General features: G+C 42.5%; 3 protein-coding genes and 1 non-coding gene across 4 annotated transcripts in view; 1 reads left to right on the top strand and 3 right to left on the bottom strand.

The window, feature by feature from the left end:
- The first annotated feature begins 14,567 nt into the window (after positions 1-14,567).
- On the top strand, positions 14,568-47,398 carry LOC139455452 (carbonic anhydrase 2-like). Its single transcript, XM_071237003.1, has 8 exons — positions 14,568-14,792; positions 30,316-30,345; positions 32,623-32,796; positions 37,875-38,023; positions 41,062-41,154; positions 42,799-42,862; positions 43,690-43,847; positions 46,087-47,398. Exons 1-8 carry the CDS (start codon positions 14,723-14,725, stop codon positions 46,291-46,293), a joined length of 945 nt encoding a protein of 314 aa, XP_071093104.1. The 5' UTR covers positions 14,568-14,722; the 3' UTR covers positions 46,294-47,398.
- Trnaf-gaa (transfer RNA phenylalanine (anticodon GAA)) lies at positions 38,122-38,194 on the bottom strand. The gene has a single exon. It is a non-coding gene; the product is annotated as a tRNA-Phe (tRNA).
- A 5,853-nt stretch (positions 47,399-53,251) lies between the features above and the next one.
- Positions 53,252-59,216, bottom strand: LOC139455453 (uncharacterized). The gene is made up of 5 exons (XM_071237004.1): positions 58,461-59,216; positions 56,966-57,194; positions 56,641-56,697; positions 54,988-55,047; positions 53,252-53,904 (listed from the first exon to the last, which is right to left on the bottom strand). Exons 1-5 carry the CDS (start codon positions 59,214-59,216, stop codon positions 53,252-53,254), a joined length of 1,755 nt encoding a protein of 584 aa, XP_071093105.1.
- Positions 59,217-71,163: 11,947 nt separating this feature from the next.
- The window catches only part of LOC139455454 (uncharacterized), a 10,319-nt gene continuing 9,393 nt past the window's right edge, over positions 71,164-72,089 (bottom strand). The window contains exon 6 of the mRNA XM_071237005.1: positions 71,164-71,812. Coding sequence (XP_071093106.1) covers positions 71,166-71,812 — 647 coding nt within the window. The 3' untranslated portion in view covers positions 71,164-71,165. The remainder of the gene's footprint in view (positions 71,813-72,089) is intronic.

A 72,089-nucleotide genomic window follows, 5' to 3' on the forward strand; every position in this document is an offset into this window, starting at 1 on the left:
GGAGATAGCAAATGTCTGTGTAAAGTTTAACGCCGCACAAAACAATATTCCTGCTATATAACGTCGGTCCGGTAATAAGCTTGTCTTCCGATGTTGTTAATTCTTATTGTTGCTCAGTCAGTTTGATATGTTGTCTGCCTATTTGATTTATATAAATAAATATACGTGTATCATACATATGTATGAATTATAAGACAGATCCCTTTATGCGGTGTATTTTTTTTCAAATAGAAACATCATTTGATTATATTTTATTTTTTTTAACGCCGCACTCAGCAATATTCCTGCTATATGTAAATAATCGAATCTGGACCAGACAATCCAGTGATTGGCATTATGAGCATCGATCTACTTAACTGTGATACGATGACATGCATCAACCAAGTCATCGAGCCTGACCACACGATCCACTTACGACAAGCACGGGTGGCTGAAGAACAAATCTATCCCGGATGTTGAAATGCTGTCTAAAGTGGGCTTAGTGTCCGACACTAACCTGGATCTCATGGGGAAGGAGAGACAACGAGTTTGATAAAAGTGGTAAAATGTAAGGCCGGTGCCCAAACCACCTTGGGTTTTTCTCTCAGATTAACCTGACGCGTCTTCGTGTGTGTAGAAAACCGTTCAAAAGCGCGATAAACTCATTCACTGGATGACACAGGCATAACGGTTACCTAGCTTGTTCTAATTATTTCCTGAAGCGGTTGGGGCGTGTTCTAATTATTTCCTGAAGCGGTTGGGGCGTGTTCTAATTACTTCCTGAAGCGATTGGGAAGTGTACTTGTTTTTTAGCGTTCGCGCGTCCCACCGAGATCCGCGTTCGATTCCCTATATTGTACAAGACGTAAGGGTAAATATAACTCACTCACTCACTCACTCACTCACCCAAACACCCACTCACTCACTCACTCACTCACTCACTCACGCTATACGAACCAGTAACCTGATTGTTTACTGACAAACTGATTGTACCTAGTACAGGGTAAATATAAGCACTCACTCACTCACTCACCCACCCAAACACCCACCCACCCACTCACCAACCCACTCACTCACTCACTCACCCAAACACCCACCCATCCACTCACTCACTCACTCACCCAAACACCCACTCACTCACTCACTCACGCTATACGAACCAGTAACCTGATTGTTTACTGACAAACTGATTGTACCTAGTACAGGGTAAATATAAGCACTCACTCACTCACTCACCCACCCACCCACCCACTCACCCACTCACTCACTCACTCACTCACTCACTCTATACGAACCAGTAACCTGATTGTTTACTGACAAACTGATTGTACCTAGTACAGGGTAAATATAAGCACGCACTCACTCACTCACTCAATCACTCACTCACTCACCCACCCACCCACCCAAACACCCACCCACCCACCCACTCACTCACTCACTCACTCACTCACTTACTCACTCACTCACGCTATACGAACCAGTAACCTGATTGTTTACTGACAAACTGATTGTACCTAGTACTGACACATTGTGAAACACTTTATTGTACCGACCCTTGAAGATTCCGGGGTAGAACAGGTCTTCAGCAACCCATGCTTGCCGTAAAAAGCGACTATGCTTGTCGTAAGAGGCGACTAACGGGATCGGGTGGTCAGGCTCGCTGAATTGGTTGCTGCATGTCATCGATCCCAATTTCGTGGATCGATGCTCATGATATTAATCACTGGATTGTCTGGTCCAGACTCGATTACTTACAGACCGCCGTCATATAGCTGGAATATTGCTGAGTGCGGCGTTAAACAACAAAACAACTAACTTTATTGTACCACGTGTGTTGGCAGTGCCGTAGCCAGCCGGGGGGCAGGGAGGGCAGTTGCCCCTCCCCCCCCGTCAAAAAAGTTAACTACGGCCTTGGGTGTAGCTTACCTTAGGTTGCTATTTTGAAGTTAAGGTCTAACATGCTTCGCGCGTCCGGGCAAACAGTCCTTGATGGTAGCACTCAAAGATCAAACACCTTTATTTAATACATACTCGTACATGACGGTGCAAATCAAGATAGTCATCTGCACTTTCAGTGCTGTCGTCCCCGGTCTAATACTCGTCTACAACACTCTGCCTCAGTCGCTGACTGGGCATTGGTTTTGAGTTTGTTAAGAACGCTACCGTTCAACATCAAACGAATTCTATCCAGGTATGTGATACAAAATACAGGCGAAATAAACACGATATAGACATGAATTATTACACTGTGATAATACCATTTATATACCACCTGTAGTGTGATTACCTACTTGACAACTGATTTATACATGTAAGTAATGAGATTGGCGAGTAGAGGTAAATAACACGTAGTGCAAGGTATTGATTTGACTGAAGGGGAAATTTATCTGAATTGACAGACACTTGAGGATTCGAACCAACGATCTCGGGCTTCTGGCACGACTAACAGAAGCAGCTCTGAGTAGCGAACTGCGGTCCCTACCACTGGGCACTAGTGTCGCTGTTAACATGATGTTGTGGTATAAACATAGAACGTTAGCTCACTTTAACATACTCCTGAAACAGAACACCGCTCCTGAATATATCTGAATTGACAGACACTTGAGGATTCGAACCAACGATCTCGGGTTTCTGGGACGACTAACAGAAGCAGCCCTGAGTAGCGAACTGCGGTCCCTGCCACTGGACACTAGTGCCCCTGTTAACATGATGTTGTGGTATAAACATAGAACGTTAGCTCACCTTAACATACTCTGAATTGACAGACACTTGAGGAAACAAAAGACGACGTGAACCTGGATTTAGAATCAACACATATTTCAAGATAGAAGTAGTCCAGTTAGGGGATACCTTAAACTATTTAAGGCTGTGATATACGTCCCCTTTTGTGTAACACGAGCTTACCATAGCCATATAGCTGCCAGATGTACGCATGTTGGTTGAGCGATGGGCATGAGGTTCAAGGCTAAACCAAAGACGTATATATATGTATATGTATGTATATACGTCTTTGGCTAAACAGACCCGTGAAGATCCGGTGGAGAATAGGTCTTCAGCAACCCATGCTTGCCGTAAAAGTCAATTATGCTCGTCGTAAGAGGCGACTAGCGGGAACGGATGGTCAGGCTCGCTGACGTAGATGATGCATGTCATCGAATCCCAATTGCGTGGATCGATGCTCATAGTGTCAATCACTCGATTGTCTGGTCCAGACTTGATAATTTACAGACCGCCGACATATAGCTGGAATAATGCTGAATGCAGCGTTAAACAACAAACAAGCAAACAAACAAACAAACAAACAAACAAACAAAGTTTGGCTTAACTAACATACAGTTATGAATAAGGCAAAACAAACTAATTCTTCAAGGGATCCCGCGGGTATAAAAGGAACCACAAGTCTCTAAATCTAGGTGAGTGAGTATGGTTTTACGCCGCTTTTAGAAATATTACAGCAATATCACGACCGGAAACACCAGACATGGACATCACACGTTGAACCCATGCGGGAAATCGAACCCAGGTCTTCGATGTGAAGATCGAACGCTTTAACCACTTGGCTACCATACCGTCCCTCTTAAAATAAGAGCTGATAGTATGGTGTTGTCAGTTCTTGACTACGGGGCGGGGTAATTATGACGTTTTGGCAATAAATGCTGTACACCATACAGCCATTAGATTTTATTTGGGACTCGGCAAATACGCCCCTAACGTCGCTATAAATGTGGACATGGGACGGATACCGCCTGTTGTCAGATAGTGGAAAAGTGTAGCAAGGCAATGACATATGCCTACTAGGTTATACAAACATGTGTTTTACTGGGCTGATAGATACGCCGTAAATGGTTGTAAAAATTGGAATGGTAGGGTAAGAAAGAAGTTTAATGGATTGTTTCACAGCGTACTATACGACGATATCAGGGCAACTCTTTTTAATGAGTGTATTGCTCAATCTGATATTTGTTTAGATATACCTGGTATCGACTTTAGATAAAACTTTATTTAATTTAATAAACTATTGTCTGTCTGTCTGAAAAGCGGAAGAGTATAGGCTGCTACGAGGATAAGAATGAAATTGTGGTGATTGTTTTATTAAATAAACTCCCCAAAAGAATTTAAGGACAATCCATTTCTGTCATATCGCTATAGTTCATCTGCCATGGCACGGATGCGGTTACTATAGTAACATGAAAGAATCGGGTGGTCCTTATTTTCTGAGTGAGTGAGTTGGGTTTAACGCCGCTTTAAACAGTATTCCAGTTATATCACGGCGTGTCAGCTTAATGTGGGAGGAAAGCCCGAAGTGATGCAGGTCTCAGACGTTTACCACTTCGGTGAAACCCACGAGCACGGGTATGGTGCTGACAAACCTAGAAAGATAATCTTGGCGAACCGGGATTCGAACCCACAATCATAGGTTTCTGGCGTGCCCAAGGGACGCAACTCTGCACAGCGAATCGCGACGCCTTAGACGACTGGGCCACCCGCGCCCCCTCTTTTGAGTAGCATATATGTCTTGTGGCAAGACAAGTTCAGGAAGGACTAACACACGTGACCGCCAGCGTCACCCGATACACATGGCAAGTTGTCGGTTAGTTGTCTAGCATAGAATTTTCGCTTTCTTCTAGTGTTAACTCCTTTATTCAACCCCGTGAAGACCCGGGTTAGAGAAGGTCCCTGGTTGCGGGTGAACGTGTTTGGTTTAACGCCGCTTTGGACGTAATTCAGACACAGACACCATCAGGCGTGTCAGATTGATTTGGTAGAAAAGCCTGAAGTAATAAGAATCTTAGACATTCCCATTTGGAGAAACCTACAAGCACGGGTGTGGTGCTGACAAACCTAGTAACATGATCGGGGGGAGTTAGGGATTCGAACCAACGATCACGGGTTTCTGGCACGACTAACAGAAGCAACTCTGAGTAGCGAACTGCGGGGACCTGCCATTTGGCACTAGTGCCCCTGTTAACATAATGTTGTGGTTTAAATATAGAATGTTAGCTTACCTTAACTTACTCCTGAAACAGAACACCGCTCCTAAACTTTCAGGAATGTACAGCGTACTGCTCGGACAGCCCGCGTCAGGGATAGAGTGAACTATTTTTTTAAACAATTATTTTAAAACCAGTTGTATTGATGAAAGATTGTTTACTCACGATTTAAACTAAGTGCATTGCACTGTACTCTGTATATTTAGCTCTCTCTGTGCATTAGCCTTGCGTATTGCATTAGGCGTGCAATCACCTCGCGAAAATATCTGGCGGCATTGATTTATCATAGAGATAGGGAACGACACGGTGCAAGAAGGTGATGATGTCATTCGTCTCTTAATCATCATTCGGGTTAACTCGGCTTATTCCGTTACCTCCATAATACCTCGGGCAACAATGGAGTAGTGAAATTGCATGATTCACCGTGAACCTCGATCCGACTGATTTCTCGACTGATATATTTCTTACAACACGACTGAGGATTTAGGGAAAAAACATATCATTGTTAGTTGAAATTAAGTCGCATAAGTTAATGCCGAGCAGCATTAATGTAAGGGTCACGATAGTCACGTGAACTAGCGAAACTAGTGAATGCCAGTGCCGAGATGAGCTGAGTGATTAATCACGAATTGCACTACTTTGATTTTCTCCCTTTGTCTACAAATTTAGACCGTTGATAGTGTGGTTTATTCTCCATAGAGCTCGCGATAAGATAGTTAACGAAAGTCCAAACGAAGAACACGTTCTCGCTCGGCAATTGCAAAAATCAGTATGAGATACACGCATGCTTGTAATGCTCTTGACTTATTTATGGGTTTGTTAAATATAATTCCCACTTAAAAATATCCCATGCATGTATTTATTTATTTGATTTGACTTTTTTAAAATTGATGTGTTGGACACTTTTTGAAAAAAAGTATTATTATTCCCAGGGACTTCTCCCAGGGAACGCTGCCTTGTCGAATCCACGCAGAACTTTTAGGAGAATGTGAACATCCCTAACCGTGACTACAGCCTTCTGCTTTACCCAGAGTGTCAAAAGGGTTGTATTCATGGTAGCAAACCCGGGTACTCTCCCAATGTCACTCAACAGATTTGGTACCTCCCAATCTGTTGAGTGACATTGGGAGGTACCAAACCTAAGGCACCGAGAACAATAGGGAGTCGGACAACTTGGTACTTGGGATGCAAGCGTGATACTTCGAAAGCGAGGTCTGCACGTTTGCCATGTTTTTTTCTAAATCTTGTCCATCTCATAAGTGTCAAAAGGGACAGAAAATTCAATAATATAATTGACTTCATTGGATTTATTAAAAAGGGAAAGATCAGGTTTGTTGGCATGCATACGTCTGTGGCTGTAAATGGGCCTATTCCAAAGGATTTTGTATTTATCATTTTCCATGACGCCCTCTGCATATTCCGGATCGTACCATGGGTGGACCACTGTGTCAAAACCACAAGCATGTCGAAGACGGTAATAAAATGATCGAGCCACTCTAGCATATCGCTTAAGATACTGTGTTTGTGCCAAAGCCGGGCATCCACTGACAAGGTGTTGGACAGTCTCATTAAATTCATTACATAATCTACATTTTATATTTACATTTTGATGCAAAATCACACATTGACGGTTTCGAGTGGGAAGTCACTGGTCATGAACAGCTAACAGAAAGCCTTCTGTTTGACTTTTCTGTCCAGCCGATTTCATTCCAAGCGAAGGGCACTGCTGGGTTGCTGATCTTCTCAACAGTGTTCACATGCAGTGGTCGTTCAGATATCCCCTCCTTGAAAAACTGGGAGTCTGGGACAATTTGATATGGCCCTACTCTTGGTTGACATTCATTTCTGTACCGTTGAGCAGTACAGAACCATCAACAAAATCAACACTGACATTGAGATTATGTCCAACATCCTTGGTTCGTTTAAGGAAACTGTGGAATGCCTTGTTTTCATCGTGAGTCTTGACATGCTTCACAAGAGGATCATCAGGCAAATAAATGTGTGCAAAAGTACACAATACAATTCTATCATGAAGAGCCTCCACGTTAATCAAACCTCTCCCTCCCATTATAATTGGTAAATATAAGCGATTTAGGGAAGGGCGAGGGTAGTGGGATCTATTGTCTGACATGATTCTTCGTGTGAGGGTATCAATACCCTGAATTTCTGAACAACATCAAAATACGAAAATACGGGTACAGCATAAGTATTTGTAGCTTTGACTTTATTTAAGTCTACATTTGCATCATCATCGCCATCATCATCATCATCATTATTGTAATTGGTAAATGTAGTACATGCAGACGAGGAAGACCAAAATTCCCCCCACGGATCCAAGAAAGTCTACGTCGTGTTCATTTTCACATATTGGCGAGACTCACACTCACTCACTTACTCATTCCTTAACGTCTTTCGGTAAGACACGGTCGGGGATCGAACCACAAACCTTCCTCTCTCCAGGTGGACGCTGTATCCACTGGTCAAAGGAGGCGATCTGCTTAATATAATATACAGCACGTGACAATCATAAATTGTGCATTGACTACTGGTTTTGCTGGTTCCTGCCCGAATACAAGGCTGTAATATTACGGTAGCGTTAAAACTCGTCTCACGAAAATGGCTGATCCTATAGTATCAAACCAGTGTATGCAGACAACTAGAAGCTTGCTAGCTGACAGTTTTATGCACCTGACCAGATAAACAGGTGGCAGAATGGTTTAAGGAGCCGTAATTCACTATCCAGAGTAGTGTCCCTTGGTCGTGTTAGGATCGAATATAGCCTTGTGAGGATTACGTTTTATCCCCTTTATTCGTTATAAATAAAACAAGGTACAAAAGTTGCGTACTTTTGTTCGCCATTACAACCTCATTGAGACTCCGTTTTGTTTTCTAAACGATCATCATACAAATATTCAATATTTGTAAAACTATTCTACCTGAATATTTGTAGCCCTGACCGAATACACACAGAAGGGTAATGTTATGCGCTGCTTTTTCATTATCGGTTTCGAGACCGCCTCCGTGGTCTAATGGTAGAGCGTCCGCGCGATAGCAAAAAACGTTAAAAGATGGTGCTTGTTTTTACCCTGTCTGGCGCTAGGCATTAAGGGGCTAAAACAAGGACTGGTCGGCTCGGAGTCTGTATACTGTGTCTGAGTCTATCTCAGTCCGGACTAGTACAAACAGCCACACACACAGATACACGTGCTATATAAGTGCAATAAACTTGAACGCGACGTTAAACCCCATTTCACCTCACATATGGGCCAGTGGGAGGGACATAAGGGCGAGTACATAAGGTACAGTATGTAAAGGGATTCGATATAATATATATAAACATCATTGGTGCTACCTAACCATTTTTGGTTTTATAGAAAGGGGGGGTGGGATATACCACATTTGACTGTGGTCTTAAACGACGGCACATTCAGCTGCTAGGACTCGTCGACAGGTCACAGACAATGAAATATCGCACCAGTCATGTGATTAAATCACCAATAAAACACTTGCTACTTATGACGAATCGACCCGGGGGGCCTCAGTGATAAATAGTCAGTAAGATCGGAGAAGCTCAGAAGCAAGATGAAGACGGTGTTGATGCTGCTGTTCGCCTGCATTGTTCCTATAGCAGGTAGGTAAATGCTAATGATAAATACAATGAACAAGAAGCTCATTCTCTTTAACCCTCTGACTGCTGAATTAATTTGTTCATTAACATTACAAGGACGCATTCTTGTCAACTTCTCTATTTCTGGGTTTGAAAAAAATTTAATTCCCACTTTAAAATATCGCATTTGTGTAATTATTCTATTTGCTGTTTTTTTTAAAATATGAATTTGCTTACTGTTTAAGGCGTATTTTAGACTGCGCCAAAAGTAGCGTTGAATAATGATACGTCTGCATAGCATATGCACAAGACGTTTGAACAACCCTAACTATCACCATCATCATTCTTGACCCTCGTAAGCAAAATTTATATTGGGACCATGACCGTCGTCAGATTTTGTGATAGTCACGTGAACTAGTGAAACTAGTATATCCAGTTCCAATACGGAATCCGGCTAGCTGAGATGAGATTGGGATTGAAGAGCCGAGTGAATAAGCACGAATTGCACAGCTTTAACCTTCTCCCTTTGTCGACAATTTAGACCATTATCTGTGTCATTTATTCTCCATAGCGCCCAGGATAAGAGAGTTAACGAAAGCACACCAAGAACACGCTCTCGCTCGGCAATTGCAAAATTCTACATCTCATTTCGAAAAATCCGTACGGCGCCGGGTTTTCTATAATGGATTCATGAACATTCCAACGGTAAACTTAACTTTTACATTTAGCCATAATGAGTTATTTATCAGGAAACTTACACTGATTTCGTCGCTGTACTATTTCGAAAAATCGGTACGACGCAGGGTGTTCTATAATGGATGCCTTAACATTGCAACGGTAAACTTAAGTTTAAAATTTACATTTAGGCATGAAGAATTATTTATCAGGGAACTTGCACTGATTTTGTGGCTGTATCATTGGGGTGTGTTTATTTTGAGGATATATACACGTGAGTGGGTGAGTTATGTTTTACGCCGCACCCCGTACGTAGGGATTAACTTTAACAAGGGATTAGTCGTGGATTGTCTCGCGGAAAGTAATCACTACTCACCCTTTTAGGTAGGGTCTTACCAGTAATGTTTCATATCATATTCCAAGACTGTTATTTACGAGGTGAGGTGAAATGGGGTTTAACGTCGCGTCCAAGATTATTGTACTTATATAGCGACGTGCATGTACGTGTGTGTTTGTGTGGCTGCTTGTACTAGTCCGGACTGATGCCGATTTATAGTGCCGAGCCGACCAGTCCTTGTTTTAGCCCCTTAATGCCGAGCGCCAGACAGGGTAACAACAAGTACCATCTTTTAACGTATTTTGGTATGACGCGGCTGGGGATTGAACCCCGGAGATTCCGCTCTCCGGGCGGACGCTCTACCATTAGACCACGGAGGCGGTCATGAAACCGATAATGAAAAAGCACGCATAACATTACCTTTCGGTGTGTATTCGGTCAGGGGTACAAAGATTCAGGCAGAATAGTTTTACAAATATTGAATATTCAAATATTGAATATTTGTATGATGATCGTTTAGAAAACAAAACAGGATCTCACTGAGGTTGTAATGGCAAACCAAATTACGCAACCTCGTCGCTTGTTTTATTTATAACGAAAAAAGGGGATAAAACGTAAGCCTCACAAGGCTATATTCGATCCTAACACGACCAAGGTACACTACTCTGGATAGTGAATTACGGCTCCTTAAACCATTCTGCCACCTGTGTACCTGATCAGGTGTATAAATTTAAAACTGTCAGCTAGCAAGCTTATAGTTGTCTGCATACAATGGTTTGATACTTTAGGATCAGCCATTTTCGTGTGACGAGTTTTAACGCTACCGCAATATTACAGCCTTGTATTCGGGCAGGAACCAGCAAAACCAAAGGTCAATGCACAATTTATGATTGTCACGTGCTGTATATTATATTAAGCAGATCGCCTCCTTTGACCAGTGGATAGACCGTCCACCTGGAGAGAGGAAGGTCTGTGGTTCAATCCCCGACCGTGTCTTACCGAAAGACATTAAGGAATGAGTAAGTGAGTGAGTGTGGTTTTACGCCACTTTTAGCAATATTCCAGCAATATCACGGCGGGTTTCACACATTGTACCCATGTCGGGAATCGACCCCGGGTCTTCGGCGTGACGAGCTAACGCTTTAACCACTAGGCTACCCGACCGCCCCGACTGTAAGGATGGTTGTTGTTGCCTCGCCTCGCACTCGACATTTAGGGGGAAAACAGGGACTGGTCGGCTCGGAGTCAGTATACCATATCTGAGTTGGGTATTCAGTGGGTCAGCACTATAAAATCGGCATTAGTCCGGACTAATACAGACCGCCTCCGTGGTCTAGTGGTAGAGCGTCCGCCCGGAGAGTGGAAGGTCCGGGGTTCGATCCCCAGCCGCGTCATACCAAAATACGTTAAAAGATGGTACTTGTTGTTACCCTGTCTGGCGCTCGGCATTAAGGGGCTAAAACAAGGACTGGTCGGCTCGGAGTCAGTATACTGTGTCTGAGTGGGGTATTCATGTTAAACTGCGGCATGGTATCTCAGTGTGCTAGAACTATAAATCGGCATCAGCCCGGACTAGTACAAGCAGCCACAAACACACGTGCATGCACGTCGCTATATAAGTGCAATAATCTTGGACGCAACGTTAAACCCAATTTCACCTCATCTCACCCGGACTAATACAAGCAGACACGCACGCACGTGCATGGATGTCGCTATATAAGTGCAATAACCCTGAACGCGACGTTAAACCGCATTTCACCTGACCACACCTGACCTCACCTGACCTCACCTCAAAACATATCTTGTGTAATGAGAACAGGATATATTTCAGTTTAAGCTTAATCGCTGTTTTGTGTTTACTTTATTTAATATGAAGTCGATAAATAGTTAATAAACATATGCGTTTTTAGAATGTAGTGTTTGTTGTTTGAGTCGAGTGTACAAGGAAGGTGATTATTCAAGTCTATTCTGCTCCCGGCTGTTTCAGTCTCTGTTTCCAGAAATCATTATCTTACTATCTAACTATCTCAGGTTGAATTTTTAATGTTTTGAAAACATCCACACAAAAAATATATTTCAAAGGTGGGATATCGCTGGAAGCACAACTTTGTAGATATACATTGTGATATACAGACTGCCAGGCAAAAGAAAAGATCCACCTGAAAATTCGATTTGAATAAAATTACAAACTGTATCAATACCTTACTGAAAACGTTTGCCGTAATACAGTAAATAAGTCCAGCTGTGAAAGCCGATTTAAATACATCACCATCGAAAACTATTTCTTGTTCAAGGAAGAGAATTAATGGATGTCAACTTTATTATGAGGAACAAATTGTTTTAGAGCATGTACTTACTCCTTCAACGGGTGAAAAACTATAGGGCGGAAAACATTACTTGTTTGTTTCTTTTTTAGCCGCTATCCAACATGGGTGTATTCTTTTGCCCGCAGTTTAGTTGAATGTGTTACTGAATGATTGACACCCAGTGGAAAGTGTGTTTGTCTATCTCATATGACCGGTTCGATGCTCTACGCGAATACAGTGTGGTTGGTCGGATTTTATTTGTCGGAGCTGCGATAGAACATACAGTATGAAAATAACTGTAAACATGTAAACATGAGTTTGGTTGGTGGAACGCCGTTTTGAATATTTCTTCTGTTATATCATAGCGTGTCAGCTTTGAGTGCGAGGAAAACCTAGCGTGATGCAGGTCTCAGAAATGGGCTTCACACAATGTACTAAGTGGCATCTGTAGACAGGATGGGGCAGTGGTGGCCCAGTCGTCTTCGCTGTACAGAGTTGCGTCCCTTGGGCTCACCAGGAACCTATGATTGTTGGTTCGAATCTCTGTTCGCCGAAAATATGTTTCTAGGTTTGTCAGCACTATACCCGTGCTCGTGGTTTCATCAAAGTGGTACGACTCCCATCACATCAGGCTTTCACTACTTCAGATCACAGGTTTATTGGGGGCGGTGAGGTAGCCTTGTGGTTAAAGCGTTCGCTCGTCAAGCCGAAGACCCGGGTTCGATTCCCGACATGGGTACAATGTATGAAACCAATTTATTGTGTCCCCCTCCGTGATATTGCTGGAATATTGCTAAAAGTGAGGTAAAACCATACTCAGTCACTCACCACAGGATTATGGCTCGCCAAGGGGACACAACTCTGCAGTGCGTATTGCTGCGCCTTAGTCGACTGGGCCACCAGTGTCTTCTGTGAATGACTAGAGGGATACTGTATTAGCTTTACTTTACTTACTCCGAAACTGTCCGACCGCCTCCGTGGTCTAGTGGTAGAGCGTCCGCCTGGAGAGCGGAAGGTCCGGGGTTCGATCCACGCCCGCGTCATACTAAAAGACGTTAAAAGATGGTACTTGTTGTAACCCTGTCTGGCGCTCGGCATTAAGGGGCTAAAACAAGGACTGGTCGGCTCGGAGTCAGTATACTGTGTCTGAGTGGGGTTTTCATTTTAAACTGCGGCATGGTATATCAGTGAGCTAGCACTATAAATCGGCATCAGTCCGGACTAGTACAAGCAGCCACACAAACACACACATGTGCATGCATGTCGCTATATAAGTGCAATAATCTTGGACGCGACGTTAAACCCAATTTCGCCTCACCTCACCTCACCTCACCTCACCTCCCCCGAAACTTTCACCGAGACGCCCCTGTAGCCGTTACCGTGAGTGACAGCGAAATTTCACACCGAGGCACATCAGGGAAGTGATTAAGTGAAATATTTTTAAATAATTATTTTTAAGCGATTTAATTGGTGAAAGAAACGTTTGATCTGTGAAGATTGTTTAATCACAATTTAAACTGGGTGCATCACGATAGACCTCTGTATGTTTAACTTTCATAGTTTATTAACTATAGCTTTGGCATTAATATCCATAGTTAATTAATTATAGTTTTGCGAATTAGTATTATGTTAGTCGAGCATGGACATGGAAAGTTCGATATTCGTCTTCCCGCCATGATATAGGTTTTAGAATGAGTGAGTGGTATTTTACGCCGCAGCTCAGTAAGAATTAGTGAAAACAACAGGACTAGCCGTAGGCTATCGCTCGGAAAGGAAAGCGATAATCGTGTACGTCTGGTGCTCTTACATACGTACGTACGGACGCACACACTCAAATCCTTCCTCAAAACAAGATTCTGGTTAGTGTATGTATTTGCAGTGCGTCACCTTTAATAATCACAGAGACGGATTCTTTTCGAAATGACATGTGATGAAACTACGGTTATCTGATAGCGTCATATTTTGGAATTTTTGTAAATGTTGCAAAATTATTTTATAACATGAAAATTACAGTTTTCACCCATAATTCCATTGTTTACCATCTATGTTGCGATGCCTCTAGCTGTCTATTTGTTCAGTGCAAAATGATTTACGCCTGAGAAAAACATAGCTTGTAGACATCCATTCTTTCTCGTGCATTATCGTGATAATTATATCGTTAAGAGTTAAGAGACTTGAAATTTGAAAGCTTCAAGCATTTGAATAATGCCAAGATTATTGATATTTTTATTAATTTTTCATTTAAGATTATCGTTAAATTCCTAAAAAAACAGCCACCGGAATGTGAAATCCCCGTCTCAAATAACGGGGAAGTTAATAATTTGTCAGCACACACGTCTGTCCATTATTAAGCACGTATGCAGCTTTCATTCAGGAAGATTTAACAGGTTGGAACACTACACAATACCCAGATGTAACCAGCAACGTTACACACTTAAATGGTATACGGCAACGTACGAACTGCCACAGTATGAAAGAGTGATAATTAGTAATGAAATATAATATTCATACAAATCCGAATGTTTTTATCAAAGAGATATCTACACGCTATTGATATGGACGCCACAATGACATGAAATGTACACCGTCTGCAGTGCACGAGTTGTCAATTTCAGCAATGAGTAGCGTTGCCACGCCCCCACTGTTGGTTCACCAATGGCCGCTGTGTGTAAGGTTGTCTAACAGAGGGTCTGGTGACTTGTATCAATAGATTGATTGCAAGCGACGACAGCAATGTCAACGGGACTTCTGGAGATGGTAAGAGATTCCTGTGTCACTCTCTGTGGAATATTTTGAAAGATCGGCGCGAGGAAGCGACAGTCTGAAGATGTCCCCTTGGATTCTGGCATCAGGTCTTGTGTTGTGTAATCTCGTTGTTCCCGGTCTCGCTGGAGGCGGTAAGTTCATCCTCCGTATAGTACCAATCTACCCGCGATCCAAATAGTATTTCGTTTATTCACCTTGATAGGAAGTAATTCAGTTACTAGCAATGTATTGTGATAAAATGTCTTTAAAAGAGAGAATATGAGAGTGAGAGAATGAGTCGGAGAGAGTGTGAGAGAATGGAAGGGAAGATGTGAGAAGAAATGAGAGAGACTGGAGAGAGAATGAGAGAGAGGAGACTGAATGACGGAGTGAGAGAGTGGGTGAGAGTGTAAGAAAAAGAATGTGAGAGAAAATAAGAGAGAGACTGAGAGAGATGAGACTGAATGACGGAGTGAGAGAGTGGGTGAGAGTGTAAGAAAACGAATGTGAGAGAAAATAAGAGAGACTGAGAGAGTGAAAAGGAAGATGTGAGAAGAAATGAGAGAGACTGGAGAGAGAATGAGAGAGATGAGACTGAATGACGGAGTGAGCGAGTGGGTGAGAGTGTAAGAAAAAGAATGTGAGAGAAAATAAGAGAGAGACTGAGAGAGATGAGACTGAATGACGGAGTGAGAGAGTGGGTGAGAGTGTAAGAAAAAGAATGTGAGAGAAAATAAGAGAGAGAATGAGAGAGATGAGACTGAATGACGGAGTGAGAGAGTGGGTGAGAGTGTAAGAAAAAGAATGTGAGAGAAAATAAGAGAGAGACTGAGAGAGTGAAGAATGAAAAGGAAAATGTGAGAAGAAATGTGAGTGATGGGAGCGAGAGAATGAGAGAGGGGAGAATGAATGAGAGAGTGGGGGAGAAAGAATGCGAGAGATGAGAAGGTGAGAGAGAATGAGAGAGTGTGAATGATAGAGGTGAGACTGAAAAGGAAGATGTGAGAAAAATGAGAGGCGATTATGAATGAGAGAGGGTGTGAGTGAGCATGTGAGAGAAAGAGAGAGAGGGGGTAGAGTCAAAAGAGAGGAGAGATAGAGAGCTTGCGTGACACACAGATATGTGTACATGACTACCATCATCACCATAAACAACGGACGATGTGAAAGCGAGAGCAGGTTGCCACTCTCATATACTGCAATTAGGAAGTTCACCCGGTACCTCTGCACTATCTGGCAATCAGTTACTTCCGTGTGTTACGGCAGGTTTGTACAGAGAGTTCAACTTATTATTTATACAATGACTCATCAGTGACTTTCCATAATGAATATAAACAGGAAATAGTTATATATATTTGTCACAAGGTTTTGCACCACGGAAACCAATACTTAATGGCTACAGAGTGAGTACCACAATGCCCATTGGCGTAGATATGAAACATTAAGAAAAAAATGGTAACACCGCAAACCTGCATCTGTTTTTAGGAGTGAGTGAGTATGGTTTTACGCCGCTTTTAGCAATATTCTAGCAATAAGACGGGGGAGTACACCAGTAATGATCGTCACATATTGCACCCATTGGAATCAAACTCGGGACCTCGGCGTGACGAGCGAGCACTTTAACCATTAGGCTACCCAAGCGTCCCCCATATTTTAATGGGTGAGTATGGATTTACGCGGCTTTTAGCAACATTCCAGCAATGAGACGGCGGGGGACACCAGAACTGGCCTTCACAAATCGTACCCATATGGGAAATCGAACCCGGATCTTCGGCATGGCGAGCGAACGCTTTAACCACAAGGCTACCATACCCCCAGTCCCACCCCCACACACCCCGACCCACCCACCCTTGGTTCTCCCAAAAAACTCGTTATGAAGTTTGAGGATTTTTCTTCTTATATGATTTCATAGTTTAATGGCCCTATTTAACCCACATATTCAAGGCCGGGGCTTGTATTACTTGAACCATAACAGGTCATTATATCTGATTGTCCGATACTGTATGATAACAGATTGGGACTTATCTGAGTGACTTAATATACTGAAAAATGTTATCGATGGAGAGATGGACATATTCTTTGAAGCCGTGACTCACTGACTAGGGAGTTCTGGAGCGAGGCAAGCAGGACGTGTGACTATTGACTTGATACATGGCACGGAAACTATTTGTTGAGGATTATACAGCGATACCTCGTGACGCTCCGTTGGCTGATGGCCACTATATGCGAAGGCCCGAAACGATTGAACGTATCTCGAAACGTTTTGAAATGTACGTGTTCGAATGATTGGAGTGTTGTGACTATTGACTTACGCTGGTTATGTCTGTAGTATTATATACGTGTTGTAAGAGGATTGGGTGGTCAGGTGTAGTGATCTGACCTTTGCGTGTCACCATGTCTCCAGACCCGTGAAGATCCGGGGTAGATAGGTCTGCAGCAACCCATGCTTGTCGTAAGAGGCGACTATGCTTGTAAGAGGCGACTAACGGGATCGGGTGGTCAGGCTCGCTGACTTGGTTGATGCTTGTCATTGTATCCCAATTAAGCGGATCGATGCTCATGATGTCAATCACTGGATTGTATGGTCCAGGCGCGATTATTTACAGACCGCCGTCATATAGCTGGAATATGGCTGAATGCGGCGTTAAACAACAAACAAACAAACAAAAACAAACAAACAAGCATCATGCCTGGATGGCGTGGAATGTAGCTCATGATGTCAATCTTTGGTTTGTCTGGTACAGACTGGATTATTTACATGACGCTGTGATATAGCTTGACTATTGACTCATGCGCTGTTAACGTTGTATGATTCTGAATGAGTAACCGTGTATGCCGCAATCTGATTGGTTGAAAATCGTGATTAAATGTAATGACGTCGTGGGTTCCACGTGTACTTGTCGGAAAGCAAAACTCAATAGCGCCTGCAAATCTGAAAAAAACGTAATGTTTTACTGTTAATTCCCTCAGTCACGATTGTTTTCGAGAATATGCAGTTTGCCTACCTGCAGACGTGATTCATGTTTAACCAACCTCACGATCTGCATACTTGTAATGAACTCTTGAATTAATTCACTGAATTGAGTAAACATTAAACTGAAGAACCGATTTAGCGCTGGTTGCAATCGTTTCCCTTGACAATTTCTGTCACCGTTAAGAGTGAGTGGGTGGGTTTTGAGTGCGTGAGTGCGTGCGTATGGTTTTACGCAGCTTCTTGCAATTTTCCGTCAATAGACGAGCGAACACCTCATAGGCCGTCCCAACGACCCCACTGTTAAGACAGCAGGACAGTCCTCTGATGACATCAGAAATGAGGTCTTATTTTTGTTACATCTTGCCATTAATCCTGCGACTATTTCTAACAGTGACCACCTGGCCTTAAGGATATGTAGACGGTTAATTATCCCAGTAAGTAAAACGTTTGCTTCGACGCAGAAGATCCAGGTTCGAATCCAAACATGGGTACATCACGTGAAACCCCGTGCCGAACACTGTCCGGGAATTTATAGAATAGTACCAAAACAGATGTGAGACCATCCTCACTAACTGACAAAGAAATAGACAGTGACAGGTGTGTCTTATTCCTATAAATGTTTCAAACTTCTTAAAACGACTTCAAAGGCGTTTTCTGCATTACTTGAAGCCAGGACCATAACTTATGGCTGTAGTGCTATATATATACATATATATATATATATATATATATATATATATATATATATATATATATATATATTTATCATATAATGGGTAGGTTTCTCGGCAGGATAAAGCCAACGGATAAAAACGATATCCGTTGGGGTCATATGCGGATAGAGATGCAAATATCAAAGGTCAAGTAGGGACTACTTTCAGTGTTTATAAACAAACATGGCGTCGCACTTGTCATTCGGCGATCGAGTCAGAATTAACCATCGTGAATCTGGATAATTGATACAATTATTAGTGCGACGTAACTAAGGCATTTTATAAGTTTGGGCAACTTTGGAGATATAAATTTCGAAACAATTTTGCGAGGGCACTAGGCCTAGCCAAGCGGGATCAGAAGCCATATCTGTGCTTGTAGACCTCTGCGGCTTGAAACCTTTTCCACAAATAAAAATAGTTGGGTTTAGGCGAAATATGTATGAATTGTTACCTTGTTTCGTTTTGGCGCTGTGTATTCATCTGACTACACTTCTTAACGTTATGACAGAACAGGCCGACTGTGAACAATCACTGGCCGTGATGTCTCATAGACTAGGGTTAGAGTAGCTTCCCTTTGACAAAGGGCAGTTACTCTAGCGGACAGACCGAAGAATTGTCGCGAAAGGCAAGTAAAAACAATTGTTGTTTTGCGTATATGTTGCTTCGCCACTGTATAAGAAACAGATTTCAGTTTGAACTATATTGGCTACTGTCACTGTCCGACTGACACATCACCTACCCTGTGACGTAATAAATATTAATGCGCGCATTCCAGGAAAACTCGCAATGTTTCGGTAATGTTTGTGAGTGAGGGGAAGCGATTTTCAAGCACAGAATTGAAGAATGACATTATATGATAAAGAGGTTATCACGCTTGTGTGTTTAGGGATGGTAAATATCCTGTAATAGGAATAAACACTGTGTATTTAGCTCGCCAAGGCTCGCTAAATACAATGTTTATTCCTAATGCAGGATATTTACCATCCCCAAACACACTCGCGTGATAACCTCTATATATATATATAGCACCCGTATTTATCTTTCACTGGAGAACGTCCCGAGTTGACATCCATATGTGTCATGGTAGGCAGACATTTTTTAATTAAAGTCTCCCCTTATGTACAACAGTAAGTAATGATAAGATATATGGATGATCAATTTTATTACAATTAGAACCGACGTTTCGGTGTATGTTCAAACACCGTTATCAAGCAAGTGATGTGTGTCTTAGAACCTACACCGAAACGTCGGTTCTAATTGTAATAAAGACGTTGTTCATCCATGCATCTTGTACTTACTTAATACTCCAACTTCTAAATGCCTCTCAAAGAAGTTTTGTACAACAATTCATACACTTTAAAACGCGGAAAAAAGTATATTAGCCTGTCCCCGTGGAACTACGAGAGGCTATGTATACATGTACTACAATAAACTACGGTTATAACGAACTCAAAGGGACCAATTTTAGTTTGTTATAACCGTAGCTCGTTATAAGCATATATACAGCAAATGTACAGCAAATGGAGGGGATCAAAAGACATTTCCTTAGATCAGTCAGTTCGTTATAAGCGTCTTCGTTATAAGCCTAGTATACAGTATTCAAAAGACGTTAATCTATAGTTAAGGTGATCATGAGGCGAAATTGGGTTTAACGTCGCGTCCAAGATTATTGCACTATATAGCGACGTGCATGTACATATTTGTGTTTGTGTGGCTGCTTGTACTAGTCCGGACTGATGCCGATTTATAGTGCTTGCTCACTGAGATACCATGCCGCATTTTAACATGAATACCCAACTCAGGCACAGTATACTGACTCCGAGCCGACCAGTCCTTGTTTTAGACCCTTAAGCCGAGCGCCAGACAGGGTAACAACAAGTACCATCTTTTAACGTCTTTTGGTATGACGCGGGCGGGGATCGAACCCTGGACCTTCCGCTCTCCAGGCGGACGCTCTACCACTAGACCACGGAGGCGGTTTAATCTATAGTTAATCTGTCGTGGTAAGACAGGGAATCTGTAGCAATATGAAAGAGTCGAGTGGTCCTTAACTTCCTTTGAGTAATACATTTACATGGATAGGCATTAAGAATATAGGGGCGGTCGGGTAGCCTAATGGTATCACGCCGAGGACCCGGGTTCGTTTTCCGTCATGGGTACATTGGGTGAAGCCCATTTCTGGTGTCCCCAGCCGTGATATTGCTGGAACATTGCTAAAAGTGGCGTAAAACCATACTCACTCGCTCGCATAATGGTATCATGCTGACAATCCTGAAAATCAAAACCGAGTCGATTCCGAGATTCGGGCCAACGATATGAATATGACGATGATGGACGTGGAGCTAACATGTTTACTGTTAAGTCCATATTGGACATAAAAACAGAAGTTATCATTAAAATGAATTAAAACGTAGGTCTGACTACATATTTAAAACGTGAAGCTCATCTTCAACATAGTTATTGCATGCGCAGCACATCGGAAAACTCTTTCTTAGACTGATTTGCTCTGATATTGGTATTGCCAGTACAGAGTGAATGTCGAGACTCCGGCCATGCCGCTGTCATGCTAATGAGGTAATACTTATACCTTAATTTCACAAATCAGCTCCCCGCGTTCGTGAGCGTACATACATGTGTACACTATATTCAGACAGACGCTTTTGTGTGTCCGTTGATCAAGGTGTCTGTCTGTTGTCTGCCAGAATGTAGCGCCATTTGGTCAGATTATTCTTGTTTGTTTGTAATCGAGTTGTGAGAGGTTAACGTCGTGTTGGTATAATTACAGTAGTCTGTGTCCCAGACCCTAGAGAATAAATCGAAAAAGGAGTCAAGGTCAAGTCTAGAATAATTGGCAAGTCTAGATTGCCTCAGCTCTAGGCCTGAAATTAAAGAATTTTCTGGGCTCCATTTGGATTTTTTAGGCATATATTTTTAAATATGATAACTTTATTTCTGGGTCTTAACGTCAGTCTAAAATTACAGTAGTATCGTGACAACGGACACAAGAATTACTATTTGTGTGTGAAAGTCGGAATTAAATATTTGAGATAAGATTAGGGGTCCGGTGTTGAATAGAAGTGGAGTGGCTGAACTGATGAGATTCGTACCCCATGACGCTAACATTCTCTCCCTAGTTCTACACAGACAATAGGCATTGATTGGTGTACTCTTGTGCCTTATTCCCGGTGGCTGACCATTGTTTTCATTGTGGTCAGTAGACTGTGGACTGTGGTCTGAGGTCTGTGTTTCTTTAAAGGCAGAAATATGTTTTTTGAAAAACCGGATTCAATGTGTGAGCGCTTCAGATAATGTGCTAAATGAAAAACTAAAACATTCCTGTTGCATTAAGAATGCTGAAAAGTCAATATTCGCGTCGTGTCGAGATAACAATACCACAGAGAGTTAATGTGTGTTTATCCACGCGTGTGTGAGTGGGTGAGTGGGTGGCGGTTGGGTGAACACCTGCGTGGGTGAGTGACTAATTGAGTGAGTGAGTGGGTGAGTGGGTCGCGGTTTGGTGAACACCTGCGTGAGTGGGTGAGTGTGTGAGTGAGTGGGTAAGTGGGTGGCGGTTGGGTGAACACCTGCGTGAGTGGGTGAGTGAGTGAGTGGGTGGCGGTTGGGTGAACACCTGCGTGAGCCGGTGAGTGAGTGAGTGAGTGGGTGGCGGTTGGGTGAACACCTGCGTGAGTGGGTGAGTGAGTGAGTGGGTGGCGGTTGGGTGAACGCCTGCGTGAGTGGGTGGCGGTTGGGTGAACACCTGCGTGAGTGGGTGAGTGAGTGAGTGAGTGAGTGGGTGACGTTTGGGTGAACACCTGCGTGAGTGGGTGGGTGAGTGGGTGAGGGGGTGGCGGTTTGATGAACACCTCCGTGCGTGGGTGAGTGAGTGAGTGAGTGGGTGAGTGTGTGGCGGTTGGGTGAACACCTGCGTTATTGGGTGAGTGAGTGAGTGAGTGAGTGGGTGGCGGTTGGGTGAACACCTGCGTGAGTGAGTGAGTGAGTGAGTGAGTGAGTGAGTGATCCATTGGTCGTTGGCTCGAATCTCGGAATCGACTCGGTATTGATTTTCAGGATTGTCAGCATCATACCATTGTGTAGTTCACCGGAATGGTATACGCCCACGACTTGCACCACTCTAGGTATTTTCTCAACTTTAAGTTGACACACCGTGATATAGCTGTCTATTTGTGAAACAGCGTTCAGCCTACTTAACAAATAGGAAAAGTAAGTGAATTTCGTCTGGTAGTTTTTGATATGTGTATGTGTGGGGTGTATACTGAAGCACCCTAAATATACATAGTTTACATATACAGGAATATCTGAAATAATACATTTGTATAATTATAGATCCGTTATTGCTTCATGAAGGAATTACTTAACACCTGGGCTATATTTACCGTTAGGGAGAGAAAGAGGTGACCTTAAACGCCACACGGTGATGACCTTTTCAGACATGTCGGTCTTGTTACACGAAAACACCCGTGTCTTGCACAGAAGCACTTAACGATGTATTTAGTGCGATCGACGTATGAGAATGGGAAATTCGAAACTGTTATATGTGCCGTGGTCACGTGACACTTACGTTACGTGATATCATAAGCATCCTCGGGTCAGCTTACTGAACTTTGCTCCCGTATGCCCTGTCTCAAATTACGTGGATTCACCTAACTTTGTTATTGGTTCACCTGAAGTTCTCAAAATTTGAGACCGGATTTCGTTTTACATGTGTCACTCAGATCGTTACCTACTAGGCCAAACTGTCAACAGAAGCGTGTCAGACTGCTTGTTATAACGATGTGTGTTTATGTGAGTGCGTGCGTGCGTGCGTGCGTGCGTGCGTGCGTGCGTGCGTAGTTTTTGTTGTTTTAAACTGCACTCAGCAAAATGCCAACTGTATGACATATGCTCGTCGTAAGAGGCAGCTAAGGGGATCGGGTGGTCATGCTCGCTGAATTTATACATGTCGTCGAATCCAAATTGCGTAGATCGAAACTCATGATGTCAATCATTGGACTGTCTGGTCCAGGCTCGATTATTTACAGACTGCTGTCATATAGCTGGAGTGCGGCGCTAAACAACAAACAAACAAACCTAGTTAATCCACCATGCCTTGGATCGGGACTTCTTAAGCTTCTTTTGAGTAGTATAGTAGTAGATTTGTAGCATACGTTTTAGAAGCGACAAGAAGCGACATGATAAAAAACGCCAACGCCAGAATGAGTGAGTATGGTTTTACGCCGCTTTATTCTAGCAACGTCACGGCGGGGGACACCAGAAATGGGCTTCACACATTGTACAAATGTCGGGAATCGAATCCGGATCTTCGGAGTGAAGAGCTAACGCTTTGCCCACTAGACTACCCGACCGCCCCGCAATGCCAGAGAATAACCAGTCTCGAGTGTCTGCCATTGGTCATAAAATGCACAATAGCGCTGAACATTATATAATTGGATCACTGAAAATCGGTAATGACACCAGGTGTTCAAAATAACAAATCTCTGCTAAAGTGTCTAAACTACTCTAAAGTGTCTAACTTCTTACAAAGTCAGTCCGACCAGTGTGTGTTGACCCCGTCATAAAAGGATATTGTGTGGAAGAAAGCACCTGCTGCAGTTTACGTTAAGAGCGTAAACAAACGCACTTTATTGCAACATGATCTCTAAATAGGCGTACTTATGAACAGTAGGTCTCGACAATGGGGTTGGAGTTGTTAGTATCTGGTTACTGTTAACCATTATTGGGAATACTCCAACTTTCATCTGATTTATTGATTAAATCGTATCAGAAATATAGATCCTGATATAACTGCATCAACATGAGATTGACATGTGTTGATCGTTGGTAAAACACGTAAAATGATTTATATGCATTATTAACGCTGCAGAACAGGTTTAGATAGATATTAGATGAAATAGGATATCATAATGGGACAGTTATTGTTCATAACTCATATCAAATATTAGTAATAAATGCACTATATCTCGAGTGATAGTGATACATGATTCATCAGGTAAATCTAGCCCCCAAACACAGGACATATGATATAGTGAGCTAATTATTTACGAAAAACCCCGACAAAGCCATTTCCTTAACCGGAGCAGAGTCCATTGTGCAATTCCGACTTTTTCAGAAGCATGTGTTGATGATTCATTATCAAATAATGATAATAAAGAATTTAATATTAATATTTATTAATATTTATTAATATTTATTGATATTTATTAGTATTTATTAATATTTATGAACAATATGATTAATATACTTCGGAACCCATTTCTATTAGAAGAGGAATATTACAGGGCGATTCTTTCAGTCCTTTGCTTTCCTGTTTGTCACTGAATCCTTTAAGCTTTTTCGGGGCGGGGCGGGTAGCCTAGAGGTTAAAGCGTTCGCTTGTCACACCGAAGACCCGGGTTCGATTCCCGACATGGGTACAATGTGTGAAGCCCATTTCTGGTGTCCCCCGCCGTGATATTGCTGGAATATTGCTAAAAGCGGCGTAAAACCATACTCACTCACTCACTCATTTAAGCTTTTTCTTAGCAAAGAGGAAGGGTATCATACGGGACCTCCTCAGCACAGATCCCCAACACCCCTTACTCAACTCCTTTACATCGCTGACCTTGGCCTTATTGCCAATGGAGGATTCACACTAAAAATGCAGATTCTCGTTGTCGAGGCCTTTAATAAATGTTCTTATGATATCGGCATGTAGAAGACAGAGGATCAGTCGGTTTACTTGGGGGAGGAGTTATTGACCATCTCGTGGAAGATCAGGCCGGCCTATACGTACTTAGGAATGCAGATTAGGGACAAACTCCAGAATGCCCATATCAAGGGCAAACTTCGGGAGGAGTACAAATGTGGACCTAAGAAAATCTGGAGTTCAGTGCTGAATGCTCGCAATAAAGTTAAAGCCACAAATACGTATGCTGTACCCGTCCTTTCATATTCTTTTGGTGTTGTTGATTGGACGAAACGAGAATTCCAGGGTATTGACACCCTCACACGAAGAATCATGTCAGACAATAGATCCCACCACCCTCGCTCTTCCCAATCGCTGTACGGTACAGAAATGAGTGTCAACCAAGCGAAGTGCCATATTAAGTCGGCCCAGACTCTAGGAGAGTCTATATGAACGACAACTGCATCGAGTTTATGTGCAGTTTGTTGAGAGGATCAGCAACCCTGCGGCGTCCTTCGCTTGGATGAAGAATAGCTGGCCTGAAAAGTGAAACAGAAGGCTTTCTGTTTGCTGCTCAGGACCAGTCACTTCCCACTCGAAACCGTCAGTGTGTGATTTTGCATCAAAATGTAAATATAAAAAGGAGATTATGTAATGAATTTAATGAGACTGTCCAACACATTTTCAGTGGATGCCCAGTTTTGGCACAAACATAATATCTTAAGCGACACGATGGTGTAAAACGATATTGACCATTATGATATCAGATGTAATACCCTATTTTTACTTGTACCATGTGTTCCTGCGTTTGTTCAGGGGAACAACTGACTTGCCTTTGCATGTGTTTATGACGGGTACCACAGGTGGGGCAGGGTATTCACCTGACTCCCGAGCCTTAACCGGATTGTAACCACGAGATCAATATTCAGTGATGATGTTTTTCGCTGGCAAAATGGATATTTCTTGAAAAGCACACTTTTGCATTTTTTGTCATAACTGTAATGTTCCTTATCGACATATAGCTGGAGCACGGGTGGCTCAGTCGTCTAAGGCGCCGCGATTCGCTGTGCAGAGTTGCGTCCCTTGGGCACGCCAGAAACCTATGATTGTGGGTTCGAATCCCGGTTCGCCCCGATTATGTTTCTAGGTTTGTCAGCACCATACCCGTGCTCGTGGGTTTCACCGAAGTGGTAAAAGTCTGAGACCTGCATCACTTTGATTTTCCTCACACATTAAGCTGACACGCGGGGATATAACTGGAATACTGTTAAAAGCGGCGTTAAACGTAACTCACTCGCTCAAATTAAACCGTGTTTGTTTTCTATGGACATATTTGCTGAATTATTCTAGTAGATAGAAACAGCTTTACTGTCACGTAGATTATTTGAGGGTGGGGTTGGCATGAAACATACCGATGGGTATTGGACATGCGCCATAGAAATAGCAGGCCATAACAGTTCGAGGCGTAAAAACATTACATACATACCAATTGTTTTTTAATGTATCATAATAAGTCGCCTCCGTGGTCTAGTGGTAGAGCTTCCGCCCAGAGAGAGGAAGGTCCTGGGTTCGATCCCCGGATGCGTAATACCAAAAGAGGTTAAAAGATGGTACTTGTTGTTACCCTGCCTGGCGCTCGGCATTGAGGGTCTAAAACAAGGAGTGGTCGGCTCGGAGTCCGTATACTGTGTCTGAGGGGGGTATTCATGTTAAACTGCGGTATGGTATCTCATTGGGCTTCAACTCTAAAATCGGCATTACTCCGGACTAGTACAAGTAACCACACACACACACACACACACACACACACACACACACACGTGCATGCACGTCGCTATATAAGGGTACTAATCTTGAACACGACGTTAAACCCCATTTCAACTCACCATGTATCATAATAAAATGTAGAAATACTTAGGGAATAACCATGTGCTTCGAGCTACAAGGAATTACAGATTAATCCATTATAAATAAACCTTCAGTTTGTCATCTACTAAAACATGTGCAAAGACTAAAAAGTAAATAGTACGTCTTTCATTTTGCCGTTATGGGTATCGTTGTTAAAGAAATGGTGTCTATCCCATTTGAACATAACGACCGTATCACTGACTACGTTAGCAAGGTGTGTGAGTGAATATGGTACGTTTGGTGAAGTTGAGGCAATATCTAGAATGATCTTTGTGTTGGGAGTCGAATCCGGATCTTCTGGTTGACGATCGCACACTTTAACCACTAAGCGCTCCAAACGCCCCTTATATTACCCTTGGCCTACAATAGTAGATGGACGCTACGATGGCTTTGTGCCACCAACTCCAATAATGTCAGGTGGTTTATTGAAAGTGTTTCTGTGGGTCAGTAGGCCTCACCTGGTGTGATGCATTAATTCCGAAAGAGGACACCACAGGAGGTCGAGGAAATTATTGGTAGTTTCAATGTGTATATCTACACCATACCACAAGCGGACAGAGATTGGGAATATTCAGTGAATAAAACTGGCGAGGGCGGCAATTGCCACGAGCCTTATCCCCTTTCCACAAACAATCTTTAGTTTGATCTGATACAACCCCAAACAATTCAAATCAATCAAAAACAAATAGTCAAATATTTTCTCAACAATCCAAACCAAAACAATCGAATACAATCCCAAACAATCAAATAGGACCAAAACAATCAAATACAATACAAACAAATACAATCCAACAGAGCCACGTACAATTCAAAAAGCATTAAATACAATCCCAAACCATAGAACAGAATCAATACAATCCAACACATTCGAATACAATCCAAAACAATCAAATACAATCCAAAACAACCAAATACAATCCAAAACAACCGAATGAGGCTCTATACAAGAAGAATTTTACAGTCAAAGAGAAAGAGATGAATAATAAATATTATTTAAAGACGAGTTCAGTTTTAAATATGCAATATGTGATAACTTTAGAAGAATTTGTAATCTCTGCATTACATGTTTGAGTAGCTATATCAGCTAATCTTAAAGAAATGATAGATTTAAGGACATTAGGAAGAACTGCTTTTTGGCTCATCGAATAGAACTATAGCCCGTTTAAAAAAAATAATAATTTCCAAAATTTTATCCATTTATGACAGCTATTGTTTGTACAGAATTCATTATATAATATTTGATATAGGATTCTTGATAACTTTTGTTCTTTGCCAGATAAGAGCTTTACCCCAAAACACACATTCGACATTAAAGTTAATTAAAGGTACTCTTCCAAGTTCTCCATACAACCTGTTTAAAAGTTCACTATTTTTAATTGGAAGTAATTTAAGTAAACAATTAACCTGAATTTTAATTTGTTTACAGTTACCAAAACCCCAGATTTCACAACCATATAATAGAATTGGTTTTACCATAGCTTCGAAGGGATATAAATGGCATGTTATTGATAGATGAAATGTTCTACTTTACCATAATACAAAGTACGGACCTTTTCCCCCATTTGATTTACCTTAATGATGGAACTATTCTACGATAAACAATAAATAACCATGACAACATGGAACACATCATATTTATTAACATCCAGACGAATGTTTAATCCGTTTATTAACGGATGAATTCTGTAATGTATTCAATATGTTATTCTGTACATTAAACAGAAGTGGGAATTGGTAACTTTTTGTTAAAAGTACTGATTTTTCACCAAGTCTATGATGTGTATTAGGCCCATCAACATGGGCAAACAACATTTATGCGATAATTTGAATTGTATATTTGCACCGGGACATGCATTTCATAAGTCATTCTATGCATTTTGTGAGTCGCTAAAGGGGGAGATGCAGTGCATAAAGGCACACTGAATATATATCACGTGCATCACTCAGGGGTGACTCATACAGATTTCACTTAGGCGTGACTCACAAAGTTTTCACTCAGGGGCGACTCACACAGTTTTCACTCAGGGGCGACTCACACAGTTGTCACACAGGGGCGCCTCACACAGTTTTCACTCAGGGACAACTCACACAGTTTTCACTCAGGGACAACTCACACAGTTTTCACTCAGGGGCGACTCACACAGTTTTCACTCAAGGGCGCCTCACACAGTTTTCACTCAGGGGCGACTCACACAGTTTTCTCCCAGGGGCGACTCACACAGTTTTCACTCAGGAGCGACTCACACAGTTTTCACTCAGGGGCGACTCACACAGTGTTCTCACAGTTATGCATAGCGTTCTTGAATATCTTTATAAACACGTTTCTATTTTGGGTGCTAATGTTCTTTGAATGTTGACCATGATTTAAATAGGTCTGAGCACACAACTCTAATCGTTGAAATCGTCCTCGGCGCTACGCAGAGTCTAAGGCGCCCTCAGGAATGTCAGAATCCTACGATCGTGGGCTCAAATCCATATCATGATCTTTGTTGTTTTTCAACCCCAAGCAGTTAAAGTGCATGACCTGCTTCACATCACAAGTCTACACGCCGCGATGTAACTGACACATTATTAAAAGGGTTTCAAAACCTACTCACTCACCCACTCAACCCGGGGATCACTTCACCACCGTCCGTGACGCAGTGCAACGCACGTCACAGAGTTCAAACACAGTTCACACACACACACGCACGCACGCAAGCACGCACGCACACAGAGTACCTCAATCCACCTGACTGTTAATCCCATACGAGGTGAGGTGAAATGGGGTTTAACGTCGCGTCAAAGATTGTCGACGTGCGTGTGTGTGTGCATGCGTGCTTATGTGTGTGTGTGGCTGCTTGTTCTAGTTCGGACTGATGCCGATTTATAGTGCTAGCCCACTGAGATACCATGCCGCAGTTTAACATGAATACCCCACTCAGACACAGTATACTGACTCCGAGCCGACCAGTCCTTCTTTTAGCCCCTTAATGCCGAGCGCCAGACAGGGTAACAAAAAGAACCATCTTTTGGTATAACGCGGTCGGGGACCTTCCGCTCTACGGGCAGTCGCTCTACCACTAGACCCCACAGGCGGTCTGATCCCGTACGAGCATACAAATGTTCTCGAGGCAAATCCGAGCTGAATGTTTCAAGTGTCATTCCAGGAAGTCTGATTGTGCAACATTGATAAAGTCACAGGTAAACACAGGGTTTGGGAATGTTTGCGAAAGGATTTAATAAGATCAGAAACCAGGCAACGTTTGCCGTGATTTCCTCAGACAGCGGGCAGAGGTGTGCTGTGCCTTGTGTGAAATGTAGTTAGTGTGAGGTCTGGACTCCCTTATATAGTTTAATTGGTAACTGTTACATTCACTCACTCACACACTGATCCAAGTTTGTTTCCTTGCCAGGTAACACGTGGAGCTATGAGGGACAGCTGGGTGAGTACGAAATTGTACAAAAATGTTTTATTTATTATTCATCTAATGCATGCCTAACCTGTGGGTGGCAGTGTGGTTAAAGTGTTCGCTCGTCACGCCGAAGACCCGGGTTCGATTCCCGACATGGGGACAATATGTGAAGCCCATTTCTGGTGTCCCCCGCCTTGATATTGCTGGAATATTGCTACATGCGGCGTTAAACCATACTCTAAACCGTAGACAAGGTTCTCTTCTTGTAGGTGAGGTGAGGTGAAATGGGGTTTAGCGTCGCGTCCAAGATGATTGCACTTATATAGTGACGTGCATGTACGTGTGTGGTGTTTGTGTGGCTGCTTGTACTAGTCCGGACTGATGCCGATTTATAGTGCTAGCCCACTGGGATACCATGCCGCAGTTTAACATGAATACCCCACGCAGACACAGTATACTGACTCCGAGCCGACCAGTCCTTGTTGTAGCCCCTTAATGCCGAGCGCCAGACAGGGTAACAACAAGTACCATATTTTAACCTCTGGTATGACGCGGTCGGGGATCGAACCCCGGACCTTCCGCTCTCCGGGCGGACGCTCTACCACTAGACCACGGAGGCGGTCTCTCTTCTTGTTAATGTGTTCGCTAGGGTACGGTTGTTGAGGGTTCGAATCCCGGTTCGCCCCGATTATGATTCTTGTACTGTCAGAACCGTACCCCTGCTCGTGAGTTTCACCAATGTGGTAAATATGGTGGCATGGGAGGCCCAGTCGTCTAAAGCATAGGCATTCTCTGGGCAGCCTTGTACCCCTAAAGCGTGCTTGATTCGCGACGCGACCCCATTTCACCTCACCTCACCTTGAATCAAAATAGTGGGTTCGAATCCTAGATTTCATCTGATGATGATTCTAATTTTATGCCCCACCAAACCCATGCTTATGGGTTTCACCAAAGTAGCAGCATCTAATCACTTTGAACATGAAGCTGACTCCCAGATGAAGCTGACACAGCTTGATTTAACGACAATACCGTTAAACCCAAGTCACTCACTCACACATTAATCTGTGACTAAATCTTGGCGACATTCACGTCTCCAGGCTGTGGGGCAAGGCGATTTTACAGCGTGGCGCTCAGTTATTCTCTACTCTGACTAATCCAGATTTTCTTCCAAACCGGACCACATATAATGTCCCGAATTTAATGCGGAAATTATTTTTTTTAAATTCAACCCTGTAATATTTACCTGTTTCTTGATCTCCTGTTGTAATCTCGCTAATCCGGACCTCTGTCTAAACCGGACTGAACATTCGACCCAACAGTTCATATTCCTTGGAAACAAAAGAATTAAGATTTCACGAAAATTTGTGAGTGAATAACGTTTAAAAATACAAACAACGGCATTTTTTTCCCATTAAGGATACCGCTGTCCTGATAGCATCTTCCCGAGTGAGTGAGTGAGTGAGTGAGTGAGTGAGTGAGTGAGTGAGTGAGTTGGGTTTAACGCCGCCTTTAACAGTATTCCAGTTATATCGCGTCGTGTCAGCTTAATGTGGGAGGAAAGCCCGAAGTGATGCAGGTCTCAGACGTTTACCACTTCGGTGAAACCCACGAGCAATGGTATGGTGCTAACAAACCTAGAAACATAATTAACTGCGAACCAGGATTAGAACCCACAATCATAGGTTTCTGGCGTGCCAAAGGGACGGAACTCTGCAGAGCGAATCGCGGCGCCATAGACGATTGGGCCGAAGCAAAGGAGCTAACTGACTATTAAAGTCCAGTTTCCACCCTTGCCGAACGCGACCGGAATTCCGGAGTTACATTCTGGTTGGACTAACGAGATGCGTAACAAACTAATGCGTAACAAACTAGACATCCAGTTCGCAAACAACATGGATTTCAAAGTGCAGATTTCGGACGACTGCAGGATTTGTAAAGCACGTGTACCGTCAACTGGGCGTCGACAGATATTTTGCAAATCTTTTCAAGTTTTTAATCAAGGTTCTCACGTGATTTGATACATTTCGCGAGATAAGGCCCGTTTTATTACAACATAGATCTTGATTATCGATAAGATCGTCATAGCTGGGCGCCGCCATTTTGTTTGAAGCAGATGGAATCTGATTGGTCAGTAGGAGGAACATAGAAGGGACTTAACTCGTAATAGCCACTGGTGGCGCTACGGTCGAGCCTGGAAATTCCAGGCTAGTTCGGCAAGGGTGGACACTGGACTTTTAAAGTCAGTTAATACCCTTGCCTCGGGAAGATGTCCGGAGTAAAGAGGTTCTTCTGTGCGCGTGTTTCCAGGTCCTGCCCACTGGCAAGTGGATTATCCTGAGTGTGGGGGATTCAGCCAGTCGCCAGTGGACGTAGACACTTCACTGGTCATGCTCGACTCATCTCTAACCCACTTCAATTTGACACAGCTTAGCAAGACCAATAATGTCACCATGTTGCTGGAAAATGTACAGGGGCATACAGGTGAGTGTTTGTTTGTTTGTTTGTTTGTTTGTTGTTTAACGCCGCACTGAGCAACATTCCAGATATGTGACGGCGGTCTGTAAATAATCGAGTCTGGAACAGACAATCCAGTGATTGACATCATGAGCATCGATTTACGCAATTGGGATACAATGACATGCATCAACCAAGTCAGCGAGCCTGACCACCCGATCCCGTTGGTCGCTTCTTTGACAAGCATAGTCACCTGTTACGGCAAGCATGGGTTGCGGAAGACCTATTCCCTACCCGGATCTTCACGGGTCAGGTGAGTGAGTGAGTGAGTCAGCCAGTGAGTGAGTGAGTAAGATGGATACAGGTAAACTCTTTATCCCCAGTAGCCCATGCATGTCGTACGTTGTGACTTATTATTCACACTATCAACCACTCGTCTGTCGTTCCCGAATCGATTATTTCAAGTCTTTTTTGGTGATACAGCTGGAATATTGCTGTCTCTGGCTGAAACAATAATTTATTTCCCGTATTTGTAAAATAAATATAAAAGTCATCGCTAGAGAATAACCAGTCTCGATTATCCGACAAAACATATTCCAACGGATGCAAAAGGCAAAATAGCGGCAAATTTTTTATAGCATCACTGAAAAACAGTGATGACACCAAATGTTCGCGAAAAGGATAAACATGTCCTGCTCAACCGGCAGCACCCGCCGCATCACACAGTTTCCATAAACAATGTTAGTGTTTGTTTGTTGCCTGGCGCCGCACAGCAGGACTCCTTCTTTACGACGACGGTAGTAAACAAATCAAAGATTTGTGTGATGATCCATATTTCTGTCAATACCGAACCATATTTACGGTCCCCAATTTATTATAGCAATAATTCCTATTTCTTTATCTCTTGTTATCATCTCACCAATATTTCCTCTGTCTAAACCGGACTGAACTTTCAGTTCGATATAAATGGCAAGGGAAGCAACTATATTTCATTTTTTAAGTTTACTTGGCTATGCTTTTAGAAGATTAATGTAAAAATTATATATCTATTTCAATTATAATTAAACATAACGTACGTTAACCAAACAGTAAAAAAGCTGACAAATTTCACCTACAAAATGAAACAATGAACTGTAATTGTACCCCGATTGAATTCCACAATGATTTGTTTTGTTTGTTTGTTTGTTTGTTTGTTGTTTACGCCGCACTCGGCAATATTCCAGCTTTATGACGGCGCTCTGTAAATAATTGAGTCTGGACCAAACAATCCAGTGATTCACATCATGAGCATCGATCCACGCAATTGGAATACGACGACATGTATCAACAAAGTCAGCGAGCCTGACCACCCGATCCCGTTAGTCGCCTCGTACGACAAGCATAGACACCTTTTATGGCAAGCATGGGTTGCTGAAGAACTATTCTACCTCGGATCTTCACGGAATTATGTCTCCCCCAGAATGGAGGGAGACATATTGTTTTTGGCACGGTTCCCGTCGGCGTCGGCGTCGGCGTTCCCACCGTTTCCGGACCATAACTCAGAAACCGTTTAATATTTTTTCGCGAAACTTTGTATACACATTAACCCAGCACTGAAGTGGTGCCTTATGCTATTTAGAGATTTTTGACATTTTTATTTTTTCTCGTTTCCATGGAGATAACTTGAACATAGACTCTGAATGGGGGTAAGCTTGGTTTCCGGACCATAACTCGGAAACCGTGTAATATTTTTTCGCGAAACTTTGTATACGCATTAACCCAGCACTGAAGTGGTGCCTTTTGCTATTTAGAGATTTTTGACATTTTTATTTTTTCTCGTTTCCATGGAGATAACTTGAACATAGGCTCTGAATGGGGGTAAGCTTTGTTTCCTGACCATAACTCAGAAACCGTTTAATATTTTTTCGCAAAACTTTGTATACACATTAACCCAGCACTGAAGTGGTGCCTTTTGCTATTTAGAGATTTTTGACATTTTTATTTTTTCTCGTTTCCATGGAGATAAGTTGAACATAGACTCTGAATGGGTCTAAGCTTTGTTTCCTGACCAAAACTCAGAAACCGTTTAATATTTTTTCGCGAAACTTTGTATACACATTAACCCAGCACTGAAGTGGTGCCCATTAGTTGTTTGAAATTTCTAGGAGTTCTATTTTTGTCTCTGTTATTTAGTAATGGAGGGTGGGAATGAAGAGATGGGGTTTAACGTGAAGTAAACGAATGAATGGGGGTTAGGGGAGTGGGGGGAGATATATGTTTTTACGAGTAAAAACACTTTCTAGTTATACAATGAAAGCGTTGCGGTAATTGCATTATTCAAAGGACATATGGCAATACATTTTATGCAAAAAAACACGACAGAAATACATAAAGAGAATGTATTTCAAGTTTTGGGGAAATTGATTGAAATTTGGCTCTTTTCTATACACGATCAGCATGCGACTATGACGTCATATATTTGCGTCACAATGAGCAATAAGACGTCATAATAGTGACGCACGGTGTAGAAAGAAACCTTGCAACTATTGCTTTATTTCCGTGAGGGGTGCCTACTTTATAAGAGCTTTCGAAGTTGCTGAGCTTGCATGCTTTCAATGCCTGTCATATGTTCAGGTGATATTACCTGATAAAATATTTTCTGAGCATAAACAGCGCCATATTTTGTTTATTGGCTGTTGTCGGCGATTCCCTAACTCAAATCGACAACACAGCGCCTCACTTCATGTATTTCCGAACACCAAATAACGTTTGCCTTTCAGTTAGTCATAGTAGCTATAGAATCGAGATTTACATCATACTTTATAACCGTGGTAAATGTCACATTTGAAACCTCACGCTGGGAGTTTGGTTCCAAGTGAAATTTAGGGGTGTTAAATCTCCAGCTAACCTTGATCAGTATTGCCTTTTCATCATAGGCTCTGAATCAACGCGTACATTAAATGCAATGGCCTATATTCACACTTCAGGTTGTCTGACTCAAGATTTCGTTTTGTTACTGTCGTAGATCACCTTACTATATGGCTGGTTGATTGATCTACTGGCTGACTCACGTATACGGTAGGCCTCGCTTTGTTGATGACTTGTTTGTTGAAAACTCTGTTCACCTTTGTCTGGAATATTTACCTTCCGGAGGAAACGGACCGCCTCCGTGGTCTAGTGGTAGAGCGTCCGCCCGGAGAGCGGAAGGTCCGGGGTTCGATCCCCGGCCGCGTCATCATAAAAGACGTTAAAAGATTGTACTTGTTGTTACCCTGTCTGGCGCTCGGCATTAAGGGGCTAAAATAAGGACTGGTCGGCTCGGAGTCAGTATACCGTGTCTGAGTAGGGTATTCATGTTAAACTGCGGCATGGTATCTCAGTGAGCAAGCACTATAAATCGGCATCAGTCCGGACTAGTACAAGCGACTTTAAACCCAATTTCACCTCACCTCCGGAGGAAACGGTTCGAATACCAATTAATGCTCTTCCACAAAAAACAACAACCCTAAACCTCTCTTCGAAGGCAAACGATGCTTTTATATATTATATTACTACTACTACTACTACTACTACTACTAGCCGACCTTACATAACATAACCAGTTAACTGACAAACTACGCTAGCTAATGGGCGTGGTTGCAGCCACATGTGTCACGTGACCTTCAAAGATGAGCCACAATGCTGCAGGCACACAAGTCAACCATGAGCTTCACACATACACGTTGATAACGCAGGGGCGCCAAATGACGACTGACTTGAAGAATGTTGCTGTGTGGAGTTTCAACTCAAAGGACTTCCGACCAAGGTGCTAGCAGACATTGACGCTGCTTCTGAATGTCGTGCACGACCCGCGCACCTGTTGTCTGATGTCTGTACCGGGTACGGGGTTCTAATGCTTGTCTGTTAGTCCCACTTAACGATGTCTTCGATCAGCTTCGACAGGAGACAATAAACTGGATTATCACCCTCCAAACGTTCTTGAAATATTTTTATCGACACATACTTTAAGCAAACCGAATCTTTTCGAGTTATCCTTAAAGGGAATCTTCAGAAGTTGGATTGTGCGAGTATGTACTTTTCACGCCTGTATATCACCCTTCCCTTTATGTCATAGTGTGCATTCCTTTTACTGATTTGCAGGGGTCTATTCGTGTAATTTGTACCGCTAGTTTGTCTGTTACGCCGAATGGATTTTCTGCAGATAATCGAGACTGGTTATTCTCTGGCGTTGACGTTTTTCATTTACGCATTGCGATCGTGTAGATAATGGCACCAGACTACCAAACGCCCACCTTAAAGGAAACGATCGATCGATAGATAGTAAAAGGCCGGAAGGTAAATACGTCACAATGGAATTCCCTGTTTGCCAACGAGTATAACCACAATTACAGAATCCATTTTGAAGATTACAAAGGAGTTTTTCGAGAGAAAACCCCCTATTAAATCTTTTGGTACATGAAACCAATATCCCAAACGGAAGTTTTTCATCTCTTTAATACCATTTGTTGTATTAAATGTATCGTCAATGGTATTTTATCACCGGTCCTTTTATAGGGTTTCATTTGGTCTCACTGAACACCAAATAAATCCTTTTTATTTTATTAAAAAAACCCAATCCACACAATAAATAAAATGGTCGGTCACGGGAACCCTTCGATCTCCAATATCGACCTGTGGATAGTATCGATCTGCCAGCCTCCGTGGCCTAGTGGATAGAGCGTCTAACAGAGAGTTGAAGGTCGGGGGTTCGAACCCCGGCCCCGTCATACCAAAATATGTTAAAAGACTGTGTTTGCTGTTACCCTCCTGGCGCTTGGCATTGAGGGGATAAAACAAGGACTGGTCGGCTCGGAGTCAATATACTGTGTCTGAGTTGGGTATTCATGTTAAACTGCGGCATGGTATCTCAGTGTGCTAGCACTATAAATCGGCATCGGTCCGGACTAGTACAAGCAGTTTGGAGTCAGTTTACTGTACCTGAGCGGATTATCCACGTTAAACTGCGGCATGACATCTCAGTGGTGTCTCGATAGTACAAGCAGCCACATACACACGTTGCTATATACGTGCACTAATCTTGAACACAACATAAACTCCATTTCACCTGACGGTTCTGCCTGTTGCAGTGGAGGTTCACCTGAGCGGGGAAGAGATAAATGTCGAAGGGGGAGGTCTAGACACATCCTATGGGGTGAAGCAGTTTCACTTCCACTGGGGAGCTAAGGATGAAAGGGGATCGGAGCACACCATCAATGGCAGACACTTCCCTATGGAGGTAAGTACATATCTGCATAATGGTTTATATACACTAATGTCCAAAAGAAAGCATACCAACTAAAAATGAGTGGTCAGCCGCCAGAGTCCTGCACTCTGTGCCGGAACCCGGGATTGAACCGGGGGCTTTTAGATCTTCAGTCTAACGCTCTCCCAACTGAGCTATTCCGGCCGACGAGGAAGGCTGTCATTTGAAACGAGCACTAGGCTAGGCGAGGGCGAGATATGTGCGAAGCTATGATGACCACACTTAAATATCAATATATATTAAAATTCAAATATGTCGCATGAAGACAACCAAAAGTATTCGGTGACAAAAAGCAGCAAAAATTGTCACTTTTTGGGAGGATCATGCATTTTGCCTAAACGACTTTGGGATACGTAGAACCAAATGCACGTGCAAAAGTACTGTATAAAATTGATGACACGGCACGTTATGAACACATCAACCGAAAGCACTAAGAACATATGCCACGTTTAATTGCTATACCGAAGAGCAGAGCCGTTGTTGTGGCGCAACAAGGACGCACGCACGCCGCCATTGGGAAAACGTTTTCATGCACCCGTGTCACCATAACCAGATTAATGCAACGTTTACAACAGACAGGACAGGCGCCAGACTGGCGTAGAAGCGGGAGAACACGGATGACCAGGCCCATTAAAGATCACCACATCCGGTCCATTCATCTCCGAAACCGCATAATTACTGTGTCGGTAACGGCACCGACGGTAACGGCACCGACGGCACTGGGACACAGAGTCAGCCCATAGACCGTAGTATCAGAACACGTCGACCCAACTGCGGAGAAACGTTAACGTGTCAACACCGTCGTAACAGGTTGACATGGGCCAGGCGTTGGCAAGTGCGAGACCGGGGACGCGTCATGTTCTCCGAGGAGAGTAGATATTACTTGTACAGAATTCTACCATGACATTGATGAATGCTTGATTCTGATTGGTTAAAAAGAGGTTTCCTTTTTGCTTCGGAAACCCCTTTCAAATATATTAAGCCTTTTCACAAATAATGTGCGTATGAATACATAGATTGCCTACATATCGATTCATAGAAAATGGCTGCCGGTCGATCACCCCCATATGAACTGTAAAACATGTCTTATTTCCTCTAATACACGCTGGGTCTCTAATACCAGACAGGTCTCTAATACACGCCGAGTCAAGGGCTCTCGCGAAATTAATAGACGGCGTAGCTAAAGCGCTTGGTTCAAAATTATAATAAAGAGGTATCTATTCTACAGTGGGACTACATCAAATTTCAAAACACAGTAGGTTTATCTCCTAAATGATCGTCGGCAGTCAGCATATAGACAAGTAGGTGAACGTTTAGCGCCAAATTGTGTAATGGTCTGGGGAGGTATCTGCGGTGATGTCAAAACGAGGTTCGTTATTATTCCGGGAAACCTGAATGCCTAGAGATATCCTAGTCCTGCACCATGACCGTGGAATATATTTATTTTATGAAAAACAAATATTCTAGAAATGCATACTAAAGCAAGACTAGTCAGCTCAAGCTAGCTCTATTCCACAATCAGCATAGGGAATTTTTATTTTATTTTTAGAGTCAAGAAGGATATTGTGTAATATAAGATTTCAGAGGCTAAATGTTAGTCTAAGAGATATCGGAAGGAAGATTAGAGACCCGTTTTGCAGCCATTCATTCAGCAACAGCCACGTGGCATTGTCTTCAGCAAGACAATGCGAGAGCGCATACAACAAGGCTCACACAGAAATTTCTGTACCACGCGACCATTCACGTTTTACCCTGGCCTGCATGTTCTCCGGATATGAACCCCATCGAACATTCACGGGATCACCTTGACCGACAGATCAGAAGACGACCTGAGGCACCAGTCAACCGTCAAGAACTGGAACAATGTCTCCTTGAGGAATGGCAGCGTATTACCCCCGAACGTAATCCGACGTTAGACGCCATCCTTGCGTCGTCGTGTTCAGGGGTGCATTAATACACACGTTATTAGGTCATGTTGAGTGAGTGAGTGAGTATGACTTTACGCCGCTTTTAGCAATATTCCAGCAATATCACGGCGGGGAACACCACAAATGGGCTTCACACATTGTACCCATGTCGGGAATCGAACCCGGGTCTTCGGCGTGACGAGCGAACGCTTTAACTACTAGGCTACCCGACCGCCCCAAGTCATGTTGAACAAATGTTGTGACAGTGATATTGTGAAACTTGTCATTTTTTTACCACCATGTGTCTTTGTGTCTCAGTTTTGTTTGGATAACATGAGCAGTTTTACACATTTTGTTAAAACACAACAATGAAGCACAGTAAACTACGGTTATAACGAACTCAAAGGGACTACTAATTTTAGTTCGTTATAACCGTAGTTCGTTATAAGCATACATACAGCATAACTACAGCAAATAGTCGGGACCAAAGAGTAAGTTCGTTATATTCGTCAGTTCGTTATAAGCGTGTTCGTTTTAACCGTAGTCTACTGTATAGACACTGACTTTCTACATGCTTTTGCTTTTCTTTCATAGTCGTTCAAACTCTTGGTATATTTTCTTTTGGACATTAGTTTGCATGGTGCCCACGCCACCAGTAAGGATTGAGTTTGGTTTTATGCCGCTTTGAGCAATATTCCAGCGATATTACGGCGGGGGGACACCGTGAAAAGGCTTTACACATGGTACCATTGTGGAGAATTGAACCCGAGCCTCGGGCGTGACAAGCGAACGCTTTAACCATTTGACTACCCAACCGCCACCCCCAAGCCAACAAGGAGTAAGTAAATGAGTGAAGGTAGTTTAATGTGACAGTTAATATTTCCCAGATGCCTGGAGCAGTCATAACGATGCAACTCTTCAAATGTCTCTCCAAATCTAGCCGAACATGAGTGTTTAATGCGAATTAATCTCATTATAATAATATAATCTTATAATAAAAATTCAAATTGATATGAACTAACAATATCTGTGTCTAATTTTGAACGATGAGATACCTCCCTTTAAGAGGCCTATATATACTCATGTACAATTGTTCCGTTACAGATGCATATTGTGATGTACTCGCACAAGTACTCCAACTTCGACAACGCCCTGACTAAACGAAAAGGGTTATCTGTCCTCGGATTCTTTTTCAGGGTTAGAACCTTTGAATATTTTTTTGTCTGTTTGTTGTTAAACGCCACACTCAGCAATATTGCAGCTTTATGAAGGCGGTCTGTAAATAACCGACTCTAGGCCAGAAAATCCAGTGATTGACATCATGAGCATCGATCTTCGCGATTGGGTTACGGTGACATGCATCCCGGATATTCGTGGTAACTGATAGCACTTTGACATAGATATTCCTAATATAGGAATGTGTAAGTGAGAATTGTTTTATGCAGCATGCAATCTTCCAACTACTCGCAGAGTGAGTGAGTTTGTTTTACGCCGCTTTTAGCATTATTCCAGCAATATCACTTCGGGGGACACCAGAAATGGGCTTCACACATTGTACCCGGGTCTTCGGCGTGACGAGCGAACGCTTTAACCCCTAGGCTACCCGACCGCCCTGATCAATTAAGAACGAGTGGGTTAAGGTTCACATAACTTCTTACAGTTTTGCTCTATAGTATCACTGCGAGGGCCATAAAGAATGCTCCGTGGACTAATGGTAGAGCGTCCGCCCGGAGAGCGGAAGGTCCGGGGTTCGATCCCCAGCCGCGTCATACCAAAAGACGTTAAAAGATGGTACTTGTTGTTACCCTGTTTGTCGCTCGGTCATTAAGGGGCTAAAACAAGGACTGGTCGGCTCGGAGTCATTATACTGTGTCTGAGTGGGGTATTCATGTTAAACTGCGGCATGGTATCGCAGTGTGCTAGCACTATAAATCGGCATCGGTCCGGACTAGTACAAGCAGCCACACACACATACACGTGCATGCACGTCGCTATACAAGTGCAATAATCTTGGACGCGACGTTAAACCCTATTTCACCTTACCTCACCATAAAGAATGCGCTGAACATATCGTGTCTTTGTGGAGTCGAACTTATTGTCCGGGCTGACCATTGGACGCTTTAAAGGGCAAGTTCACACGGAAATGAACCATTTTTTCTCGTACTTTTTCCACATTAAAAGTGTTAACATAGAAGTGTCATAGACAAAAATATAAAAACATCATATTTAATTAACATATTTTTTGCACTAAAACGATTTATATTTTTCACATTTACCAAGTGTTTTATTTCCATAACAAAAACACCATGGCTTATGCCCCTTGCAATATGACGTCATTGGTGCCAATTGATAAACATTATGACGTCATCATGCTTTGTTAGAGCCGCTTCACGTGGTGTAGGTACAGTTTTGTGATTCTAGCATCTCAGATGCCAGCCAGAATTGTGTTATGCTGAGTCACCCTGCGCCCGAGTGTGTCGTAGACCATGTTGTTTTACCGCAAACTGGTCCTTGATATCTTTTGCGTTGAGAATAGACAGGGACCCAGTTGAATTGGCACCAATTACGTCATAATCTAAGGGGGATAACTCAGGCCTATTTCGCTCGTAAAACGAAGGCCTCATAACGGCATATCACTTTCACACTATTGTGAGCTTCCTACTTTCACTGTGAAAAAAATGAGTGTATATTTTCAAACACAGATACTAACTAATTCTAAAATTGCGTTTTGTTTAGAAAAAGAAAGAAAGTGATTTTTGCGTGTACACTTCCCCTTTAACAACTGGGCTACCTTATTCCACCTGTTCGATGATGTCGTGTGTTGACTGTTTTTACTTTCAGGTGGGCAAAACAAATGCAAACTTCGATAAACTGCTGAATTATTTCGATCAAATTGAACACAGTGGTGAGTAAACAACCGTCTCGCCACATGCGGTCATGTGACATTATGACTACCCACCAGGTAGCTAGTATCCCAGAATGACAAACTTGCAGATGAGGCCTCGCAGGGACTGGTCATTTATTACAGGGGTTTGCGGTATGTGATGTGTATGTGTGTTGGGGGTAGGCTGTTGGGGGTCGGGGTGGGATGTATTGGGGGTTGGGTGGTTTGGCGTGTGTGTTGGTATATTGGGGGGTGTTGGGAGGGTTGGGAAGGTTGAGGGCGGGGTTGGGGGTGTTTGGGGAGGGGGGAGTTAATATATACCACGTAAATTCTATTTTTGCGCTTTAGTGATGAGGATTTCAGCGCCATATAAATGCCATCATCATCATCATCATCATCATCATCATCATCATCATAATCATCATCATCATCATCATCATCATCGCTATCATCATCATCATCATCATCATCATCTTCATTATTATTATTATTATTATTATCATCATCATCATCATCATCTTCTTCATTATTATTATTATTATTATTATTTGTACCCTACATTACATAGGTTTTATATTTTGATGGCGTCTACCGATGTACCAGCTATTCGAAAACCTCTTTAGCTATCTTTACTTACAAAGCAATGCGATTTGTGTAAACTACATTACGTCCTCTTACACCACTGTACAGGTTGTAATGTAGAATGGGCCTATGGCCTACACTAACTGATGCAAAAAAAGATTATTATTAAAAATAAAAGTAAAAAAAATAATTACGTAAAGATGTAGACTGGAAACACCCTTGTGCTTTGATTAATCGATGAATGAAAACCTTTGTTTTACTTCCAGAGGACACGTATTCTATACCGACGTTCCCTATCATGACACTGCTGCCGGAGGACTTTCATGGATTCTATCGCTATGAGGGCAGCTTAACAACTCCGCCGTGCTCGGAAACAGTGCTGTGGACGTTGTTTACAGAAACTATAGAAGTTGCCGAAGAACAGGTACGTTCATGTTACAGACTGAGAGAGCCATGTCTATTTATGTTTTTATCAAAGCATATGAACCTTTAGCTGTAGTAGCTTGCAATACATGTTTATTCATAATACAAAACAGTTTATGTAACTATTTAAGTTAACCCATGTTCATACATAAAGCTTATTTTAGAAGATAAAAAAGTAAATCAACATAAAATGTAATACCACTTTAAAAGTTACATTTAAAAAAATATACAAGCTGAGGTATCATTGTCACATTGATGAGACAACAGTATTTACTATTTCTGTCAGGTGAGGGCGTTGGGGGGGCTTAGTGTACCGACTAGCCTCAATACATAGTGGCAGAATATCATATCGAAAATTAGCCAAACTCTTCGAGTGAGTGACTGAGTGAGTGAGTGATCGAGTGAATGAGTGAGCGAGTGAGTGCGTAAGTGAGTGTGTAAATGAGTCAGTGAGTGAGTGTGCTAGAGAGTGATTTAGTGAGTCAGCGAGTCAGTGAGTCAGTGAGTCAAGTCAGTGAGTGAGTCAGCGAGTCAGTAAGTCAGTCAGTGAGTGAGTCAGCGAGTCAGTGTGCAAGACAGTGATTCAGAAAGTCAGCGAGCGAGTGGATCAGCGAGTGAGTCTGCTAGAGAGTGAGTGAGTGAGCGAGCGGGTGAGTCAGTGAGTGAGTCAGTGAGTGAGTCAGTGAGTGATTCAGTGAGTGAGTCAGTGAGTGAGTCAGTGAGTGAGTCAGTGAGTGAGTCAGTGAGTGAGTCAGTGAGTGAGTGTGCTAGAGAGTGATTCAGTGAGTGAGTCAGTGAGTGGGTCAGTGAGTGAGTGTGCTAGTGAGTGAGTCAGTGAGTGAGTCAGTGAGTGAGTCAGTGAGTGAGTCAGTGAGTGAGTCAGTGAGTGAGTGTGCTAGAGAGTGATTCAGTGAGTGAGTCAGTGAGTGAGTGTGCTAGAGAGTGATTCAGTGAGTGAGTCAGTGAGTGAGTCAGTGAGTGAGTCAGTGAGTGTGCTAGAGAGTGATTCAGTGAGTGAGTCAGTGAGTGAGTCAGTGAGTCAGTGAGTCAGTGAGTGAGTCAGTGAGTGATTCAGTGAGTGAGTCAGTGAGTGAGTCAGTGAGTGAGTCAGTGAGTGTGCTAGAGAGTGATTCAGTGAGTGAGTCAGTGAGTGAGACAGTGAGTCAGTGAGTCAGTGAGTGAGTCAGTGAGTGAGTCAGTGAGTGAGTAAATGAGTGAGTGAGTGAGTGAGTCAGTGAGTGAGTGAGTGAGTGAGTGAGTGATTCAGTGAGTGAGTCAGTGAGTGAGTGTGCTAGAGAGTGATTCGGTGAGTGAGTCAGTGAGTGAGTGTGCTAGAGAGTGATTCAGTGAGTGAGTCAGTGAGTGAGTGTGCTAGAGAGTGATTCAGTGAGTGAGTCAGTGAGTGAGTGTGCTAGAGAGTGATTCAGTGAGTGAGTCAGCGAGCGAGCGAGTGAGTGAGTGTGCAAGAGAGTGATTCAGTGAGTGAGTCAGCGAGCGAGCGAGTGAGTGAGTGTGCTAGAGAGTGATTCAGTGAGTGAGTGAATGAATCAGAGAGTGAGTGAGTCAGCGAGTGAGTGAGTCAGTGAGTGAGTGTGCTAGCGAGTGATTCAGTGAGTGAGTGAATGAATCAGAGAGTGAGTGAGTCAGCAAGTGAGTGAGTCAGTGAGTGAGTGTGCTAGAGAGTGATTCAGTGAGTGAGTCAGCGAGCGAGCGAGTGAGTGAGTGTGCTAGAGAGTGATTCAGTGAGTGAGTCAGCGAGCGAGCGAGTGAGTGAGTGTGCTAGAGAGTGATTCAGTGAGTGAGTGAATGAATCAGAGAGTGAGTGAGTCAGCGAGTGAGTGAGTCAGTGAGTGAGTGAGTCAGTGACTCAGCTAGTGATGTTTTGACAGATCCTTTTCACTCCCCCATGCAATGTCACTTTATCAAAGATATATTTCTGTTCTATGCAATAATCGATGAAAAATGCTTATTAATATGAATTTGGTTGTTTGTGGCAATGATAAATCCTAGTTATGCTCAAAATATTAATATCATTAGAACGTGTTAATGAAAAACAGAACAGAGGGTTTGTGTGAGACTTAGAGAATCACACACGAGTGTCTTTCGAAAACATTGTGATGCAATTTCATTGCAGCGATATCTACAATGCAGATATCGCTTGATCTCACCCAAGCGATATCTCCAGAGGGAGCCAGTTTGGGATGATAAAACCTTCACGCATATATCGTTTGTTATTCCAGTTAGAGAAATTCCGACATATAAAGCGGACACATATAGGAGAGAGAGACCAGTATGTCACCGACGTCTTCCGGCCGCTTCAGCCCCGTAACAGCCGGGTCGTCACGACAAATTACGCCAACGCCATCTACAATGACGCCGACCGGATATCGTCTGCTTGGATCTATCTGCTTGTTCTTTTTGTCGGGATTATTGGCACCAGTATGTGATGATATTTTATAAATAGAATTTTTTTATACCATCCACATGAGGAATAATTTTATAGAAACCATTTAAAAAAATTGAAGCGGATGTGGCCTTATGTAGAAACGGAGTAAAACGACTTTTTATCTCTATGAATTATGTGACGAAATGGATAATATTTATATATATTTTATTGCCTGTCTTCCGGTGTTGTTAATTATTATTGTTACTCAGTCAGTTTGATATCTTTTCTGCCTATTTAATTCATATAAATATACGTATTCATATATATGTATGACTTATAAAACAGAGCTCTCTATGCGGTGTTTTTTTCAAATAGAAACATCATTTGATTAGATTTGTTTGTTTGTTGTTTAACGCCACACTCAGCAATATTCCACCTATATGTAAATAATCGAATCTGGACCAGACGAGCCAGTGATTGGCATCATGAGCTCGATCCACGAAATTGGGATACGATGACATGCATCAACCAAGTCAGCGAGCCTGACCACACGATTCTGTTAGTCGTCTCTTACGACAAGCATGGATTGCTGAAGACCAATTCAAACCCGGAATCTTCAGGGGAAACATTTGATTAGAGAGGAACAATGGTCACATCCCATGTCTCCTTAAGGGATTCCGGCGGTCGGGTAGCCTAGTGATTAAAGCGTTCGCTCGTCACGCCGAAGAACCGGGTTCGATTCCCGACATGGGCACAATTTGTGAAGCCCAGTTCTGGTGTCCCCCGCCGTGATATTGCTGGAATATTGCTAAAAGCGGCGTAAAACCATACTCACTTACTTTAGGGATTCCGGGTTAGAATTGAACCCGGCAACCTGTGCTTGTCACATGAGGCGACTTATTGGGTGTGGTGGTCAGGCCCGATCACGTGGTTGATGATGTGTTATCGTTTCCAGACGGAGTATGATTTTGCTCACAATATCAATCTCTGGTTTGTCTGGAACAGGATTGGATATTTACGGGTTTCCGTCTTATAGATGGAATATTGTGCATTAAAAACCACGCAAGGTTACCTTCTGTAAGATATTACTGACAATGGATTCCAAAACGCTTCATCAGACCAGAAAAACATCAAGTTTCGTCTTGTCGTTTTCGTCTTTTACGACATACAATATTTTTTTATTTAAGAATTGACCTTCACTTTGTGTGAGTTCATTGGAGTATGAACCTTCATAGAGTGAGGGCCAAACTGTATGAACGTCGGAGCTTGCGACGACGTTCATACAATGTTTGGCCCTCACTCTATGAAGGTTCATACTCCAATGAACTCACACAAAGTGAAGGTCAATTCTTATAATTTTTTTATCACAATTTCTTACCTCAAAAGATGTAGGCCTAGATCTTAACACAATTTTATTTAGTACGTGTGACTTCATGTTTACACTGACAGCCATACAACAACCAGCTATATCGCGGAGTAAAATAGTTCCTCAAAAGAGAGGTGACATGGGCGTATGGATGCACAACTTGCTCTCCAGAAACATCTTACGCAGCACATGTGTTCAAATCATATCCTCATTAGATGAGAAAGGTCTGTAAAGAACTACCTCAGTAAGTCAGTCACAATGACAGCGCGTCGTAATACATTTACATCAAGTACAAGACGTCAAAATGGCCGACACGATAAACGTCACTGGAGAGATTTCCGAAGTTGTTGATGAACCTTTGGCGGTTACATGTGTTAGTCATCATTGATCAACTGGCCGATCATTGAAAGGTGAATAAAGATGCGTCAAACAGACACAAAGGTAAATTCATAGATTGCTGGAGACGGTCAATGTCAGCCTAGGCACGGATCGAGTCGATACTACGATAGTTTAGATGTGCATTTCTTCGTTTGTTCATAAGGATGGGCCGTAGCGAGGATATTCGTGAACAATCATGCAGTCACGCTCTCTGACATTTCTCAAAGTATACTGAAACGCTGAGACCAAGAATAAAGGTTATAAATGATCAGAAAGAACGCTTATGCATGTTTTCGTGCTAGGGAATTCCCAGGGGTTTCCCCAGGAATGTGGAAGTAGTCCGTCAGTGTTTACGTCAATTCAAGAACACGGTCTCGTGAAAAACGTATGAACGTCAAATTGTATCGTTCATACACTTATGAACGTCAATTTCGCGGTCATGTGACCGACCTCTCGTCCAATTGAAAAGCCTTATATCGTGTAGACTTCAAATTAAAAAATTATACACTTATGAACGTCAATTTCACAGTCATGTGACCAACCTCTCGTCCAATGGAAAAGACGTATATCGTGTAAACTTCAAATTAAAAAATTATTCTTCGCTGAACATCGTCGTTTGTCGTTAATCTTTAAAAAAATTAGACCTATCTTACAATATTTATTAGGCGTTGCAGTCTGTGTGACCATCACCACCTCTGCTCAATATATCCAATATCTCACTTACCTATCTTCTGCAGCTTGAAATATATTTTAAAAATATATATTTTGAACTTTCTTGTCGTTTTACAGGCATTAATTACAAAAGGGACAATAGCCGTCATGTAATGAGACACCTAATAACCTCTCATCATAATCATAATCATAATCAATGGGACTGGCCGCCATGTTGTTGATACTGCCAACATATCATTGAGGCTGGTTTGTAACTCGCATTCTGATTGGTCCGTTAGACCTAGTCGCATAGCCAATCAGATCGGCAAATCGAAATCAAGGGCAGGTAATTTGCGATTGCGAGAACCACAGGAATGGATCCAGGAGTTAGTGTAGGTTTACGGAGTTGCTGGCCTTGGAGATATAGAGGATGCGGTTAACATCAAGCTGAATGCAGAAATATGGTAACATCGGTTTATTCAGGTCAGTCAAATTTTAATAATCGAACGAACGCACATGCAGCGCAGAGCTGTAAGGATAAAGGGGCCGTTGTCATGGGTCCGAGTCTGGATTATGGTTCAAAGGTTTGAGTTGATCTTCAGCAACCTATGCTTGTCGTAAGAGGCGACTAATGGGATCGGGTGGTCAGGCTCGCTGACTTGGTTGATGCATGTCATCGTACTCCAATTTCGTGGATCGAGTTCATGATGTCAATCACTGGATCGTCTGGTCCTGACTCGATTATTTACAAACCTGGAATATTGCTAACTGCGGCGTTAGACAACAAACAAAGAAACAAAAATACAACGCAGCGTAAGATTAAACCTCGGTCAAATAAATAAGTATACAGGCATATGGTGCAGTCATAACATCGACATCATATCGAGTACAAGAAAGTCTTGAAAACAAATGTGAATCTTTTTAAATATGGTGTACCTCGACTACGAATTGAGTCTTGTGTTTTACAGATGTTTGGTGATCCTGGCGTTTGCTGCCGATAAAGAAAGAATGAACGTGATCTTGTTTTAAATACCATTTGTAACCCAGAACAGTTTGTTTATGAGTCGAATTATTGATTTCACACGCTACCTGTGTTTACCTGCGTTTAAGCACAATATTGTGAAGTGTGAAGGGCAGATATAAATTGCATATGTGTTTTCGAAATATTCATATTTTTTGTTAAACCGTAGACACGTTATTCGCTCTAGACAAGTTCAGATCCATAAAACGACTCATTACAAAGCTCTACAGTATGACAGTTAATTGGTAAGACGTAAATAAAAGTTTTACTAAAGATTGTAACTTAATTACACCTGAGTTAACACGCTAACCACCTCAGATAAATCCACGATTAGATCATATATAAACTCTAACAACAAAACAACAACAACTACAACAACAACAACAACAACAACAACAACAACAACAATAATAATACAAGTACTTGTATTGCACTGGCCGGTGTTTTCGCAAAGTGCTAACATTACTACACCGGCAAATGGTTCAGCGGGCCTTCGATTTTCATTCTCAGCTCCCTGGGGAGTAAACATTCCAAGCTACCTTGTCAGGCGCCAGAAAATTAATACTCACATTGCTATCTTATCCTACCGGGTACCCATTTTCACTGCTGGTTGAACAGAGGCATATTTTAAACACAGTCACTTCCCCATGAGACACCGCTAGTGCTACATGTGCTTCAGTGTTGGGTAGGACCGAAGCCGCACAAATACTTTTTGAAACATCTCAACCTTTTTGACAAAGTCTAGCCCCAACCCTACATTTGCCTTCGTTATAAGTCAAACATATGCAGGTGTTTCCAATATTCATTTTGAATGAACATGAACACATTTGAAAACATAGCCTGTCTCTCAGACCCTACAGAATAAATAATTATAAAAAGAATCCACCTCAAGTATAGAACGATTTAGCAAGTCTAGCCTAAAATTAAGCATGGTCAAGGGCTTCATTCGGATTTGATGTTGTATATTGTAGATATATTCTTTTGAATAATTTAACTTTATTTCGGGGACTATATGTAAGTCTACTGATAACGGCCAAAACGAGTTTCTGAAACTACACAGACTCTGTTTGTGCCCTTATCCTACATGTTGTTTGCTTGTTTGTTGTTTACGCCGCACACCAAAATTCAAGTTATATGACGGTGGTCTGTAAATAATCGAGTTTAGACCAGACAATCCAGTGATTGACATCATGTGCATCGATCTACATCGTCCTTCATTGCTTGTGGTACGTCACATTACGCGGAATAATATCGTCTGTGAAAATGGTCCCAGATATTATCTTGTAGCCCCAGGCATAAAATCCTTACTAGCAGGATTCCATATTGGAACTTGATTCAATAGTTTCACCAGTTCACGTGACGATCACATTACACAACATAATCGGACGGCAGTTGTGGCCCTTAAATATACGTTGTTTCATATGAAATTACATCGTATATATTTTTACCATATACAGCTTGGCAGTAAGTGTTGCGAACCACATGCTGAGGGATCGTTCGGTCAGCGGTTCACCTTGAGATCATGCAATGTCCCAATAGCCTTGTGGTAAAAGCGTTCGCTCGTCACGCCGAACTCCCGGGTTCGATTTCCGACATGGGTACAATGTGTGCAGTCCATTGCTGGTGTCCCCCGCCGTGATGTTGCTGAAATATTGCTAAAAGCGGCGTAAAACCATACTCACTCCCCATTCCATTTCTGCCCGAGGTTCTATTCCGGGGCAAGCCGAATAGCGACTTGCAGGTAACGGAAAGGGGCGAGTGGTGACGAATCCGAGGTTCTATGTAGGTAATGGAATATGCCGAGCAAACCCGAATGACGTATAATTTGATTACCGTTTCGGAGCAGCTCACCCCGTTTCACCCCGTCATTTCTGTTGCAAGACAGATTTTACAAATATTTCATGAGTGTTTATTACAACCGAATATATTACAACCATATTACGGACATATCACACAATCATGATACTAGTATATCAGCGTAACACAGTAACAGTAACATTGGTTTGTCTGTAAACGGAGCATGGTATAAAAGAGTATATTTTACATTAATTATACAGAAATCAACCGCATCATGTTATACAGGTTATGTACTATATTGACATTGATACTTAAGTGCTAAGGTATATAATAAGTGGGCCGGTGTGATAGTCTAATGGTTAAAGCATTCGCCCGTCACGCCGAAGGCCCGGTTCGAGTCCGCAGATGGGTACACTGCGTGAGGCCTATTTCCCATGTCCTCCGCCGTGACGTTGCTAGTATATTGCAAAAGGTGGCGCAAAACAATACTCACTTATTATGGGCTGGAATGTGTTAGTATCGGTCTTTGTAAAATTTGTTCATTACAGAAACAGTACACCCACACACACATGACACTGAAAATTACCCGTGAAGATTCCGGGTTAGAATTGGACTTTAGCAACCCATGCTTGTCGTAAGAGGCGACTAACGGGATAGGGTGGTAAGGCTCGCTGACTTGGTTGATGCGTGTCATCATATCCCAATTGCCTAGAAGCGTCTGTAAAATCAAGACATATGGACGTTTTGGTCGACTTGCTCGCTCGTATTCGAGGCAGGGTAACACAAGAAACGCCTGTACTGAATTAACGTTAAAAGCAGATTGATTTAATCTCATTTAAAATATATTTTCATGAATATGTCTTAATTAGACCATCAATACCCACAAATCTTAATGAAAATGTGATTATTAAAATTCACAACACTTTATGATAACATGATTATTAGAATTATCAATATTACATACATGAAAACATGAACATCAAAATACACAAATCATAATGAATATATGATTAATAGAAATCACAAAACTTGATGAATAGAGATGTACACTATACTACTCGCGAAGTGAGCAAAACACATGGGGTAGACTGGCAAAGGTTGACATCTGGGGATGGGGGGTGGTGGAGCACAACCACGCCCCCCCCCCCCCCCCCCCCCCCCCCCACACACACACACACACACACCCCCTCCTTGCACCTTATCTGGATCCACTGAGTAGAGTATGGTACAGATAGTTTGATATGCATTGGTTAGATTTCTATTCATTAAATTAATTTTATAACACATATTAAATTAAATTAACACCCCAGTTCTCACGTAGAATGTGTGTAATACGATGAAACTTCTACACATATCCGCCCAATCATAAACACATTCATTGTCTAACTGCAACGCCGTTATCATCAGTATAATACACATCTGCATCACTTTGCTTAGGCCAGCATCGTATCACATTTATATTTTTTTCTGGTTTGAGAACCTTTTCTAGAATGGTACATAAATTACAGAATTTCATGTAGGAAAGGTATATGATAAAACAATTTTGTTAAGAGTTATCTGACCTTGATATATGCTACTCAAAAGAACTTAAAGAACCTCCGATCCTTTTTATAGTAGTATGGCAGATTTACTATAGTGATGTGAAAGAATCGGTTGATCCTTAACTTAGTTTGAGTAGTATAGATTAACAAGAAAAACCCTTTACGCGCGGTATGGTGCACTGAATTTTCGGCATTATCCTTTCACATAATATCGCATAATCATATGCATGTCTTTGTGCACAGTTTCCAAACGTCGTCCTGTTTGTCAGATGTTACTCTCCTGAAGCGAAGACAGTAGTTTGTTGATGTCCTTTGACACATCTATCCTTGTTCCTGATGCAAGCGCAGCCGCCATGTTTGCCCACGATGGCCATGCCAACATCATCATCAACCACAGCGGATTGTCGAAGTCAACATCCGTCACAGTGCTGATGACTCTGACATCCTCAACGTCGATCACGTGTATCTCGTTCCTACCAGAATTCAAAAGGAAAGCAAGATGGAGGTAACGCGACACACCAACCTCGTTCTGGGCAATGGGCGTGTCTTCAAGCAGTTGGTTGTCGTAGACGACCCTGAGGCACAGCTGCTGAAGATGGTGAGAACAGGAAGCCAAGTTGACGCTGAGTCCGCTCGGCTGGCTCCAGACGGAATCTACAGGGGAGTCAGTGAGACACACCTCAAAGAGCATCTTGTTGTCTTGAATCAACATCTTGGGGTTGTACTTCACCTTAACCTGGTACATGGCTTGTTGCCCGTTTCTCATCAACAGCGGTTTGGAGGTCATCACGTGTCGGTCTGCCTGTATACGGCAACCGCTGTTGAACAAAGGCGGCTCCGGTCTGGTGTTGGTGATCACAGGCCCGGATGTAGTGACAGTCCGGTTTGCGGTGCTGGTGTCCCATTCCAAGTTTGGGCCTTGAATAGAAACTCTCCTATATTGCTCTTTCATACACCATACATTTAAAACTGGGCACAGTAAAATTGGATACCATGAATATATTCCGAACAAAGAGTGAATATTGAGTTAGGCCCCTTCCCGGGGCAAGGGGGTTAACTAACTGTAAAAGTCCAGTTTCCATTTGTGACGAACTAGGCTGCAATTATTACGTTATATTTTGGCTGGACTAACGAGTCTAAGCATAGTCCATTCAAAATCGCGTAACGAAATGTATACCCGCTTCGTAAACAATATGTCTTTCAGCCTGCAGATTTTGGTCGACTGCAGGATTTGCAAAAGAGGTGTACCGTCAACTGGGCGTCAAGAGATATTTTCCAAATCTTTTTATAATGTTTTTAATGAAGGGGCTCACGTGATTTGATACACTTCGCGATGTAAGAAGCGTTTTATTACAATATATATCCTGATCATCTATCAGATCGTCTTGTTTGAAGCAAATGCAAGCGATATGAGAGGTGGAATCTGATTGGTCAGTAGGAGGGATATAGAAGGGACATTACTCGTAGAAGCCACTGGTGGCGCTACTATCAAGCCCAGAAATTCCAGAATAGTCCGGCAAGGGCGGAAACTAGACTTTTAAAGCCTCGGGAAGATGTGAGTTAGGAGCATAGTCTCGTGCATAAACACCAACCAACAGTCCCAAAAACATTCCGGGTTTGAATTGCTATGTTGGTCAAGAGGCTGCTTAATGGTTCTGGTGTCGAACACAGTGGCTTGGTGGACACCGTGTCATTTTACCCCGATAGCGTACGAAGTTATTATACCTATCACGGGTTTGTGTGGCCCAGACTCGATTATTTACAGGTACCCGTGATACAACCGGAATGTGGCTGACATTAGCGTTAAACAACAAACAAACAAACAAACAAACAACCAGGCAGTGTTGTTCTACAACACCAATATGACACAAACGTCAAAATGATTGACTGGTATTTTATGATAGCAATGGGAACGCGTATTGCCACCATGGTTCTATATTGTTTGATATGGTGTAGATCTATTAAGTAACCTTTAGATTTCATAGAACAAATTATACTCACAAAAGAGAGTTCGATGTTTGCTAGCGGTCTTCAAGACAACAACCTGGTCTCCAAGCGAGCCTGAAAAACATAAAGATATTGTGTTCATTAAAACTGAGAAAGTTATGATCAGATCTCCAACGAAGGCAATATACACCAATGTACTGACACTTAGAGGTGTCCAGATAACGACATGCTCAACGCGGCTATATTCATATAGACTGAAACTCAGTTAAATCGGTAACAATTTTGTAGGTGAGGTGAAATGGGGTCTAACGTCGCGTTTAAGATTATTGCACTTATTGTCCGAGTGCATGCATGCATGCGTGCGTGCGTGCGTGAGTGAGTGCGCGGTTGTACTAGTCCGGACTAATTCTGGTTATATAGTACTAAGACACCATGCCAAAGTTTAACATGGATACTCCACTCATTTTACTGCCTCCAATCCGTACTATGTTTTATCCCCTTCATGTCCAGCGCCAGGGAAACAACAAAATTAAAGTCTTTTGGTATGACGAGGCCGGAGATCTAACCACCGACAGATCTTTCCAGGCAGTCACTGTATCCACTAGACCATGGAGGCGATCCTCATATCCATCGAAAAGATTAACATTTCCCATAAGCGTAGCGAATTCGAGATCGATATCGATTTTAGCGACTCTCAATGCTAATTGATCAGTTGAAGCGATAAGGTGTCAGTCGATTTCATTATTGAAAACAATACAATATGACGTCATCCATTGTTGAGGACATGACATATTAATAACATTACGTCATCTGAACAATAAACTGATTTCGGCGAGGTTAATATAGATGGGTAGCTTTTCATACATATTTCTTCTTGTCAGTCAGCAATATACATGTACAGTAAACTACGGTTATAACGAACACCAAGGGACTACAAATTTTAGTTCGTTATAACCGTAGTTCGTTATAAGCATATATGCAGCATAACAACAGCAAATAGACGGGACCAAAAAAGTAAGTTCCTTATATCCGTCAGTTTGTTATAAGCGTGTTCGTTATAACCGTAGTTTACTGTATAGAATAACCTACTCAAAACTCGGAACTATGAATTATTTGTCCCTCGTAAATGAATGTTGTATTTCGTTCTCCATCGTCTCTGAGCTTACAACGTTCAGTTCCCTGTGACAGATGATCCGGAACTCCTGGTAACACAATGGTTATATTCTCATATTGCACACACAGGGGTCGTTGATCCGGGCGGTTTCACTAGACACGTCACCGTCCTGATGAACACGGTATCGTTACTATCGGTAACGCTCCAATAAACAAACTTTACACTTACTAAGAAACCTACAGTGAGCATGCATCAGTATCGTCAACACCACTGAATATGACCTAGTTTTGACCCGTGAAGATCAGGGTAGAATAGGTCTTCAGCAACCCATGCCTTTCGTAAAAGGCGTCTATGCTTGTCGTAAGAGGCGACTAACGGGATCGGGTGACTTGGTTGATGCATGCCATCGTATCCCAATTGCATGGATCGATGCTCATGATGTCACAGGATTGTCTGGTCCAGACCCGATTATTTAGACCGCCGCCATATCACTGGAATATTGCAGAGTGCGGCGTTAAACAAAAAAACCAAAAACAAACAAACATGACCTAATACCATAGCATAAATAATGTAACATCCTGACACCAACTCACATGTTTGTTCACTGTGTGCTCTACTGTGGGAAAGAAAGCCGACATCTCCATTCGACACTGGAAAAGAGTATAAAATATGATAAAAGTATGGAATAAAAAGCGACATCACGGTGTTGGTACAACCTAGTGTCCTGACATTACGGTATATTATTGTACAACCTAGTGTTGTCAAAATACGATTATTTACAGATCACCGACATCTAGCTGGAAAATAGCTGAGTGCGGCGTTAAACAAAAAAAACCACACACACACACACAAAATAAAAACAACAATAACAAACAAACAAACAGAGGGCCACTTCTATGGCGGGTACAGGGCACCTGCCTTGTGGGATACTGATAGGGTCCAGGGATATTGCGTTGTAGATGACGGCGTCTGGAACTCCCCAGGGCTTCTCTGCCGGGGTGAAGGTGATGGACCGGACCAGTCCAGCTGTCTGGAGGATGGAGAAGAGATGCTGGGTGTTCGCGGGCACAAAGCAGACCCCCTTCCGGGCAAAATCTACATCCTTTGCGGTTTCTTGGAGTAATGAGATAATAGCAGTCGGTGAATCCTGGAACAGAAACTTGAAGTTTTATCTTTGAAAACCGCTCATCGTATATTTGTAAATATAACAGTGTTATGCATCATGTTTTGTTTAGTTAAGGTATTTCTAGAAGTTGAGATATCTGAAAAATATATATAATGTGCTTTATGTCATTGATACTAGTATGTTAAGTCATACCAGAATTGTTTTTTACCGAAAAGTGACATGGTCATCTGGAGAATTGTAAAGACTGACTGAATATGATTTTACGCCGCTTTTAGCAATATTCCAGCAATATCACGGCGGTGGACACCAGAAATAAGCTTCACACATAGTACCTATGTCAGGAATCGAACCCTGGTCTACGGCGTGACGTGCGAACGCTTTTACCACTAGGCTACCCGACCGCCCCAGAATTGTAAAGAACTATCACATATATGTGTTACATGTGTGATAAAAAGTCCGATAAACAGTATCACGATTCGCCTGGTTTCTCAGTAGTAATTAGAATTTTAAACTCTATACATTGATGCGATGCCATCCTGATGTATAAGTCCCTATGTAACCAACCATGGCTGCAAATTATCTGGCACCAAATGGTTCACTCACGCCAGAAACCTATGATTGTGGGTTCGAATCCCAGTTCGCCCCGATTATATTGCTAGGTTTGTCAGAATCATACCCGTGCTCGTGGGTTTCACCAAAATGGTAATTGTTCGGACTTCCTCCCACATCAAGCTGACACGAGGTGATTTAACGGGAATACTGTTAAAAGCGGTGCAAAAACCCAACTCACTCACTCACTCACTCACTCACTATATGTTTGAAACCTCGACCATTTAAAGAATGGCATTCTATTATAGGGATTATTTTGAATATCACATATAATATTTCCAATACGAAAACGATAATAATCCATATGGATTGATGTCCCCCTTACGTGGGAACGGGGGGCAAAGTCGTATGTGCAGAGTTGCGTCCCTTTGACTGTGCCAGAAATCTATGATGTATTAACGATATATCTAATATATACCAGTTCATGCTATGTCACTGGACCGTCTCTGTCCGGAGAGAGAAAGGTACGGCGCTCGGCATTAAGGGGCTAGCAAGGGCTGGCCGGCATTAGTCCGGACTATTACAAGCAGCCACACACACACACACACACGTGCATGCACGTCGCTATGAAAAGTGCAATAATCTTGAACGCGACGTTAAACCCCATTTCATCTCACCTCACCCATACAACTGAATCACTGTTCATAGCGGCATAAAATCAAACTCACTCATACCTACCTTACGACCCTTTGATATGTTCTGTGATAACTTCTTAATCTTTTCGTTAATGCCATGATGAGAAGCCTTGGCATATTTGACAGTACTGGCGTGTTGGTCCGCCCTCAGCTCCACCTGAGACAAGAGGAACTTCCTCCTCTCTTGTAGCTCCTTCAGCAGGTCGTCAAAACATTTATTGATATCTCCCATGGCGCTCTTCCGGGACTGACCTATGTTTTTCAGGACATCATCCAACTGCTTCATCCGAGCCATCACCCCTTCCCCCTTCTCCTTCAGCTGACCCAGGAGGTTCATTGACTGGAGGCTAAGACTTCTGGACAATGTCTCCGAACGGATGGCACGTTGCTGTTTGATTGCGTCAATGGAGATGACGTCGTGGTTGATGGGCAGTTTGTTCATTGAATGAGTGCTCAGACAGGACTGACAAAGCAGATCGCTACACTGACAACATTTTGCGATGGCAGGATTGTTGAAAGAGCAGAACGTGCACATGAGGGGTGACGTGGTGTTCTGTGAGAGGAGCTTGATCACAAGGGGATCAATTGGCAGATTTGAAACCCTTTTGTGTTCAGATGTTTCCTTTTGACACAGAGGACAGATGAGGCGGCCATTGGTTTGACAGGAAGTGAGACAAGGCTCACATACGGTCTCTGAACAACAGGGCATGCGCCGAGGAACACGTGATTTCCGGTCATACTGTTTGAAACACGTGTGGCACTCTGTGAGCAGGTTCTTGATGCCTGTCGTCTCTGACATTGCCTCCTGTAACAAAACAGAAGCAAATATAAAACGTCAATGCTAGAGAAAAAGCAGTGTAGATTTGCCGCCGAAATAGATTCCATTGGGCGTTAAAAGCAAAATAACTTTGAAAACATAATGAATGGATCACTGAAAATCAGTGATGACACCAGGTGTTCGCGATAAGCGTAAACATGTCCTGCCCCACCGTTGGAGGGAATAATCAGGAATCAGGGAATAATATTTGTCACCGCGTCTCATTCTACTGTTCGCAGATTCATCTATCGTCACCCCCACCCATGAATACATACGGCCGCGTTACAGTGGCTTGTATTGGGGAAGTGGGGTAGCCTTGTGGTTAAAGGGTTCTCTCGTCACGCCGAAGACCCGGGTTCGATTCCCCACATGGGTACAATATGCGAAGCCCATTGCTGGTGTCCCACGCCTTGGTATTACTGGAATATTGCTAAAAGCGGCGTAAAACCATACTGACTCACGCACTCTCTCTATTATGAACTTGTTCCAGCTAGAGGGAAGTCCGCGAGTGTTAAGACCAGTGAGTCTTCCGATTACATCACACAAACGGCACTTTTCTCATGCAACATGTTCTACAGTTTTTCAGCCATATACTCTACACTTGGCTCTGTTCATGCACGGAGGGCTCGTTTGACATACCGAGTGATACACGGTCTAATTTCATTGCGCAACTACAAATGGACACGCTTCTACGCCGCACAACGCCTTTGTATTCACAAAGAACGAAACCCATATTATGTTTTCGTTTGTTGCTTAACGCCGCACTCAGCGATATTACAGTGGCTTGTATTGGGGAAGTGGGGTAGCCTAGTGGTTAAAGGGTTCTCTCGTCACGCCGAAGACCCGGGTTCGATTCCCAACGTGGGTGCAATGTGCGAAGCCCATTGCTGATGTCCCACGCCTTGGTATCGCTGGAATATTGCTAAAAGCGGCGTAAAACCATACTGACTCACGCACTCTGGCTGTTATGAACTTGTTCCAGCGAGAGGGAAGTCAGCGAGTGCTAAGACCAGCGAGTCTTCAGATTTCACCACACAGCTTCTGTATCACGGCTTGTTAGCTTCTGTATCACGGTTCGTTAGCTTCTGTATCACGGCTTGTTCGCTTCTGTATCACGGTTCGTTAGCTTCTGTATCACGGCTTGTTAGCTTCTGTATCACGGCTTGTTAGCTTCTGTATCACGGCTTGTTAGCTTCTGTATCACGGTTCGTTAGCTTCATATAAATCTGTATCACGACTTGTTAGCTTCTGTATCACGGTTCGTTAGCTTCTGTATCACGGCTTGTTAGCTTCTGTATCACAGCTTGTTAGCTTCTGTATCACGACTTGTTAGCTTCTGTATCACGGCTTGTTAGCTTCTGTATCACGGCTTGTTAGCTTCTGTATCACGGCTTGTTAGCTTCTGTGTCACGGTTCGTTAGCTTCTGTATCACGACTTGTTAGCTTCTGTATCACGGTTCGTTAGCTTCTGTATCACGGCTTGTTAGCTTCTGTATCACGGCTTGTTAGCTTCTGTATCACGGCTTGTTAGCTTCCGCATCACGGCTTGTGAACGTCTGTATCACGACTTGTTAGCTTCCGTATCACGGCTTGTTAGCTTCTGTATCACGGCTTGTTAGCTTCTGTATCACGGCTTGTTAGCTTCCGCATCACGGCTTGTGAACTTCTGTATCACGGCTTGTTAGCTTCCGCATCACGGCTTGTTAGCTTCTGTATCACGGCTTGTTAGCTTCTGTATCACGGCTTGTTAGCTTCTGTATCACGACTTGTTAGCTTCTGTGGGAGGAAATCCTCGAGTGATGCAGGTCTCCAATATAAACTGACGGGCAAAAGAAACTATACCAAAGTATTTTTTATTTAAAAAATATCATATCAGCACTGAACTGGAGTTTTCATTGTCAAAAAAAATCGCATGAACGCAGCTTCATCATTACTGAGTTTATAAAAGCCTGCTTCTTCCCGAAAATGGACTTTATCGAGCTTTTTTTCATTCAAAATGGGATGCACGTGCATCACGACAAAATGGCTAAGAACGGTATAAAATCCGCCAATCTATATGTTTTACACCACAATCGTACTGACCACAACAGCTGACATGCCGAGACTGACCGCACAAGAGCGAGAGAGAGAGAGCAATTGGGATGTTGCAGTTGGGAGCACGCCATGCCCCTGTTGCTCGCATCTTCAACTGCACCAGAACAACGATAACGAGGCTGCAGACACGACTCACACAAACAGGTCGTACAGATGACAGGCCAAGAAGTGGAAGACCAAGGGTCACAACCGCCAATGAAGATCGGTACCTCCGCATCTTACATCTACACAATCGTTTCGTCACTGTGACGTCAACGGCAGCCACAGCCTTACATCATGTGGTCAGCAGAAGGACAGTTGCCAGGCGTCTTCGACAACACGGTATTCGAGCCTATCGGCCGTTTCGCGGGATGACCTTGAGCCGCCTCCATTGGGCAAGAATGGTACAGCGGTGGCAAAACAGGAACTGGCAACGAATTCTATTCTCTGATGAGAGCAGGTTCCAGTTGTATGGAGCTTGTGTGCGTATGTATCGTCGGAGAGGAGAGAGAACAGCCCAATGTTGTGTTCAGGGGACCGTGCCATTCTTTTAACGTCTTTTGGTATGACGCGGACGGATATCGAACCGCGGACCTTCCGCTCTCCGGGCAGACGCTCTACCACTAGGCCACGGGGCGGTCGCTAAGCATTAAGGGGCTAAAACAAGGACTGGGTGGCTCGGAGTATACTGTGTCTGAGTGGGGTATTCATGTTAAATTGCGGCATGGTATCTCAGTGAGCTGACACCTCACCTCACGAAATGCAGCAACATTACTTAAAATAGAACAAAACAACATTATGCACACTCTATACAGGTAACACAACCTGACTACACTACAAATCCGGTGTATAAATTGGATATATGTTTTTGGAAAATGTTGGTGTCCTGATATTCGACAAACGGTGCGTCAAAACGCAGCCGTTGTCGATTTGCAATGTCTTAAACGGCATTGTTTTCACGCTTGTTAAAAAATGTCATGGGGGAAAACAATAAAGCAAAATGCACGTGCAAGTTATGGCATTCGTGACTCATGGTAGTAGCTTTAAAAAGGCAAGCATAAGCCAATAATTTGTCATTCAATTGTCAACATTTTTCAAGTTTGAAAATGCCGAGACTCTGCGCTGCCGATCAGAACATTGCGATAGGACATATCCAAAGTCTTCCGTTGCCCGCCACTTCAACGTCCACCACAGCACTATTTGCCGTCTTTGGGACCGATACACCCAGTTCAATTCCACTGCAGACCGTCCGAGAACCGGCGACCAAGAGTTACCACCCCTGCACAGGATCGCAACATTCGACTGTTCCAGGTATGCCATCGCAATGCCACAGCTACGGAGACTGCAGGACTGGTTTGAGGAGGATATCGGACCAGACTGTCAGGAACCATCTTCACGAGGCTGGAATCCGACCCATAAGACCAGTTATCGTCCCTGTTTTGCAACAGATCCATCGACAGCAACGCTTGCGTTGGTGCCATAGCTTACAGCTTTGGAATTTGAGAAACTGGAGGCGGGTGTGGTTTAGCGATGAATCATGATTTCTTCTTCACCGTCGAGATGGACGACATCATGTTTCTCGTCGTCGAAATGAGTGTTTTGCCCCACATTGTGTACGTGAATTCAACAATTTCGGTGGCGGTAGTGTCACCTTCTTCAAATCGTCGTCCGCCAGGAGGAGTTGTTTCAACAGGACAACGCCCCACAGCACACAGCTCGTGTCACGGTAGACTATCTTCATAATGCCAACATCAACGTTTTGCCCTGGCCGTCGAGATCTCCAGATCTCAACCAAACCGAACACCTCTGGGATGAACTCGATCGACGTGTTCGTCAACGTCATAACACGCCGCAGACACTCCCACAACTGGCCAACGCATTACAAGCAGAATGGAGCAGAATTCCGCAGGACAGAATTCCGAGGAGATGCAGGGCCGTGATTGCTGCCTGGGCCGGTCACACGAGTTCAGCGCAAACTTGTGGCCTTATGTGGCATGACAATGAACAGTTCTCAATGCCTTTGTACAACAACAACATGTGATTATTGAGTTCCAAAATTTCATATTTGTATGTATGATATTAAATTAAATGTATCGACTTTATTAGGTACAATAAATTTACTAAAAATCTACCTGTGCGTTTCTTTTTTTGAAGAGTGTAAGTAAGGTATGTAACGCACAGCCACAGGGCTTATGAGACACGGTGAAAACATATAAAACAAGAGTGTATATACATGTGAAACTAGATAGGTATATTTTCTTCGTGTAGCTGAAGGGACAGTCAGATACCAGCGCTGTCCTGATGAGCCTGTCCGTGTCAGTGACTGTTGACATGGGACTCAAGGTTATCGCACGGTTTAAGTATCTCTACGATGTCAGTATCACGTCGCTCTCATCGACAAAATATAAATCATTATCTTCTGAAAAATGACAGTGCAGAAAACGTATTCCAAACGGCAACGTCATAGAACAATCGATTATCTGCCCCCCCCCCCCCAAAAAAAAATCCATTGAGCGTACCAAGCAAAATAGCGATGACTATTATTTGAATGGAACACAGACAATCAGTGATGACACCAGGTGTTCGCAAAAATGATACAACACCAATGTAACATCACAAATATCATAGAAAGCATAAGAAAATGTGATGCACTTTTTTGTTTCAACCAAAATCTCAGAAGGTCTTTTTGATATCCGAAAACAGTGAATATGAAATAATATTTATACGGTCTTCTGCTCACCTTAGGATTTAATATGTCCTCTTGAAAAGTCGCAAGCTTCGATTCTTCAAAATCGCTTTTGGTGTCGTCTTGTGTGGTTTAGATGTAAGGATTCATCTGCTGTCAGTATCAACTGTTGTGGATGTCTACTTTTGGTGATGTCGTCTATTGTGGATGTCGTCTGCTGTTGATGTCAGCTGCTGTGGATGTCGTCTGCTGGCGATGTAAGCTGCTGTCGATGTCAGCAGTTGTGAATGTCGTCTGCTAGCTCGTTTCACCCTGTGTGGAAGATGTCGGTTGTTTATTTACGGTCCTGTCAGTAGTGCGTCGTGTGCACCATTCCACGTTGTCAATTTAACCAAAGAACGCGATCACACAAATATGTAAGTTGTAGAAAGTTATATTTTCATTCAGATAAGGCCTGACGTGATCTGCGTGGACATTGGAGGACAGTAACAGAAGCACGCAACACAAAGAGAGATAGCAGACCTCTTTGGGTATCACAAAACATGTCACTCATACCTATTAAAGACACACTGCACCCTGAGAAAAAAGTCTGGTTAATTCTACTAACTTAATGAGTAACAGCGGCCAGAATCTGCAGTGTTCGAAGTAGACATCGACCCGTAGGCCGACAGATTTTTTCTCGGGCTGATAGTTTAATGAAGTAATTTTTATTAAGCATTATTAAGTAATGTGATTAGCATCACTTTCATATTTATAAACAGTAGGATTGAAGGGAGTGAGTGAGTATGGTTTTTACGCCGCTTTTAGCAATATTCCAGCAATATCACAGCGGGGGACACCAGAAATGGGCTTCACACATTGTACCCATGTCGGGAATCGAACCCGGTTCTTCGGCGTGACGAGCGAACGCTTTAACCACTAGGCTACCCGACCGCCCCCAGTAGGATTGGACCTTTCAAATGGTGTATGACATGTAGTCGCAGAGATGTTTCACAAACTGATAATTTCCTGATGAATGTAGGCTTCATCTATCACCACCGAGTCTCAGGGAACTCGGCGTGATAGCAGTGAAAGCTTCAATTTATATTGCAAGAGTGTGTCTCCCTGCTCAGCTAAAATGTTTGGGCCTACGCTTTTCCCACACGGCCTACAGTTTTCCCACACGGCCTACAGTTTTCCCACACGGCCTACAGTTTTCCCACACGGCCTACACTTTCCCACACGGCCTACACTTTTCCCACACGGCCTACACTTTTCCCACACGGCCTACACTTTTCCCACAAGGCCTACACTTTTCCCACACGGCCTACAGTTTTCCCACACGGCCTACACTTTTCCCACACGGCCTACACTTTTCCCACACGGCCTACACTTTTCCCACACGGCCTACACTTTTCCCACACGGCCTACACTTTTCCCACACGGCCTACACTTTTCCCACAAGGCCTACAGTTTTCCCACACGGCCTACAGTTTTTAGAATGTGCTGGCCCTTAAGGCGCTCATTTACTCTGCTGAGTTTCAGACACTCTGCCAGAAGGTTCGCGAATTTACTATCCACTCTGGTAGATTGCACGAGGCACCGGTGGAGGGAAGGGCTATCTCACACCGAATAAATTTTCATTCCTTAGAATGAGGCCCTCGTTTACTCGTTAAAAGCTAAAAAATGATATGTATATATTGTTGTCATACTGGAAGCAATTTAATTAACCTTTCAGGTCAACATATATATCCTTGTTCGGGTCTCTTTATGTCCTTTAATTACCGTCAGAATGTATTTAGAATGTGCAAGTGATTGATAAAATGCTACTTTAGGGCCCCACGACATTATGAAGAGTCGCGTACCATGCATTGTAAATGTCAGCTCGCGACGGAGCTTTGCTACACGTGCACCAGTGGCAGAGAACGTATTCCTCGTTTATTAAGTTTGCCAGTATACAACAAGTTTTTTTTTTTTTATTTAACTCTTAATTACTTTTTCAAAGTGTTGTGTAAATATTCTTAAAATGCCACTGAAAATCATTTTATGTTATATTTCATTGTTTTTGTAATTTACTTGTTTTTTTCACAAATTGTAAAGAGCAGCTGTCAACAGGGATCACAGAATGACCAAGAAACGAGCCTTTGTGTTGTAAAACTTACTACAAGCTTAGTAAACCTACTATTGCAGTTAGTAAATTTTGATAAGACGATTCTTTGAAAGATGGTTAGTAGTGTTTACTGATTAGTAAATTGTCTACGATAGGCCACCTACACTAGTCTAATTTTAGCAAATAGTTACTAACTGGTTAGTAAAATTGCTTCACAAGTGAGTGACACGAATAGAGTTGACAGTGAAACAAGAAACTATTTTTGTCAGTGCACAGTAATTGGATCCTCGATTATCCAGTGTATAAAATAAATAAAAGCGACAAAACCCTTTCCATATTCATAAGAAATCTCTGCTAAAAGCAGAGTCGATTTTACGGTTCCGACTATATCATGAGCATGTGTTTATGAATCCCTATAGATAGTCATGATGCCAGGGGTTTGCGAAACATTAAGAGTATCCTGCTCCATCGGTGGCTCTCGCCATAAACACACACAAAGCCAAGTCAATGTTACACCTGAAAACAGACGAGAACATCTGGTATTAGTCAAAATAGGGAATTGCATCGGACATACTTTTGGCCACTGATGGTCACATTTCGAAAGGGTCCGCCACGTGTTTACCATCAAACGTTTTCAAAGCTCTACTGGGGCCTTGAAAACTGTAACCTTGATCAAACAAAATATCCAGCAATATCACGGTGGGGGACACCAGAAATGGGCTTCACACGTTGTACCCATCTCGGGAATCGTACCCATGTCGGGAATCGAACGCTTTAACCACTAGGCTACCCGACCGCCCCTAATTCTGCACGAAGGTAGAGATAGTTCGTATCGGTGAAGGTGGTGACGTCTCTCCCGAAACAAGGGAATGGTAAGTGGATCCACGGGATTTGTCCTAATAGAATGGCGATAAGTACACTGGATAATTGAGGATGAGTTATTGAGTTATTTGAGTGTTAGTATCGGCCCACAATTCCAGACTACACGAAGGAATCAGTCCATTGATACCATACAAACTTGATGCGCACTTCACAGATGTATTAACAGACGCTAATATTTCTGAATTGAAATATAAAATCTCAATAGGTTATACCAAAAAACGCAACATTTTAATCGTGGGTAGATTTGGTGTAGATGGTTCTCACGTTTTCATTACGTGTCATCAATCTGACCAAGAAGCTGTTGAAACTTACACGAAATTATTATATTTTACTGACGCTTTACAGACTTCACTTCGTGAAGGTTCTGTCCAAACCCTTCACAAAGAATGTAAAAAATAGTAATGTCAAACAGACTTGATTCAAATGTCTTTTTGCAGAGAGGATATAGACTTATCTGTAACTAGCATGAGTATTATCCTTCAACATTAAATAATTTTTTAATTTGACGTTTACACGATATGCGACTTTTCCATTGGACGAGAGGTCGGTCACATGACCGCGAAATTGACGTTCATAAGTGTATGAACGACACAATTTGACGTTCATACGTTTTTCACGAGACCGTGTTCTTGAAATGACGTAAACACTGACGGACTACTTCCACATTCCTGGGGAAACCCCTGGGAATTCCCTACCACGAAAACATACATTAGCATTATTTCCGATCATTTAGAACCTTTTATCTTGGTCACAGCATTTCAGTATACATTGAGAAACGTAAGAGAGCTTGACTGCATGATTGTTCACGAATTTCCTCGCTACGGCCCATCCTAATGAACAAACGGAAAAATGCACATCCAAACTATCGTCAGTATCGACTCGATCTGTGTCTTGGCTGACAGTGACCGCCTCCAGCAATCTATGAATTTACCTTGGTGTCTGTTTGACGCATCTTTAATCACCTTTCAATAATCGGTCAGTTGATCAATTATGACTAACACATGTAACCGCCACAGGTTCATTTACTTCGGAAATCCTCCCGTTAAGTTTATCGTGTCGGCCATTTTGACGTCTTGTACTTGATGTAATTTATGTATTACGACGCGATGTCATTGTGACCGACTTACTGAGGTAGTTCATTACAGACCTTTCTCATCTAATGGGGATATTATATGAAGACATGTGTTGCGTAAGATGTTTCTGAAGAGCAAGTTCTGCATCCATACGCTCATGTCACCTCTCTTTTGGGGAATCTATTTTATTCCGCGATATAGCTGGTTGTTGTTTGGCTGTCAGTGTAAACATGAAGTCACACGTACTAAATAAAATTGTGTTTAGATCTTGGCCTACATCCTTTGAGGAAAGAAATTGTGATAAAAAATTATAAGAATTGACTTTCACTTTGTGTGAGTTCATTGGAGTATGAACCTGCATAGAGTGAGGGCCAAACATTGTATGAACGTCGTCGCAAGCTCCGACGTTCATACAGTTTGGCCCTCACTCTATGCAGGTTCATACTCCAATGAACTCACACAAAGTGAAAGTCAATTCTTAAATAATGTTATGTATATACAAATAATGAAAAACATATATAAACTGCCTGGCAAAAAATAATATACACCTGAAACTTGAATTTAAATTACATTCGTCATCAAAACGTTGCCAGGCTGAAAACAGTCATCGAAACACTGCTCATTTAAGTCCAAAAACACAATTATGATACTCGTATCCCCCCCCCCCCCCAAAAAAAAAAAAAAAAAAAAAAAAAAAAAAAAAAAAAAAAAAAAAAAAAAAAAAAAAAAAAATAAAAATAAAAAAATAAATATATAAATAAAATAAAAAATAAATAAATAAAAAAATATAACAAATTCGTTTCAAATTTAGCCACCATCAAACATGGGTGTGTACTTTCTTTTCCCTGCAGTATATATACGTCGTGTTTTCGACAGCAAATACACATGAAAGAAAGTTAAGTAGTACCGTCCTTATTTTTCTTTATCCCCAAAATCATGTGTCGTTTAGAAACATCTCAATGTGACACTGATCTCATGTTGTTAAATGTATAAGATACTGCTAATACCCTGATGAGACGCTGGTAGAAGAACATTGCATATTTCACTAGATGGCCACAAGTACTACGTCATATCATGTGATGCAAAGAAGCAGGGGTAGCAAATATAAGGATAGTCAAATAACTAGTACCATGGAACAAATATGCCATTAGGTAATCGATTTGGATTCTGTATTTCAATATGAGTACGTCACTTTGTATACAAAAACAAATGTAGTTGAGGTATTTCGTCACACAAAAAATACAAGATACAAGATATAACTAAAAAGTAACTATTTCATATGAAAAGGGTAAGGGTAAGGGCCATGAATGTTTTGGGGATTATTTTTGTAGTGAAGACTGAACTCACATTTAATAAAAACTATCCCCAACAGTATTCATGAAGCCAAACATTTTTTTGGTGTAGGCTAGCGTTTGTAATACAATCCTGAGTAAGTTATCCATGAGTTAGTACATCGTTGTTGATGTCTGTGACACATTTTGACGTTTTGGTCCCCCTGGTGCCACCAATTATCTTTGTCAAGAACTGGTTGAGCATTATTCCAGCTACATCACAGCTGAGGATGATGGACATGATATTCTGTCATTGTACCCATGTGGGAAATCAAACCCGGGTCTTCGGCGGGATGGACGAACGCTTTAACCACACGCCTACACCACCACCAGGTAATGGCAGTAAACGAAAGCTATAAACATTAGCATCAATAATAACAGTTTCATTTGTTTACCTTTTTATTTGGTTCGTGAATACACATAGCTAATTTTATTCAACTAACATCAAACATAGTTCATATCTATACTGAACAAAAAGAATTGTTTTGGATCATAAATATTTTTGGAGATATTATTTTGTAGTGAAGAATGAGCACACAGTTTCATAAAAATGTCCCCCAAAATATCCATGATCCTAAACTTTTTTTGTTCAGAAAATATACGATCGACACAAGAAATAAAGGCAGTTTCATGAAATGCAAATACAAATTGCAGTTTGTAAATAACGCTGTACATTCTACTTTTATAAGATAAGGAAGCATTATACAAAGATGTCTGACCTGAAAGCGTATGTAATCGAACAACGTTATTGATAGCATAAAACAATACAATGTTTAACAACTTGAAGTCTTATGTTGTAAACAACATGCTTTAATTTCTATTGAAATATATATTACTATATGAACATTACAATATAGATTCATCATGTAATCTTTTCAAACGTAATTCAAGAATGCCGATTTTCATTGAGCAAATCGTTGTTTCGTTCGTGAAAATATCTTATTTTCGTGTGTTTTCGGGTAATTTATTGTAAGGGTAGTTCATGATATAGCAATATGGATCATTATGAACACGCGCCACCTCTGATTTTAAGCTGCACGTCCTGTTTACTTATTGCTTTGCTGCTGATATATGACAACACTATGTATAAAGGTAACACACCCCGTTTGTCCAAAGGTTGGTTGGTTGTTGGTTGTTTTGTTGTTTAAAGCTGCACTCAGCAATATTCTAGCTATGTGACGGCGGTCTGTAAATAATCGAGTCTGGACCAGACAATCCAGTGATCAATATAATGAGCATCGATCCACGCAATTGGGATCAATGACATGCATCAACCAAGTCAGCGAGCCTGACCACCCGATCCCGTTAGTCGCCTTTTACGACAGGCACAGTCGCCTTTTACGGCAAGCATGGGTTTTCATATGAACAAGGAAAGGGTTTTCTCACGTTTATTTTAAAACCTCGATCGCTATGATCCTGTCGCAAAGGTTTTCATCCAGTTTGAACCAGATCGCAAACGGAGATCAAGAGGACGATGGAATGTATGTGTTCCAAAATTAATTGAAACGGTTTAAGGTTCATGTATAAAATAAGAAAATTGTCCACTGGCTGTCCTAATAAATGAATTGCGTGGTCAAAAAGCTGCTTGGTTGAATAGACATTCTGACTTAGTGGTACCGAGCGTGTATTATACAATGGCAACCATTTGAGAAGGTTTCGTATCATAGAACTAATAGATGGCGGTTTTTGATCAACACTGAAAACGTGACATATCTGGAGTGAAGATGTGGCAGAAGGTTGCCGTGAACTGTGCAGCTTACTCGCAACATGGCAGTGTTGTGGAACGGCTTCGTGATTTCATTCATTACTCAGGGACGTGAGTAACGTATACATGTCTTTTGTGACGTCGACTCTTGTCCCCGATATCATAGCTACCGCCATGTTGGCCCATGACGGCCACGACAGCATCGACATCAACCACAGAGGCCTGTCCATGTCCACGTCAGTTACGGTGCTGATCACTTTGTCATCCTCAACGTCGATTACGTGGATTTCGTTTTTGGCTGTGTTCAGCAGAAAACATAAATGCAGACCACGGGACACACCAACCTCGTTCTGAGCAATGGGCATGTCTTCAAGAAGCTTGTTGTCATAGACGACCCTGAGACACAGCTGCTGCTGGTGGTCGGCGCAGGAGGCCACGTTGATGCTGAGACCATTTGGCTGGCTCCAGGCAGATTCGATGGGGGTTTCGGTGAGGGATGCTTCAAACAACATCTTGTTCTCCTGCAGCAGCATCTTCAACGTGTAGCTCAGCTTCATCTGGAACATAACACGTTGGTCATTTCCCAGCAGGAGGGGTCTGGATGCCATGACATGCCTCTCTGCTTGAACTCGACACCCGGTGTTCATTAGGGGGTGTTCTGGTCTGGCGTTGGTGATCACTGTTCCGGATGTCGTTACTGTCTTGCTGGCAGTGCTGGTGTCCCACTCTAGGTAAGGGCCTAAAATATAACCTCCAAATGGTAGGTGCATTGTCAGCATGTTCAACTTTCACTTACATGATTTAATTTAAACCAATTATATTCAGCTCGGGTGGCCCATTCGTTTAATGCGTCGGAACGTGCTGTGCATAGTTATCAAAAACCTATGATCGTGGGTTCGAATCCATGATCGTGGGTTCGAATCCCTGATTATGTTTCTTATTTTGTCAACACCATACTGTTGATAATAGTCTAAGACCTTCATGACTTCGGACTTTCCTCCTACATCAAGCCGTGT

Source organism: Haliotis cracherodii, unplaced genomic scaffold (genome assembly GCF_022045235.1).
Source record: "Haliotis cracherodii isolate W230 unplaced genomic scaffold, xgHalCrac1.p SCAF_11, whole genome shotgun sequence".
In the NCBI taxonomy this organism is placed as follows: Eukaryota; Metazoa; Mollusca; class Gastropoda; order Lepetellida; family Haliotidae; genus Haliotis; species Haliotis cracherodii.

What these genes read in the sequence shown, in the direction of transcription:
- LOC139455452 (XM_071237003.1), top strand. Translation starts at nt 14,723, where the DNA reads ATGTCCCCTTGGATTCTGGCATCAGGTCTTGTGTTGTGTAATCTCGTT. An exon ending in TCCCGGTCTCGCTGGAGGCG is followed by an intron (nt 14,793 to 30,315) that starts GTAAGTTCATCC and finishes TTTCCTTGCCAG; the next exon opens with GTAACACGTGGAGCTATGAG. An exon ending in TCCTCGGATTCTTTTTCAGG is followed by an intron (nt 41,155 to 42,798) that starts GTTAGAACCTTT and finishes TTTTACTTTCAG; the next exon opens with GTGGGCAAAACAAATGCAAA.
- LOC139455453 (XM_071237004.1), bottom strand. Translation starts at nt 59,216, where the DNA reads ATGTCAGAGACGACAGGCATCAAGAACCTGCTCACAGAGTGCCACACG. An exon ending in ACATATCAAAGGGTCGTAAG is followed by an intron (nt 57,195 to 58,460) that starts GTAGGTATGAGT and finishes TTTCTGTTCCAG; the next exon opens with GATTCACCGACTGCTATTAT. An exon ending in CCCTATCAGTATCCCACAAG is followed by an intron (nt 56,698 to 56,965) that starts GCAGGTGCCCTG and finishes ACTCTTTTCCAG; the next exon opens with TGTCGAATGGAGATGTCGGC.